At 41.8% G+C, this 66,286-nt stretch overlaps 11 protein-coding genes and 1 pseudogene across 18 annotated transcripts; 4 read left to right on the top strand and 8 right to left on the bottom strand.

Annotated features, from left to right (window-relative positions):
* Positions 1-1,479: 1,479 nt before the first annotated feature.
* Positions 1,480-2,871, top strand: LOC102700024 (B-box zinc finger protein 25-like). The gene is made up of 3 exons (XM_006647417.3): positions 1,480-1,865; positions 1,967-2,329; positions 2,424-2,871. The coding sequence occupies exons 1-3, from the start codon at positions 1,683-1,685 to the stop codon at positions 2,700-2,702; spliced, it is 825 nt and encodes a 274-aa protein (XP_006647480.2). The 5' UTR covers positions 1,480-1,682; the 3' UTR covers positions 2,703-2,871.
* A 323-nt stretch (positions 2,872-3,194) lies between these two features.
* LOC102699748 (tRNA (guanine(37)-N1)-methyltransferase) lies at positions 3,195-8,716 on the bottom strand. 2 transcript variants are annotated; one of them, XM_006647416.3, is made up of 11 exons: positions 8,496-8,713; positions 8,265-8,362; positions 7,778-7,882; positions 7,443-7,505; positions 7,270-7,343; positions 6,268-6,790; positions 6,090-6,176; positions 5,734-5,880; positions 4,377-4,483; positions 4,138-4,212; positions 3,195-3,811 (listed from the first exon to the last, which is right to left on the bottom strand). In XM_006647416.3, the coding sequence occupies exons 1-11, from the start codon at positions 8,600-8,602 to the stop codon at positions 3,728-3,730; spliced, it is 1,470 nt and encodes a 489-aa protein (XP_006647479.2). In that variant the 5' UTR covers positions 8,603-8,713; the 3' UTR covers positions 3,195-3,727. The 2 variants fall into 2 exon arrangements, 1 of the variants encoding a protein (XP_006647479.2); XR_005811185.1 differs by having other exon boundaries at positions 3,720-3,811; positions 4,381-4,483; positions 8,496-8,716.
* Positions 8,717-9,511: 795 nt separating this feature from the next.
* LOC102699469 (probable calcium-binding protein CML17) lies at positions 9,512-10,647 on the bottom strand. The gene has a single exon (XM_006647415.3). It carries the CDS (start codon positions 10,481-10,483, stop codon positions 10,007-10,009), a length of 477 nt encoding a protein of 158 aa, XP_006647478.1. The 5' UTR covers positions 10,484-10,647; the 3' UTR covers positions 9,512-10,006.
* Positions 10,648-12,791: 2,144 nt separating this feature from the next.
* On the top strand, positions 12,792-15,947 carry LOC102723018. 3 transcript variants are annotated; one of them, XM_015833566.1, is made up of 6 exons: positions 12,792-13,010; positions 13,665-13,759; positions 13,843-14,211; positions 14,326-14,411; positions 15,276-15,357; positions 15,476-15,947. In XM_015833566.1, exons 2-6 carry the CDS (start codon positions 13,702-13,704, stop codon positions 15,604-15,606), a joined length of 726 nt encoding a protein of 241 aa, XP_015689052.1. In that variant the 5' UTR covers positions 12,792-13,010; positions 13,665-13,701; the 3' UTR covers positions 15,607-15,947. The 3 variants fall into 3 exon arrangements, with proteins under 3 accessions (XP_015689052.1, XP_006647477.1, XP_015689051.1); XM_006647414.2 differs by having other exon boundaries at positions 15,276-15,363; XM_015833565.1 differs by having other exon boundaries at positions 12,792-13,014; positions 15,276-15,363.
* Positions 15,948-16,616: 669 nt separating this feature from the next.
* On the top strand, positions 16,617-18,892 carry LOC102702916 (nicotinamidase 1). The gene is made up of 5 exons (XM_006648759.3): positions 16,617-16,882; positions 17,544-17,727; positions 17,886-18,019; positions 18,105-18,290; positions 18,608-18,892. Exons 1-5 carry the CDS (start codon positions 16,706-16,708, stop codon positions 18,686-18,688), a joined length of 762 nt encoding a protein of 253 aa, XP_006648822.2. The 5' UTR covers positions 16,617-16,705; the 3' UTR covers positions 18,689-18,892.
* A 640-nt stretch (positions 18,893-19,532) lies between these two features.
* On the bottom strand, positions 19,533-25,079 carry LOC102702636 (probable protein phosphatase 2C 21). Its single transcript, XM_040520865.1, has 11 exons — positions 24,868-25,079; positions 22,759-22,887; positions 22,566-22,629; positions 22,192-22,297; positions 21,873-21,993; positions 21,394-21,513; positions 21,138-21,285; positions 20,978-21,054; positions 20,851-20,903; positions 20,285-20,339; positions 19,533-20,053 (listed from the first exon to the last, which is right to left on the bottom strand). The coding sequence occupies exons 2-11, from the start codon at positions 22,885-22,887 to the stop codon at positions 19,805-19,807; spliced, it is 1,122 nt and encodes a 373-aa protein (XP_040376799.1). The 5' UTR covers positions 24,868-25,079; the 3' UTR covers positions 19,533-19,804.
* Positions 25,080-25,984: 905 nt separating this feature from the next.
* LOC102704870 (putative protein phosphatase 2C 22) lies at positions 25,985-31,668 on the bottom strand. 4 transcript variants are annotated; one of them, XM_015833582.2, is made up of 13 exons: positions 31,604-31,668; positions 30,464-30,599; positions 30,273-30,342; positions 29,903-30,008; positions 29,611-29,731; positions 29,055-29,177; positions 28,763-28,940; positions 28,607-28,683; positions 28,477-28,529; positions 27,755-27,809; positions 27,018-27,097; positions 26,837-26,923; positions 25,985-26,583 (listed from the first exon to the last, which is right to left on the bottom strand). In XM_015833582.2, the coding sequence occupies exons 2-13, from the start codon at positions 30,581-30,583 to the stop codon at positions 26,292-26,294; spliced, it is 1,362 nt and encodes a 453-aa protein (XP_015689068.1). In that variant the 5' UTR covers positions 30,584-30,599; positions 31,604-31,668; the 3' UTR covers positions 25,985-26,291. The 4 variants fall into 4 exon arrangements, with proteins under 4 accessions (XP_015689068.1, XP_015689070.1, XP_015689069.1 ...); XM_015833584.2 differs by having other exon boundaries at positions 31,554-31,616; XM_015833583.2 differs by lacking the exon at positions 31,604-31,668 and adding an exon at positions 31,514-31,597.
* A 1,117-nt stretch (positions 31,669-32,785) lies between these two features.
* LOC102701417 (CMP-sialic acid transporter 5) lies at positions 32,786-38,494 on the bottom strand. Of its 2 annotated transcripts, XM_040521433.1 has the most exons (16): positions 38,223-38,494; positions 37,831-38,105; positions 37,461-37,577; positions 36,874-36,930; positions 36,538-36,615; positions 36,395-36,439; positions 36,244-36,303; positions 35,315-35,437; positions 35,107-35,184; positions 34,830-34,899; positions 34,337-34,444; positions 34,100-34,233; positions 33,946-34,022; positions 33,688-33,736; positions 33,539-33,603; positions 32,786-33,157 (listed from the first exon to the last, which is right to left on the bottom strand). In XM_040521433.1, exons 2-15 carry the CDS (start codon positions 37,999-38,001, stop codon positions 33,553-33,555), a joined length of 1,218 nt encoding a protein of 405 aa, XP_040377367.1. In that variant the 5' UTR covers positions 38,002-38,105; positions 38,223-38,494; the 3' UTR covers positions 32,786-33,157; positions 33,539-33,552. The 2 variants fall into 2 exon arrangements, with proteins under 2 accessions (XP_040377367.1, XP_006647485.1); XM_006647422.3 differs by lacking the exon at positions 38,223-38,494 and having other exon boundaries at positions 37,831-38,163.
* Positions 38,495-41,113: 2,619 nt separating this feature from the next.
* On the bottom strand, positions 41,114-44,786 carry LOC102701695. Its single transcript, XM_006647423.3, has 4 exons — positions 44,548-44,786; positions 44,357-44,429; positions 41,566-41,655; positions 41,114-41,418 (listed from the first exon to the last, which is right to left on the bottom strand). Exons 1-4 carry the CDS (start codon positions 44,707-44,709, stop codon positions 41,354-41,356), a joined length of 390 nt encoding a protein of 129 aa, XP_006647486.1. The 5' UTR covers positions 44,710-44,786; the 3' UTR covers positions 41,114-41,353.
* Positions 44,787-48,483: 3,697 nt separating this feature from the next.
* LOC102701976 (4-hydroxy-3-methylbut-2-en-1-yl diphosphate synthase (ferredoxin), chloroplastic) lies at positions 48,484-54,063 on the top strand. The gene is made up of 20 exons (XM_006647424.3): positions 48,484-48,599; positions 49,177-49,430; positions 49,589-49,746; positions 49,863-49,969; positions 50,044-50,144; positions 50,225-50,301; positions 50,394-50,513; positions 50,593-50,823; positions 50,923-51,039; positions 51,181-51,255; positions 51,330-51,407; positions 51,657-51,716; positions 51,809-51,871; positions 51,975-52,119; positions 52,233-52,374; positions 52,596-52,673; positions 52,776-52,935; positions 53,150-53,248; positions 53,336-53,440; positions 53,577-54,063. Exons 2-20 carry the CDS (start codon positions 49,214-49,216, stop codon positions 53,676-53,678), a joined length of 2,235 nt encoding a protein of 744 aa, XP_006647487.1. The 5' UTR covers positions 48,484-48,599; positions 49,177-49,213; the 3' UTR covers positions 53,679-54,063.
* LOC102705140 lies at positions 54,050-55,399 on the bottom strand (annotated as a pseudogene).
* A 1,879-nt stretch (positions 55,400-57,278) lies between these two features.
* Positions 57,279-65,958, bottom strand: LOC102702356 (transcription factor bHLH128). The gene is made up of 6 exons (XM_040521026.1): positions 65,472-65,958; positions 60,811-61,142; positions 60,570-60,707; positions 60,316-60,381; positions 59,792-59,860; positions 57,279-57,819 (listed from the first exon to the last, which is right to left on the bottom strand). The coding sequence occupies exons 1-6, from the start codon at positions 65,740-65,742 to the stop codon at positions 57,772-57,774; spliced, it is 924 nt and encodes a 307-aa protein (XP_040376960.1). The 5' UTR covers positions 65,743-65,958; the 3' UTR covers positions 57,279-57,771.
* Between the last annotated feature and the right edge of the window lie 328 nt (positions 65,959-66,286).

Raw genomic sequence — 66,286 nt, 5'->3', positions numbered from 1 at the left:
AAGACAAAGAGTCAAAATATTGTATCAAAAAACTAAAAAATAAAGTTATTATGAGATGGAGGTAGTAAAATACACGTGGTAGATAATTGATCGAGAAAAAAGGGAAGACTTTTTCACCCTCAATCTTTTTGCTTATGCTTATAGGCCAAAATTTAAAATTTCAAACTTAAATTTAGATTTGATTTTGATATTTTATCAAAGTTTAATTTTTAAACCTGGCTTTTATATCGCTAAAAATATATATATAAAAATTTTATTCATAAATTATTTTTCGTTTATATGTTATTGGCTTTTTTTTCGTCACTCCATATTTTGCCAAAAACTAACCGAGCTATACACTTAGTCAAAGTTGGTCTGTGAAAGAATGTATTAGTAGTATGATTGCCTCTAGATGTACGAGGAGATGGATCATGTCCCTTTATGGTTTGTGGAGTAGAATCCCATTCGGCAAGAATGTAGAGTTGCTGAAAGAACTGATACACACTTACACAATAAACGAAGACAAAGAAACCACTCTGACTTAAAATGGAAGAAAATTTATCATTCATCACGAGAGCGACACGCCAATCTGACTGATAATCCTTGCAATAATGACCCAACACCTTCCTAAACCATCTTTAGCCAGGTCCGTCCCAACCGCAATCTTCCTAAATCCCACTATGTTTACTGCTTGTCCACCATTGCATCATGATTCATGAACCGTTCAAGTTGGAGGCGACCGATGCATATATTCCACGCCTTCCGTCACAGCCACTCGAATATAATTTTCCGTCACGTACCAATCTAATCGCTAAAATATGGTACCCCCTAGATTAGAAAAACGCCGCAAAATCATCGGCCACAATTCGCAACTAATTTAATCTGAACAATGCATTACCCCCTACATTAAAAAAACGATGCAAGTATGCATGCCAACACCAAGTACTAAGATCGATGATTTGATTTGATTTAATTTGATTTTGCATGCACCCGAATGGGTGGCCATGCTTCAAGGCTGCGAGCCTGTACGCCATGAACGAGCTACAGCCAGCCATGGCTTCCATTATTTTTCTCGTTACCTTACTAATCTATGGGTTTTTTATCACCCTTGATAATAATCTTAAGGTGCTAACAATTTTTAGTGCAAATTTCTGGTACCGGTATTAAACTTTACAATAAAAAATATGATATCTTAAAATACCTTTTTAATGAAAAATATGATACCTTGAGATATTTTTAAAGATGTTAAAAATAAAAGACTCCTAATCTATGGTTGTACGTGCCCCGGCATGCAACGCATCAACCGGTCGAGTCAGCAGCAGAGCGGCAATATGGCGGCATCGATCGGCGTCGGATCGAGATCAAAATCTGGGCAGCGCGTGCATGCGCGCAATCGCAGCAAAAAGAAAAGAAAAAAAAAAGAGGGGACGTTGCGTCCATACTCCACAGTGGGAGAAGAGTTCGCGTCCACAAGTTTGTCTCCCGCGCCTAGTCTTCGCCCTCCACCACAAGTTCGTTCGCGCGCGCGGCGCTGCCGCAACTTGGGGCGTTGGCGGCGTGCTCCCCTCGCGCCACGGGTTTATATGCGCCACTAGCCGAGCCGCGATTCTCCTCCTCCTCCTCTGCCGTTTTCCACTGCTTGGGTGGTTGCTTGGACAGCCATCTTCTTATCTTGTTTCTTGGCTGGCTTGGCGAGAGGTGGGATGAAGATACAGTGCGACGCGTGCGAGGGCGCGGCGGCGGCGGTGGTGTGCTGCGCGGACGAGGCGGCGCTGTGCGCGGCGTGCGACGTGGAGATCCACGCGGCAAACAAGCTGGCCAGCAAGCACCAGAGGCTGCCGCTCGAGGCGCTCTCCGCCGGCCTCCCCCGCTGCGACGTCTGCCAGGTACGTGGGGGTTGGACGGATTTTTTTTCGAGGGTGCTCCGCCGGCCGCCGGCGATGGCGCGTTCCATGCATGCTGAGAGGAGAGCCGGTGCATGCTGCAGGAGAAGGCGGCGTTCATCTTCTGCGTGGAGGACCGGGCGCTCTTCTGCCGGGACTGCGACGAGCCCATCCATGTCCCCGGGACGCTCTCCGGCAAGCACCAGCGGTACCTCGCCACCGGCATCCGCGTCGGCTTCGGCTCCGTCGCACCCTGCGACGGCGGCGGCGGAGCCGGCAGCGCACACGACGACTCCGACCACCACGCCCCGCACGTGGCCTGCTCCGAGCAGCATCACCACCAGCATCCGCCCGCCCTGGCCGCCGCCGCCGTCGACACGCAGCAGGCGCCATCCCCGCAGTTCCTGCCGCAGGGCTGGGCCGTCGACGAGCTCCTTCAGTTCTCCGACTACGAGTCCAGCGATAAGGCACGCAGCTATACTACACACAGACCTGAGACCTGCCATGCCATGCGTTGGATTCTCCTTTCAATTCTCATGGTGGTACGCCTTGTGATTGCAGCTGCAGAAGGAGTCGCCGCTCGGGTTCAGGGAGCTGGAGTGGTTCGCCGACATCGACCTGTTCCACAACCAGGCGCCCAAGGGCGGCGCCGCCCGGTCGACGGCGGAGGTCCCGGAGCTCTTCGCCCCCTCGCAGGCGGCCAACGACGCGGCGTACTACAGGCCGAACAGGACAGCCTCCGCCGTGGTCTCTGCCTTCACCGGCGTCCGGCAGAGCAAGAAGGCCCGGGTCGAGATCCCCGACGACGACGACTACCTCATCGTCCCCGATCTTGGTTGAACAGGAGTTCACAGATTCTCCTGCGCTTCTGCCGTGTGTCTGTCTGTATACAGGGACAAGTTGAGTGCTTTCTGCTGTATGCAAAAGCTAGCAGTTGTTGTGTTGTGTACTTTTAACGGTAGTCCTGCTCATCTGTGAACATATTAATCCACGCTTTGCATTCCATGCTAATATTGCCATCAATGATCACTGATCAGTCCGATATGAGATGAGCTTCCCCGAAAAAAAAAATTACCAGGTTCTGCTGCTTTGTTTACGCCCTCGTCTTTCTGTTTCTTTATATGCTTATAAGCCAAAATTTTAACATTAAATTTAAAGTTAGTTTAGAAGATTCTTTCATCGTAGTTTATTTTTCAAGACATTTAGATCGCTTAGAACACATATATAAAAGTTTTATTCAGACTACTTTTATTCACCCCCTTAATCTTCTGAGATGATCAGATTATACTAGCAGTACAGAAGACCAAAAGAGGAGAGCAATAGCAGTTCGCAAGCATCAGTCTCTATAATTAGGGATTCATATTACGGGGAAATGGATTGAGCAAAAAACAGTGGCAGAGGCGAACAAGTGTGAGATTAATGATAACAACAGGATTACTCTGAAACCAAGAATACAGAGAACAATGATAGGTCTCTGAAACAGCAGCTGGGTGTAATAATGCCGCTTTTGCATACCATCGAATAACTGGAGAATATAAGTTGCGATAATACTACCCTTTCCCGTTTTGCATGAACAGAAAATCAAAACTACAAACCGTGAAGGCATTGGCATCCAGAAGCAGGGCAGATATGAAAAGCCTGGCGGATTTCTGAATCAGATATGTAAACTGGTGGCACCGGAATTCGAATGGTGGTATATCAAAGTGATTTCATGAAAAACACCTCTTCGTTTGAAAAATACCCTATTGACTCCCTTTCACCCTGAAATGTAATTCCATTCCATCTTGACGGAAGAAACCAAGGACTTCTAGGATGATCTCATTCCTTTAGAGAACCTCCACAACTACTACACCGTGTGGAAGAGACTAACAGTCAACTGATTGTATGTGATCTTCACTTTCACCCTTGAGGCATTCGCTAGGTAGCCTAAAACTCAAACAAAACATAGCCTGCAATAAATATCAAACACAATAAATAGGTGTCACAAGAACTAGTGGCAAACATAAAAAAAAATCTCCACTGCTTATAGCTGCTTTCCCAGATTTTTCAGGAAAACTAGCAAAACTGTTATTGGTGGCTAACGACAGAGTGCTTTAAGACCATTCACCAAGAGGAATTTACTAGTAAAAATATTATGGCGGTGGGCCAATACATTGTGCTCAAATTCTCAAACAAATTGGGGGAAATCTGTATCCTAAGATTAAAAAAAATATATTTGTGCATGTAATCTTGCAGACAATTAATATGGATCTTAATGAATATGAGCGGAGCATACCTTGTTAGGTGCAACATCACGAACCCTATGGAATATGGGTTCAGCTATCTTGGCGTTCAGTTTATTTTGTGCTTCCTGAAATGGAAAAGGGCCATTAAGACAAACTGGAATGCCTCACGGAAAACATAAGAGCATATAAAAGTTTCCAAAACTATTGCAACTTGCATACTACTATGGTATGATCAAGTGAAACAAATTATCTCATGTTGTAGAAACAATCAAAGTGGAATGTAACTTACTGACAATATCAATTCTTCAGATTCACTTGAACGTATGAAACAATAGCAGTGGATCCAAGGTAATGATCCTGTCCAGTATTTCTTTTGGACAAGACCACTGAAACAATCTGCACAACAGATCTACAATCATGAACTCTCACAAAGAGCAACCGTAACAGTTCAATACTTCAGTAACGTGGAAAATCAAATGCATCAAACAAATATAAGAGTGCAACTCCATGATTGTTACACAAACATTTTATGGCCAAGGGCCAGGCCCATTGTGGCAAGGTAGGGAGACTTTGTAAGAATTAAGACACAACCCATAGGTATTTTATGTAGAAAGGAAGACACTCCCATCACCATATAAACCTTGCATTGCCAGCAGATTGAAATAAATGGTGTATTTTGACACAGAACGAAGAAATTAAGCACAGAAAAGCAAAATTTTGCAATTTAAATTTCTTGTTTGGAAATTTGGAGAAAGAGTAACATGGCTGGGAGTGAGCTGAAATTAGGGAAATGGAATTCACACCATACCAATCAACAAATTCAGAACAAAGAAAGAGGGTCTCAGCAGAACGTACAGAGTGAAACTGCATGTAATTAGGCCATAAAATGTCATATCACAAAATTAGCAATCTATGCAGACTGTTGAGACCCTAGGAACAAACTTGGCAACTTCCAACAAAAGCATCCAAGTATGACAGTTATCTATTACTTATTCCATTGAATCTGGAAGCTATATGCCCAGGTCTCCGCAAAAAAGAAAAAAAGAAGGTAAGGTGGCAATGGCCCTTTCAGGAAACACTGCTCTGCCACTGCATGGTTTATGACTATCTGCTTTTTTAGAAAGAAAAGAAAAACTATATTTGCTGGTTTGCCCCTACATTGGATTGCCCATATATGTATATATGTCTCGATACATGATTCTATGTGGCTTTTCATAGGATGTTCATTTTTGTCCCAAATTTAAAATTTAAAGATAACTATTTCAGCATAACAGATCCTGTATGTTTGTGCCCTTATGCCACCTGCCTAGTGCATACAATTTCCTATCACAGGTTAATCTAAATCATTTCAGTATTGCAGCAACTTATTGCAAGCAGATGAAGGGTCTGTTGTTAAGTTTTGGAGTTCATTGAGCAGTCAAAATGTATCTGTCATGAAGAGGTGCAATTCGGTTCCAGTGTTTTTAGCAAAAGAACAAAAAAACACAAAACTGCTGTCTAGACTATAGAAATGCTACCACTGGTCAACTACTAACATGGAATGTGAGTACGCCATGTAATCTGATCAAAGTACCCAGCACAAAATGTGATCATTGAAAATGGAACAGGAAAGCTTGATGGAGAGGAAAAAGGTACAAAAACATTACCAAGAAACTGCAGAGCAGAAGCAGGTAAGTTCATTACGACATGATCAAAGTGCTCCCACGGCTTGATAGGTGGTGGCCCTGAGCCTTTTACTCTTTTGTTGTTCCTCTTTTTTGTATGATTAGCATCTTCTTGGCAGTAAGCACCACCTATAAGGGGCATAAAAGTGTAACTCTATTACAAGTAATATTATATGTAACATCTTCATGCTTATAATGGGTGTAATCAATTTGATGAATAGGCTGCCTTCACTTGTACAGCCGTTACAGTGACAGGGGAGAGCTATCAGGAAAAAGCTTGGTAGATTCAGGCAGACATAGAAATTGGAATTCCTAAGGACATAATAAATGAATGTTACCTCCATTTGAGGTTTCTTGTCGCCTTTTGGTAGTAGTGCTCATCATGGATGAGCCATTTATATCCTTCTGGCAGCTCTCTCGAACATCTTCATGAGTTCAGGAAGTGGATAGCTTCAGCATGTGTGGGAAGAACAAATCCGCAACAAAACAATATGTAGGAGGGGAGCAAGAAAGTACCACTATGATTTTCATTTGAAGTTGAACTTTCATTAGTAGGGTTTATGTCTTCACTAGAATAATTAGCAGCAGCAACATGAGACTCTGACTTATTTCCTGAACAAGGCACTTCCAATAAATTCTGCATGAACACTCTGGCATCCATGTTATATGTAAAGATATAATCGTCAACCTTGTTAATCTGTGCATTTGTTCTTAGATAATGAACACTGTCTGGATTTAAATCATTTGCATATACAATACATCCTTTCTGGGCAGCTGGGATCGAGAATGGGCCAATGCCAGCAAACATGTCACATATAACATCTCCTTTCTTGAAAAGGGAAACCAATCTGATGTGTTCATGCTCAAGTCTCGAATTCCAGTAGACTAATCCATAATCAAGTTTAAATGTGGCACCGTACTGTTTTACTTCAGTTACCATATCACTTTTCCCTGCTAAGATTTCAAACTGCGGAACTCGAAACTCGTTTGTAATACTCCCAACTTTATTTGCCACAGTTTGAATCCTTGGATAGTTTTTCTGCATATAATCATAGAAAAATATGTTCGTGTTAGTTGAATGGTGGGAATAGGTAAACTATTCTTGCCAGTTACAAATTATCCTGTTGCTTTAGCTAACAAATAGTGGATAGCTACATGGGCCTATTGTGTTTTATGGTGGCTTCTCCTTAAAGATCTTGGGTTGCAAATCTACTTAGCTATTTCCATGCAACAGTTGAATGGTTCTCAGCTCACACGACGAAAAGGAGACAATCAACAGACATTTAGGAATATTATAGGAGTAAAATCATGGGCAGCATCTTGCATGTGTACGTTAATGACGTGAAATCACATGCTAAATGGAAATTTGTGGCTGTTCACATCAGAGTAACCAAAGAATGCTTTATCCTTTTTACATTCCAAAGTAAATTATAGATATGCATCATCACAAACATCTGCTTTGATCCATATCTAGGATGAACCAGGAATTGAGCATGTTACTCAAGAAGATTTCCTTACATCATAGATGACCTTTGCTATGACATCTTTGTATGGTAGCAAGTCATCAGGTATGTTCAGATGTGCAACATGGCCTGCACATAGCATACAAATTACTATTAGTAACAAGGCTACACCAAAAATGAAAAGAAGAAAGAATGAAAAGGAAGCACCATCAAAGTTAGTATACTTAACAATTGTTTCAAATGAAGAGGGTACCTCCACTCCAGCAGGCAAGATTTGCTTCAGAATATGATCTACAGAAAATAAAAGGATGAACATCCAAAAAAAGAAATCCAACACATTAGCAAATCCTACATTCCTAAAGTATGTAGAAGAAAATATTAGCAGCATTCACAACCAGCAAACTGGAAAATAAGCTCTTAATTTGGAAGACCAATCTGCCATCTACTACTTTCCACAAGAAATAACATAAAGAAAACATGATTTATTGTGGCTCAGTAACACACAGCAATAAAAGAAAACAAAAGAGATAAACAGAGAATAGAGAATTTAACGGTAAACTGACCTGCACTCCAGTAAGAATAACCAAGGGTCAAACTGTATGGTACAACATCAATATTGCATAGTTGCTTCAAAGAATCATAAACTTTCTCCTCAATATCAGACAAGTCTATATTCCAAAAACCAACCGTTAGCATTATTTCAACAGAAGCGAAACATATGAGAAACACAAAATATAACGTTTTTATTTGATATTCATCTTGACCAAAACGAAGCTAATTAAGAACGGTAAACTATGGTATTCAAGAGAAGAGCAAGCAAACGGGTTTAACTAGAATAAATCAAGTATCGGTGACATGGTATTCAAGTATTTACAATAGGTCACGGTTTTTTCGCCTAATTCCATTTCACAATTCCAGAAAAGAATAGACTACCGAATAAGAAGCAACACAGCCTGCAGGAAACATGCATACCAGACATCCAATCGACTCGCTCTACTTGACAAGTCCAACGATTTGATCCCAATTATTTGAGTAGAGGGAAAATCATACCGGCGCTCTGGATCTTCTCCGACAGCACGACGAGCCGGTTCTTGTCGCTCTCGGGATCCTCCACCACAGGCTTCACGCGCGGCATGTCGAATAGGTACCTAGAAACAGGGCAGAAAAGCTCAGGTCAGCAATTTCCCCCTAGCTTCAGCTAACAAGATTAAACGATGCTAGGCTATGCTGTTCGTTGGATGAACTGGATCGTGAACTCGTGGACCAGCGAGAGGAGTTTACCCGGAGCGGAGCAGGCGGGTGACGGCGGAGGCGAGCTCGCGGGGGATGCGGAGCGCCCAGAGCTGCAGCCGCTGCTCGAACCTGCTCTCGTCCAGCTGCTTCTCCATGGTGGCCCCGCCCTAGCTGCTCTCCTCCCGAGGTCCCTCGCCTAGGGTTTTGGCGCCGGGCCGGTGGACGAACGTGGCGGCCGCTGGCCGCCGGCCGGGGTCCCGGGACGGGAGGAGAGAGGGCAAACGTCGAGGGGGCTGCGAATTGTTGGTGGGCCGGGCGGTGAGGCTTCCCCACGCAGCCTTGTCAGGCCCAAATATCGTATTACTCATAGACTTTAGGTCTTTGGGCCTACTAGTAAAAAAAGCGACTTTTTTCTTAACAAAAGGCAAACAGAATCGGTAAAAAAAAACTATTGCAAATTTACGTGGAAAAAATTCAAAGGTAAGCTATTTCTAGACCGCTCGATCGCATCAAAATTTGCGTAGGGAGAAGGAAAAAATAATCTAGGTCATATTGAGATTTGTACAAAGAGTTGGGAAAAAATCAAACCCATGAGTTTGTAATACTTATGCACAAGCTACCTCAGTTATATGGAGGATAAGTTTTGCGCTGAAATATGTTTGCAACATGTTATAGATATTCCTTCGCTTCGCATTATAAGATTTTATGACTTGTCTACATTCATATACATGCTAATGAATTTAAACACATATATAAATATATACATAAATATATATATTGATACATCGATAAATTTAATCAAATTTTTATAGGAAACGGGTGGAATAGTCTCGGAAGCATTTCTCGCATGTTCATAAATTTTATATAGATTAGAAAACAGTTCAGATTTAAAAAAACATTACAAATTTATATATGTACGATCAATTTCCCGCCATAATCATTACGTTTCCATTCTGAGTAATAAGTGAAAATAATTGCGCAATAGGCTCGCGGCCTTGCAGTTCATCGAACAGTAACTAAAATGCATCTTAAGAAACCAAATTGAATTTATCTCAACGGCCGCTTTATACTTTTACCCCCTCCAAAATTTACCAGCATTGGTGTCATCTCTATCATATTATTGGATAATTTCACAAATATATATTAGAAAACATCAATTTGTAATGAAGATTACAAGAGATCATTGGTGTCATCTAATACCCTGCTCTGTCCCTGCATCCCCAACAACTCATCTAAATTTAATCATACATATCCATATCTCTTTATTTGGATGGTCATCTAAACAGTTTTATCCTCTATATTTTTTTACTCCAACTCATCATCATATATGACATCCTCCATATCTGAATGTGATATATGTTATATTGAAGAACCTCCGTCCTCTATTTTTAAGATAGAGGATAAAAATAAAGGATATGATAGAATAACCGTTGAGGATGCTCTTACGATAGCAATACATGTTCTGCGAAATTCACGAGATCATGCACTCGTACACAATACGTGAAGACGATACACGCAGAAAACGCTCGCATGTACGACGACCGACGTATCGCCGTCGATCACCGGAGCGCGGAGAACCCGACGCCGCGCATCATCTGCTTGAACTCGAGGAAGTCGACACGGCCGTCGTCGTCCCTGTCTACCTGGCCGATCATGCGGCCGCAGTCCTCCAGCGTCCAGCCCTGCTTGACCCCCAGCGAAGAAAGCACGGCGCGCAGCTCGTCCACGGTGATGAACCCGTCGCCGTCGCGGTCGAACACGTCGAACGCCTCGCGCATGGACGCCTCCTCCGCGTCGCCGCCGCCGTCCCAGTCGACGCGCATGACGGACGCGTACAGCTCCGCGAACTCGCCCAGGTCGACGCACCCGTCGCCGTTGGCGTCGACGCGGGCGATGGTGGCGGCCAGCTCCTCCCCGGCCACCGGCATCCCCAGCCTCTCCAGCGACTCCGTCAGCTCCTCCCGCGTGATCCGGCCGTCGCCGTCCCGGTCGAACAGCTCGAACACCCGCCGGAGTTCCGCCTGGTCGCACGCCATTGTTAGCGCCGCCGCTGGCTTGTGGTGCAGCCGGCTTCACGTACGCGGCCACGAACGTGCGGGAGGCCGGAGTGGTGGCGGAGGAAGGCGCAAGGCCTGGAGCTTATGGGCATGGAAGGTGAGGGGTGGCTGTCGCTGGCGCCATTGGGTGGTGCCGAGCAATTGGTGGTGGACATGGCCACGAGCTTTCGATGATTGTTTTAGGAAAATGCTACGCAACATATTTTCTTCGGATATTAATGGATCAAACGTAACAGTGCGAAAGACAGAAGAGAAACATAATGACATTTATCAGCACTATGATATCACTAATATTATAAGTAATCCATTAAAATAAAATGTGATATATGTATGTATAACACACCATGCAACTCTATCATTTTTGTCTCTCATTTTCAAATGACTCCCACTCTGCCCCCTTCTTTCTTTCCATCATATCATTAGGTGTATTAAAAGGTCTATAGCAATTGCTAAAAACTGTTATTTTTGCTTGTGTTTTTTTTATGTTTTTTCATCTTTTTTTGTTACAAATGCTATGCGTCATTTTTTTCACTGTGATAGTATCATATTGGCCCATCAGTACTTGGCAATTCTAACACAAGTGGCCGTGGCCGTAATTTAGGTCCGTAGGTACACCTGAATTTGGCCAGTGAGATCTCCAGAATTTGATCTGTGCTCCGTGAGCGAGTCTATTCGGACCGTGAAGGCTGCATGATTCAGCCCGTGGATTGGAGAGTGAATGCAGCCCGCAGCTGCGTGCGAATTCAGACAGCACATCTGAATTCATCCATACTGTTCTGAATTCATCCATACTGTTCGTGAATTCCTTTCTGATGAAATCATTACACGGGAGTACTTTATACTAGCACGAAGCATTATTATCTATTCTCAAATACTAAGACAGAAGAATAGAATACTAATAGCTATTAATTTACTAATTTATAGCCAACTACAGCACAAGCTCCAAAATTTGTAGCCAACTAGTCAACTAGAGTACTAATTCGTAGCCAACTAGAACACAACAAGCTCACGAGCGTTTGATGATACAAGCTCACGTGCGTTTGATGATACATGAAAACATGTATTAAGACTAACTTTATAACTTTATAGGTATCTATTGTTTAAATTAACTACTCCATCCATCCTAGATTTTAAAGGATTTTGACTTTCTGTTTACATATTTAACTATTCATCTTATTCAAAAAAATTTAAAAATATTATTTATTTGTTTATTATTTTTTATTATTACTTATAAACTTTTATATTTACACTAAATGATTAAAAATTATAAATACATAAATGTTTATGTCCTGGTTATACTATTAAACTTGCTATACTAAACTTGGTTTTAACAATGTTCTGCCCTTTCTGGGTTCCGAACGAGCAAAATGTGCCAAGTTTTTAACCATTGTTCATTTCAGCACACCACTTCATCCACAATTTTATTTTTACGTCCCCCGAAATTCAGATAGAATTTATTCCTGCTATACTACGTATGCAGCAAAAAAATCGCCGGAGCAGAAAAAAATCATTAAACGAAATTGCTCTACAGCACGTTGAATGTCTCCGAAAAACCTCCACGAGATCACGGGAAACCTCAGTCGTGGACAAGATTTTTGGAACCATCCTTGTCGCAAACGAAGAAATTGCCACAAAACACTGACGAATCTTGGGACAGAGTGCGTTTGCTTAGCTTCGGTAGCACCAAATCAAAGAAAAAAAAAGTTTGAATCTTTCGAAGATTTCTGCCATGTGCCAGCGGAAAGGGCCCAGAAAATCACCGAGGGTCAGATCCAGGTGAGTTTAGCTGGCTCGATTTCAATCTCGCAAGATGGCAGACCATATGCCGATTGCTTGGACCGGGTCTAATCTTGATCCAAACAAGAAGCTGATCTTGCAAATCCCACACACAAAAAAAAAACACCATTCCAGATAGACAACAAAACGTAATAACTAACACAAAACCAACAGCAAGACCAACAAGAATCTAGCAGCAGATCAAGATTGAAGCAAGGGAAAGAGCGATAGTGGCCGCCATGGAGAAAGGGAGGATAGGAGAACGAAGAACAAGTCCGGATATATATAGCCAGCCCGGCCGCAGCCAAGACGAGGCGCCTGGGTTAGGGTTACGGCGAGTCATCTTGGGCCGGCCCATCGTCCCTGCCGGTGGGCCTAGGTTACGGCCCATGTTGCGCAACGGTAGCCGAGTCAGCCCGGCCCAGCCAGAATCCGACCGTTGCACCGCCCCCGCTCGCCTTTTCTTCGTCTTCGTCTTCCCCCCATCTCTCTCTCCTCCTCCAATCTCGCAAAGAAAAAAAAAGAAGCTTCCAGGTTTTCCCCAACTCAATCCGTGCCTCCGCGGCGCCAAGAACGCAACAACTCCACGCGGGGACAAGGCGAGAGGCCCTTCGACCTACGACCGCGTGCGTCCTCCTCCAGCCGCCGCGAGCACGCGCTCTCTTCGCGTCCCTCCTCGACGCCGCCGGGCCGGAGTTGGGCGGAGTTCGAGTTTTTTTCTACCGGATACGTACGTAAGCTCTGAGTCTTCTCTTGGATTAGTTGCGCGTTGTCCTGATTTTTTTTCTTTATCCGGTCATCGGGAGAAATCTTTGCCTATCTTTGCTCGCTTCTTGGTTGTTGGCGACCAAATCCAAACCCTAGTTTTCTCCGGGACATTCCGGCTCAATTCGTGCAAACGCGCCTGTTATTGGGTTATCCCGCTTGCCAATTTGCTTGCTCCTGCTAATTTAGTCAAATGCATATGTCGCAATCGCTTGAAGACTCTAGGGTTAGCCGTCTAATCAGTTACGGAGTAGTTTAGAAGCCAGATCAAAATATTTCTGACCTTTTGCTGCAAATCTGTTGGAGAAATTGGCTCGATCCCTTGAAGAATCTAGGTGCGCTGTTTAATCTGTTAGTTTGGAACGCGGAGCAAAATATTTCTGATCTTTTGCTGCAAATCTGTTGGAGAAATGGAGACTCATGCATAATCTCTGTGAAATCCTGGTTTTCTTAGCTACCATATGTTGGTTATGCTACATACAACTTGAAGTAATATTATTATTCTAACTTTGAACAACATTTATGGAACAAATTATTCCTAGGTGATATGCTGATGATTGCTTCTGCCTCCTGGCAATTTATTGTGCTTCCCTTTGCTTAATACCTACAATTTTTTCAGGCTTTGAAGGTTAAGGAAGAAAGCTTGCTGTTTTGTGATGGCCGCCCCAATTTCCACAGCTGTTTTTCTTGATGAGAACCTGCCAATCCATAGAGGTAAAGCTGCTTTTGTTCTCACTATTTCATCATAAGGAAGTTTCGTGTGGTAAATGACTGACATGGTCGATCCATGTCTGCAGGACCTGCCGGCAAGAGGGCTGATGGACTGAAGGCCAAACCACTGAAGCCATTAGCAAAACAAGGGCTTCAAGAGAAGAAGGCCCTAAGGGATGTATCCAACATTGGCAAGCCCCCAATGTCTACGCGGAAACCCCTGCAGGATGTGTCCAACACTGGCAAGCCCCGAGAACAGCGCAACATTTCTGATGGTGCTGCCTTGAAGAAGACTGCTCTTCGCAGCCATGAGGCCACCAAGAACCCAGTGAAAAAGACTGTAATCTTTTCTGACGAGACAACAAAATGTCATGAATGGGCTAAGGATGGTGTGGAGGGCACTCACTTCACTGGGAATGATTCTCAGAAGTTGGAAAAGGACAGGCAAGACAAACGTAAGAGTTCACTTCCTGCAGTTTCTCAGCTTACTGGTTCAATATGCGCATAGGACCTTTTTGCTTTTCAGTAGGCTCATATAACTTATTATGCTATTTTTATATGCTACACAGGTGTCAAGAAGAAGGTGGAGAAAATAATGTCGGCATTACATGACTGGCCAGATGTGGTATTTGATCATGTGTTGTTTCCTTCTGAGGTATGTGCTTCAAAGAGCCAGTGTTCATAGCTTCTCAGGTTGCTTTTAGTTTTGAAATATCTCTGTGAATTTAAATTTTAGCAAGTTTAATTTGTTCTTGTTTTTGAGAATCTAATTTGTTGATCCTCCCTTGATTTTCTGTTAATTGGTTAGCTTTGGTAATGCCTGTCCCTGTTGTTATTGAAAGCTTTTGACATTATTTTCTAGGTACAAATGCATTAAATAATTGGCTTAGCAAAAAAATTCATTAGAATCTTGAAGAGTCTGGTATCATTTGACGCAGAATATTAGCTAATGAGCACATAGTGACTAGGTTTGTACTCCATTTTTTTGTCATAGAATAATTGCTGGTAGTATCATTTTGCAAGCTTTGTTCTTGTTACCTGTAGAAATGTTTTACTAACATAGTCTGGAATAGTTAAGGTCTTGCTTACTTAGGCTATTTCCCTGCAATATTTGCTTCTATTAGTGAAGAATGTATATCAATATATATTCCTTGAAGAATTCTAAGCAAGTATCTAGATATTGAAGAATGCTAAGTATCTAGATATTGTTGTATGTAAAAAAAAGTCTGCATGTATTTTAGTAACCCATACAACAGAAGGCATATATGAAATGGTCAGTAAGGCAGTAAAAGTTAAATTTTGTGTTGGTTATGAGTTGTCTACTATACTCTTTGTTCTGTGCATGGTTCCATTTACACACTGCTCTGTCATTGATTCATGCTCTAAAGCAACATATTGTGCCTAGGGTAAAACTATGTTATGCACTCGTGCTCCATCCTTTTTTTCTCCTTTTGCTTTCTTTTATGTTTTCTTGTTGATCTCCAATATGTGATGTACTTAATGTTTTTCGTTGATGCAGGTGGTTGCAGCATTTTTTAAAGACATAAAAGAGCTGGAGCTGGAACCTGAGATTCTGCCAGATAGCAATAGTTGTCTCTCAAGTTCAGGTCCCTTTCTTCATTGCAGTAATTCATGCCGTTATCTCATCTCTGCTTTCTAGTGTTTCCACCAACAATATCATTTCAATTACTTATAATCTGTGTGGACATTTGCCTCCAGGTGATAAAATGAAGCTGTCTGAAGATCCTTTTGCGGACGATGAGTTTGACAATTATCCGTTTCTTGACAATAAGCCTGTTGAGTTTCAGCTGAGAGATGAGCTACCACTCCTAGAGCCTGGAATGAACTGAGGAATGCTAATCCACCCGCTTGAAAAAAAAAAATCAGAACAGTACTATTATCGCCATCCTGTCTTGCTCAGGAGCAGTTTATTGTAGTATGCTAGTATCCTAGTTGTTCTGCTCTATGTGATTTTATGTGATAATCAGACACACTGTAGGAACCCAAGTAGTGGAAGCAACTTTAGCTTCCTTTCTGTCCTGTTTTGGCTGAGATGCCCACCACCGTTCAGTCGTGTGTAAATGTTTAAACTGTAGCGTAACCGTGTAAGGATTCTGCAGAAATATCGTTGTTTCATTTCCTCTAATGTCATGTGTTTGATATCCCTGTTTATATTTTATTCGGAGTTTCAGATTGGTCATCCTTTCTGGTCATATCTCATCAAGTCCAACGACTGGTGCAGAATGTTAGGCCTTGTTTAGTTAAAAAAAAATTTAAAAAACATCGTATCGAATTTTTAGACATATAAATAAAACATTAAACATAGATGAACCAAAAAACTAATCACACAGTTACGTAAGAAATCTTGAGACGAATCTTTTAAGCCTAATTAGTCTATGATTAGCCATAAATGCTACAGGAACCAACATGTGCTAACGATGGATTAATTAGACTTAAAAGATTCGTCTCGCAGTTTCTAAGCTAGCCGTAAAATTCGTTTTTTTATTCATGTCTAAAAACCCTTTTCAATATCAGTCAAACATTTGACTTAACATTTCTTTCAAAAATTTTCTCATACACCGCTTGCTGACCATTTCTTCGCATTTGATGCCCTGCCCAGATTGGATGAATTTGGCGTTCCCTGTGCAAAAAATTGACGTGTGCTCTGTTCAAATTGGATGACGATGGATCAAGAACTTGCCCCCCGGGGTGTTCCCGGGCCCACCTGTCATCGAGCGGGGGCGGGGGAGGTGGGACCGTGGGATTGAGGGAAGACGAGAACACGCGCCACGTGACGAGTGGCCAGGGATTATTGGCTTATATATTGATCAGCCGCAAGGAGAGACCGCCCACCCACCGGCGGCTTCCCGTGCCATAGCCCATAGCTACAGCTCGTCGAGGTCAACCAACCACCCCCGGAAAACCAACCGCGCGCACGCGCCGCGCAGAATGGGTTCCGACGGCGGGGGCGGCGCCGCCGCGTTGGAGGTGCTCCGGGCGGCGGTGCCCCTGCAGGCGGACGCCGACCTCGTCCTGGCTCCAGGCGGCGGCGGCGGGCGTGGGCAGGTGGGGCTCGTCCTCGTCGACGTCTCCAACGGGTTCTGCACCGTCGGCGCCGGGAACCTCGTGAGCTAGCTCCCCTTGCCTCTCTCTGTGTGACTGTGTGTGTCCTCCTTCCCCGACTCGACGTCACGTTTGTTTCCCCGGCGCTGATTCATTCCTCGGAGGAGTGCGGTCGACCGGGCGGGGAGCGTCATGTGATGGTCGATGCGCGAGCGCGACTACCGTGCGTGGTCAAAATTGGATCTCTTGTTTGCCGCGTTTGTGTGCTAGGATTGGGACACGAGTGAATAGGCCCGCCCGTGGAATATCCTCCTCCTCCAGCTATTTTCCTGCTCCCTGCCTTGTTTTTAGCTCCTGTTGTTTTGTTCTTGCTTGTCCCACTAGTATCATTTTGCAACAAAATCGTACTGTTCATCACCTGCTAAGTTGCTCGCGTTGTGGATATGAGGACATCCATATGAAGTTTTGGCCTTGCTCGTCATGCGAATCGTCAGCGTAGGGTTTATCGACATACAGCATGCTGCTGGAATCTCCCAAGACATATGCTCAATCTACATTTTCTTCTTCTTTTGCTCACTCATCAGTCATCACCATACTATTACTTGGTCCTTGTTTGCTTGTGCTACTAGGGACTGGCTGTCTTGTTAATCAGTGCTAGTATTTGAGTGTTTGTAGAACTGTTATTAGTGAGTGTTGACTGGCTCTTTGTTCTTGGCACTTGCAGGCCCCTGTTACGCCAAATAAACAGATAGAAACGATGGTGGAGGAGGCTGCTAGGCTTGCCAAGGTGTTCTGCGAGAGGAACTGGCCGGTCTTTGCGTTTCTTGACACCCACTACCCTGATAAGCCTGAGCCGCCTTTCCCACCACATTGTATAATTGGTACTGGCGAGGAAAATTTCGTCCCAGGTTGATACTTTGCCTCAACTTTAAGCTCATGTTGACCCTACATTGTTCTTTCCTGACGGGCTTGATCAATTGATGGTTTTGCCAAGCTGATATGAGAACGGTAAAAACACGTTATGGTCCACTTTTGGTGCCTGACAAAATTAATCTGCCATTTGCAGCTCTGGAGTGGTTGGAAAAGGATCCAAACGTAACGATCAGGAGGAAGGATTGTATTGACGGTTATCTTGCCGCATTCGAGAAAGATGGTTCGAATGTTTTTTCCGATTGGGTTGCAAAATTTCAGATCAAAACCGTGAGTGATTAATTCTACTACCCTTCGAATACTTCAGGCAAACAATACTGTGGTTGTATATGAACCGTGCATTGTCTTGATGCAGGTTTTGGTTTTAGGAATATGTACAGACTATTGTGTTTTGGATTTTGCAAGTTCAGCTTTGGCTGCCAGAAACATTGGCCGAGTGCCTCCACTGGAAGATGTTGTTATTTATTCAGGGGGCTGTGCTACATATAACCTCCCTGTTGAAGTAGCCAGGAGTATGCAAGGAACTTTGGCTCATCCACAGGTATTGGATCATTGACAACCAATTCATGAGAAATAAAGAATGAAACCTTTTCTCTTACACCTGTAGTATCTTGGGCACTCTTTTCTTCTCCCACAGGACATCTAGTTTTTGTTCTCTGGACTATCAATATAGGACACTCTGCACATGCATGATGCACTCCAATAAGTGAAATTAACCAAAGATAGACTTCTTTTGTTTCCTTTTTTTACTTATAGTTACTCCATGAACACGAAGATATCAATTTTGTATTAAATATAATAAGCATCAATGCGTATTCCATACTTTATGATCACCCTGCTCACCTTCTAATACTGCAGGATCTAATGCACCACATGGGACTTTACATGGCAAAGAGCAGGGGTGCGAAGATCGTTGACAGAATTATTCTTGAAGATTAGGGATGTAAAACTAGTATAAGACTGTAATGGCGACCTGGATCAATTATCTAGTTTGATTTTTATTGCTTGAATGATGATCCTAGTTTTTTCTTTATTTCTTAAATTCATCTCTTCGATGCAAATCAGATATGTATCTGCTGGTTGGACCGAGTACTGATAATACGCTACGAGTGCTTTGTGCACGGTTGTTACTTGTGTAATTAACCTAAAGGGTGACTGTGTTTGCTCTGTACTATGACGATCTTAAGGAATTTACGGGTTAACTGTGATCGCTTGCTTCTGAGCCAAAACCAGTTGAATTCCCCTAAATTGGATGAGCCCTGAGGGCTTGGACTGGAGTCTCATTTGAACCTTCTTTTTCCTTTTTAATGATGATATCCTTATCCACTCTCTTTGTTTCACAATGTAACATTTTTTTATTTTTTCTAGATTTATATAAAAGTTATATATATATATATATATATATATATATGTGGATGAATTTAGATAAGGCTACAAGGTCTTACGACATGCCAGCCATAAAATTGGAAAGGATCATGTTTCATACCATGTTACCCCTATCATACAGTACAGTGCATGTGTTATAGCACAATTCCAGCATTTTAAGTAGTGCATCAGATTTTAGTTTTGCTCAAGGCTCAGAAACAATGGAACAGGAGAGGAACAAACGAGAATACTGACAGGAAGCCGGCCAATCACATCATGGACAGCTAGTGCAGTGCAAGGCCGATCATGTTGTTTCTAGCAGATGATTACGCATGGAAGATATATCAGAGCATATATATCATATAGCTAGTGTGCATTCATGCACAAAGCTAGAGAAGTTATAAAAGGCAGTGAGCAATTACGAATTAAGTAGTAATCATCGGGACTCGGGAGTCCAGAGAAGCAAAACGATAAAGGTGCGTGAAACGAATCCCAACTGACTCAGGAAAAAAAAAACATAAACGTACTCTCCTATGGTAATGGACTGATGGCATCATCCTACGTACTAGTGGCTTCCCGTCAACGTTGCCTTGGACAGAAAAATAAAGGGTAAAAATAGGACTGTCTGGGACTTTCTTTTCCTGATCTAACATCAAAACTCCCTGCAGCTAGCTAAGATTCTTGCGAGAACTAAGGTGGACCAAATAGGAGTGCCAGTGATTGATCATCAGTGCTTATGGGGTTGTCGACGTTGAGTTGCTCGTCAGTGCTTATGGGGTTGTCGACGTTGAGTTGCTCGTCAGTGCTTATGGCATCGGCAACTTCATTGGACTCCTGCGCAATGTGCTTGAACTGAACCAGTATGACAGTCGCGTTGTCCCTCGGTGGCAAGCAACGATCAAGAAGCATCTCACAAATCTTGCCAAGACTGTTCCTCCCCTGTGTTGATCACAACATACGTTAAGGCAAAGGGCATAACAGTCAATAGCAACAAATTATTGAGCAACAAAACATAGATCTTCATATGTAAACTTCAGATTTCAATTGCCTGAAAACAAACCAACCAAACAGATCCCATGCACATATGCGTTCAGAACTGGAGTAAGCAGTTCTAGGGAGGATATTTTAGTAAGCTATTACTTCCATGACAGGTAGAGAAAATGAACTCACCGAACGTAATTTCTGACGCACAAAACTAACCACCTGCTTGTTTGACATGTGATCCCTGAAAGAGAGATGTATTTCAGTTTACTATGTGAATATGAATAAAGTGACATGGTTCTTGAATCTTGATGAATGCTCTTGCAGTCAGATTTATAAGGGACCAGTGGTCATTTCCAACTTAAGTCTGATACCAAGGCACCAAGCCATCGAGGAAAAATATTATCTGAAAACTATACAGACCACCTACTGCAGGGAATGGCAGGCGTTTGTCTTTTCAGTAAATGCAACCTCTCTCCAAGAACATAACATTTAACTCAGAAAAAGGTTTCAAAATTATTCAAAATGAACAGTGCACATAACTACACATGGTGATAAACTAGACAAGACACCAGTCCAGGCCACATCCAAGTCAAACCACAATGTACAAAAACATTGTGCAAAACAATACTGTCTTAGAAGAATCAAGAAGGTTAACTGTCCTTGGGATAGATATATTCTGCATGAGATTTTATAATCAGGAGCTGCGCTACAAAAACAAATATATTTTACTAGTTTTAAAGAAGAGGGCCTACCAGACGCCATCACTTGCTATGACAAGAAATTCAGTATCATCAGTTATGTTTGCCTAAAAAAAAGGACATCTGATCAGACCCAGGGAAACAGATTTATAGTCCTCCTAAATAACATAGTTACACTTACACCGCGAATGTCAGGAATACATGTCACCATTTGCTGAGAAGGAAGCATATTCCTGTTCTGCTTAAGTGCAAAATCACCTGCGATGGTAGTAAGGAGAATGACAATTACAATGCAATAAATTTTGTACGGACAACCAAAAAGAAACAACATAAGACTATACCAATCGCTCTAGACATGGCTAACATTCCTTGGACATAACTCGGACCCGTTTCCACCCGATCTGGTCTCAGTAATTGTCCTCCTGCTCTTAGAATTCTTTCACATTCATTTGGAATGGTTGGTTTGTGATCAATGGATAAAGCAATTGCCTTTGTACACAACGGAAACATAAAAGATAATTAGGCACCAATCTAATGGATTTGGCAAGAGAGAAGATCCAAACACTGAGATATTTGACAAGAAAAATGTTACCACACCTGACCATTCCTTGAAAGCACGCAACGAGAATCGCCAACATTTCCTACAATGATCTGATTTCCTCTAATGGTTACCACACATGCTGTGCTTCCTTCATGTAATGGTGGAACGTAAGTTCCCTGACAGGGAGAAAATCCCAACTGAGGTGTCAAACAAACAATTCAACAATTCCACAAAATAAAAGGCGTGAAATGCCACCAGTGCAAAAATGACATCCAAAAAAGAAGGGAACTAATATAACAAAGACAATGATGAGTCCAGTAAAGTAACATATCGAACAATACTATACTTTGGGGGCAGTAGGAGAACAACTAAAGTGAAACAAGAACCTAACAGTTTGTTACAATGAGTCCAGGTGTGAAATATATCACTTGGAAGTTGGAACTCCGGATCATATGCACACTATGACTGGAAATAAAAGATGACTAAATTCAATGCAGTTGGATGTGTAAAGAACAGCCACAGGTGGATATATCACCTCCATGGCACGCCAGAGACTAGCAAAAACGCCAGTATTGAGGAACTGGAAGCAATTAAAACTACCATGGGGATTAAGTGACACACTCCATGCATTTGATCGTCGCAAATCATCATCAAGTCTGCAATTAAGAGGAACAATGATTACATATTTCATATATTTGTTAATCCAACAAATGGAACTAGACTTTTCAAGAAATACAAGCAACTACGAACAAATGGGTTTAGCACTGCCATTTTTGTTTTCCACTATTGAAGAACAGAAGTGCAATTATGCAACATAATATGTAGAGTTCATTAAATAATCATATACAAATAACCTGGAGCACACTGATTTAATTGCTTTGGGCAGATTGTTGAGAAAGTCTTCGTCCCTAAGAAGCATATTATGAAATTGTTTTGCACAGTACATTGCTACTTTAGCTCCTGCACAGAAAAGATTAAAAAAAACTCAGTGTGGCCATTTTATGAGATAGAGGATGAAGGATGAAGCAACCATAATCATGTGTCCCTAGAAGCTTTAATAGGAACAAAGCATATAGAATACAGGGCAGTCCAAATATTCCTATTGCGTACACAAATGCACACTATTGTGAATTCTACGATAATTTAGCTGATGCATTAAGTGGCCTGTTATGCTAACAGATGAATTGTTTGGCAATTGTTGGGAAAAAGGTGAGAATGGAGATCAAACCTCCATGGCCATCATAAACACCGAAGAATGATGTCGTCTCATCCAGATCTAGTTCAACTGCAAGCTAGATAATAAGAAAGGCACACATCAAGCTTTAGCGTTTCACCAATATTACTTGCAAGCTCATTAACACATCTTTCTATAGGGCTATGGCCGCAATAAAATTGGTAAAAAGGAGTGCAAGATTACTCACAGCATCTTCCATGCTCGGGCGCGCTCCTTGCATAGTTGATGATGCATACTTAACCCTGTCATTCTCCCCTGCATCGCTGACCTTCGCTGTTACTGGTGGGGTGTATGTCAGTACTGGTGGGTTAATCATCTGTTGTATGAAAAGCAATTTCATGAGAAGAAAAACAGAGAATTGATGTTGCACCACTCGCTAGCACTCAACAGCAAGAACGGACAGGATCATCGCGCGACCGAGTCTCCTCCGTACATGCACAACATCATCAAAGAAGTTCCCGCGTGCACAGAATCCTCAAGAAATCAACGAGAACAAGAGAGAGGAAGAACACTCGCCAAGTAGAAAGAATTTGGAACAGCATACCACATGAAGTAAACAGAATAGATCAGAGATAGAAGACGAGCAGGTGGAGATCATCAATAACACCAGGAAAAACCGCACGGAGATGAAGAGAGAAAGTATAAACTCCCAACAATTTCAAAAGCAGCAGGAAAAGGAACAACGATGGTTTTCAAAAAAAAAGGGAAAAGGAACAACGACAGAAACAACCAAGAACGAAGAGAAAACCACCATGGCGGCAGCAGCAGCAGCAGCAGCAGCAGCAGCACCACCACCACCACCACCACCACCACCACCACCACCACCACCAACAACAACAACAACAACATGGTGTTCCGTGTTCGTCACCTTCCTCAAGAAAACCACCGCAACAACAACATCAAAACTCAAAAGCAAGAGCACGGAGCACCAACACCAACACAAACCAAATGCAAGAACACGAGGTAGCACCACACCACTGCACCACCAGAGACACAGAGACAAACCAAAACCTCACGAAAGCGCCTCGATCAAAGAGAACAGACAGGCACTGCTCCTTGATCAAGTACTCCGCAGCAACGAACGAAACAGCAAGAACGAGAAGAGCATATGCAGCAGCCAGCGATCAGCAACAGCACCACCAACACAAACACATCGCCATGGGAGAACAAGAAAAGGAATCTTACGGTTTGTCATGGAGCAGACGAGAGGAGGAGGAGGAGGAGAGTGGGAGGACGAGAACCAAACCACAAAGTCACAAACACATGTCCATACTGAGTTAAGTTAAACATCAATAAGAAGGCACCATCTCAGTAAAAACTATGAATGAACAGCAATGATTGGTCGTACGACTCTTGTCATGTCAGCACCTATCAGCAAAGAACAGCGGAGATGCACAGAATCATCAAGACGTTCCGACATGCACAGCATCACCAAGATTCAACACGTCAAAACCCACAGTTGTGAAAGAAGGAAAAAAGGACACCGACATGCAGAAGGAATATAGAACAACCATACCAAAAGAGGTAGACAGAATAAGTAGGAGATGAGAGACGAGGAGTTGCAGAACGTCGAGATGACATGAACACATCAATAAATGCCAGGAATAACAAGACGAAAAGGCGTAGGAAGATGGTAGAATCGGATCGTCTGATGAAGCATGGGCTCATGAACACCATCCAGTACAGAGAGGAAGCACGAAACAGATATCACCATGGATTGCGGTGCTCGTTCGTTACCCCCTACTGCAACAGATTACCAGGATTCCATAGGATTCCTTGCCAACCACAGAAACAACAACGCGAGAGCAATTTCTGAAGAAGCAACAAGAAAACAAGGTAGAAATGGATGAGTAAGATCGCAACGAAGAGGGAAACGTAGATCACCACAGGTCCCGGTGCTCGCCACCCTCCTCAAAGAAAACTGCAACCAACTTCAAATGCAGCAACACGGAAATAGATGGAAAAGAACAAACAGAAGAGGCGACAGAGATCACCATGGTTTTCGGTGCTCGTCATCCTCCTCGAAGCATACCACACAGCCAACTTCACAAAGAAACAGCAGCAGCAGCAACAAAACACACACCGATGAGAAACACGAGATAACATTGGAGAGCAAAGTAAAACCTCGCAAAAGCGTCACGCTGCTCGATTCTCGATCGAACTATACTCCACAGAAACGAACCAAAAAACCGCGAGAACGAGCGGAGCAGCGGCTAGCAACAGGCAACAGCGCCACCCCCCACCAACACAAAGTCACAAACACATGGCCATGGGAGAATAGGAGAAGGAATCTTACGGCTGACTTGGAACAGAGGAAAGCAGAGGAGAGAGTGGGAGGAGAGATCAAGTCCTCGCCTCTCCGCAATTCCGTTGCTCTTGCGAGTTATTGCGAAGCGAGGGCGGAGTATAAATGCAAGAGGCGAGGCGGGGAAGAAGGCTAGCAGTCTCCTGACTTGGCGCATCTCGTCCGTTGGATCGGATCTACGTGGCAGCTGCGCCTGATCCGACGGTCCAGGAGCACCGGTTGCGCTGCTCGTGACCCTGGGCCCACTCGCACCGTCCTGGCCGTCCGATCGTGTCCACGTGTACGGCCCCGATGCAGAGCACGCGTGGCGCAGCCGCAGCCCGGGAAGGGAAACTCCGCCGCCGCCGGCCGCGGCTGGCCTCGCTTCCGCCGTAGCCGCCGCATCGGCCGGCGCCGCCGTTCCGGTCGCTGCTGCTGCTGCTGCTCCTCCTCCTCCTCCTGGCATCCAGGCGGAGATGCCCCGACGCGCTGCACTGAGATCAACGAACCCTCCGAAGCTCCGACGCTCGCCGGCGCCTTCGGCTGGCTCCATTCCTTCGTCCTCTGCTCCTCCGGCTGACTCCCAGCCACAGCCTCTCTCTCTCTCTCCTCCGGCTCTCGCTTAGCACCTCCTCCACCCTTCTCCTCGCCCTCACCGGCTCACGGCCTTGCCGCCCGAGCTATGCCATGCCAAAAGAGTAGGCATAGGCAGCGCGCTACTGGGGAGCAGACAGATGCGGAGTTCGAGGACACGTGGAGCAGGAAGTTGAGCCACCGGAGCAGAAGAAGGAAGCCGGGGCCCCCGGCCATGGCGGCGGCGGCGCCGACGCCGCAAGCTCGAGGTGGGATGGCAGGCGGAGCGTGGGGGTTGGAATGGGCCGGATATTTCCGAACGGGCTCACATTTGACATTCCCTCTTAAGAAAAAGAAGAGAGACGGGCCGGAAAATTTTGACTATCTGCATTAGTAGATTACTAATTTCATCATCACAGTTCTGGATTACTAGCATTCTAGCAATCTGGCCCACCGATTATCCCTTGAGTTCAAGGGGTTGTTTCAAGTTGGCTTACTAATTTCATCATCACGCGATACAGAACAGATATACATGGGATATATGATTAAGCAAGAGCACAATTCTTCTTCCACAACTGTGGGTTTTGACGTGCTCATTCACGAGTCATCATATCACGAAATGCGGAACAGATATAGAAGCAGTGATCATTCACGAATCAAGTGCTACAAACTCGATCAATATCTTCAGGAGTCCAGAGCAAAACAAACAGTAAACGTGCGTGAAGCGATCCAAGTGGCTCTCAGGGCATGTGATGTGACGTATAATGTCAATGGACTAATTGCACAATCCTAATTAGTGCCTCGGAACTATCGGGAGCTTTCTTTTCTTTTCCTGTACTAACCTCAAAACTCTCTGCAGCTAGCTAAGGTTCTTTCTTGCACGAAGAACTATGGCTGGCCAAACAGAAGGAGTGATTCTCCGTCATCGCCGCCGTAGAGGTCGAGCTGCTCGCCACCGCCATGGGGATTGTGCTGATGTTGAGCCCTGTCGCTGTCGCTGGCAGCTTCGTCGGAGCCCTCCTCGATGACGGACAGGAGAGGAATGGGCTGGTCGGCGCCGGGCTTGAACTGAACCAGTATGGCCGTCGCGTTGTTCCTCGATTCCAAGCAATTCTCGATGAGTTTCTCGCAAGCTGTGCGTAGAATTTCCTCCTCCTGTGTCGATCACAAGCATATGTCAAGACAACGGGGATAAAAACAAATTCTAGCAACAAATGAAATTGACTCTGGACACCCGTTTTGGATGTAGAGGCCGGTTTAATCCATGTGTCTATAAAAAAAAAGCAACAAATGAATTATGAATGCAACGGGAGAAAAAAAAAGGCTCACTAGTTGAATGTCAGATGGCCTTCCAGCTCCATCAAACCAAAAAGGATAAAGGAAAATTAATTTTAACTTTAATCAATACCTCGTGGACGGTATGGAGCGAAAAGGATCAATAAAATAATTTTCCAAGGAGACAATTTCTTTACTCGTCGAAGACTTCAAACCAAACCTGAATAGCACTGTGATATCAGGGCTGGTCGAGCAGATTATTTCTTAGCTTAGAAGTGTTCATTTTTTGAGCTATGGTTTGTTTGTGGCTATACCTTGGCCCTCCCTCTGTAAAACATTGTCTTTTCTTTCCCTGTTTGTTCAAATTGTGGCAGAGGTGCTCCGTGCTCAAGGACTAAAAAAAAATGAAATGCAAAACAACCTATGATCTTCATATGCAGACTTCAAATTTCAATTGCCTGACAACGAAGTAACCAACCAGCCAAGAAGATCCCATGAATATATGTGTTTAAACTTCAAAACCGGAGAACACTACTTGATTTAAGAGCACATATATGTAGGTAGGTAAGTCCTAGTAAGTATTTTATTATTATTTTTAGAGAAGGGTATTTTTTAACTGGTCACTATATCCACCCGGATATATGCAGCTATTGTTTTTTATTTTGGGAACTTTGAGAATTTAGTCTCCTCTCAAATATTTAATCTAAAATCCATGCTCCTATGAAGATTTAAATCTAGGACCTTAGGTGCTACTTAAGTCACCGCAACCACTAGACTATAGCCCTTTCACAAGACCTAGCAAGTATATGAATAGGATTGTATGTGATCTGGTTGTTATGGTAGGATAGGATTGGTTTTTATCTCTCTCTTTTAGATTGCTTAAGATCCAAGTCATTCTATATATTTCAGTCCTCAAGTCTCAATACAATCAACCAATATTTCTAGTATACATCTCTCCTCTACTATTCAACACCTAGAACTTGATTCGTAGGAAAAAGAAGTGCATTGCTGTCATAACATTAACAGGTAGAGCAAATGAGGAAGGACTCACCAAGTACAATTTCTCATATACGAAATCAACCACATCCTGACTTGACATGTGATCCCTGAAAGAGAAAGAAATGTGTTTAACTTTAACGTGATAATCTGAATGAAACTATAAAAAATAACAGGAGAGAATACGGTTGCTAATGAGAAATGTGCATCAGATTGTCAAAAATTGTGGCAGATTGCAATCCTTTACGAATAGCAGCACTGATACAAGATATCTTCCAGAACTTAGCACAATTCCTGCAATCCTACCGGTGTAAAATGTTTCAAGAAGTGAGATCGTCCTTGAAGAATGCTCTGGCAGTATAAGTAATAAGTCAAATAAATAAGGGGACGGTGGCAATTTCCAACATGATAGGCCTATCAGCACTGAGCCATCAAGTTAAATAACTATCTGAATAGTATGAAAAGCTAGTTCAAGGATCAGCTGGTCTCTCTTTTTAGTAGACTCAACCTCTCCAGGGACAGCATTTAACTCAGAAAAAAAATGCAACATCCTTCACCACGAAAAAACATACATGACTGCACATGGTGATGAACTGGATTAGATACCAGTCCAGTTCCTAGCTGTACAAAACCTTGTGAAAAAATAATACTGTCCTAGAAGAAGCAAGCAAGCAAGTTTACTATTACTCACTGGATATAATCTGCATGATTTTTTTAATCACGAACAATTAGAATAAAAACAAATCACTTTTAAGATGTTTATAGCTGAGGACCTACCAGATGCCGTCACTTGCTATGACAAGAAATTCAGTATCACCAGTTATATTCGCCTAACAAAAGAATCCCATCAGATCAGACCCAGAAAAACAAATTTATAGTCATCTAGAAAGAACATTGTAACACTTACAACACAAATGTCAGGATCACATATCACCATTTGCATTGAATTAAGCAAAAGTTTGTTGTTCTTATATCCAAAATCACCTGAATGGGAAGGAAAATGTAAGCTAAAATGCAATAGATTTTTTTACAACAACCAAAAGGGAATAACGTAAAACTATACCAATTGCTCTGGAAGTGTCTAACTTTCCTTCAACACAATACGGACCCCATTGTTCCCTAATTTCTCCTCCTAAGTCTTTTACAGGAAAGTTTTCCCTCCATACTTGTCCTCCTGCTCTTTGAATTCTCCGGCACTCAAGTTGAATGTTTGGTTTGTGATCAGTGGATAGATCAATTGCCTTTTGATGCAATGGAAATACAAAAATAATAATTAGGCGCAGACCATTTAATGCATTTGACATGACAGAATATCAAATAAATAGACATTTGACGAGAAAAAAAAAGTCAGTAACCTGTCCATTCTTTGAAAGCACACAACGGGAATCACCAACATTTCCAACAGTGATCTGATTTCCTCTAATGATTACTACACATGCTGTGCTTCCTTCAAATAACGGTGGAACATAACGAGTTACCTGAGGTGGGAAAATCTCCAAAGTATAGAACAAATAAGCCAATACTTCCATGAAGAAAAAAAAAAGCTAAATAACGTCCATAAAAGAAAGAAAGAGAAAGAAACAAAGAAATGTAAGAAAGGCATTATGAGTCCAGAAAAGTCACATCAGATATTTAGGATAGTTGGATAACAAAGTGCAAGAACTTAACAAGCTTTTGCTTCCAAATCTGTAAAATAGGAACGTGAAATGATAAAAATGTCTTGGTGTGAAATGTATCACTTGGAACTCCAGGTCATATCTTGAGAGAGAAAAATATAGACTTCATATTACACACATTCCTTCAAGATCCTTATTACAGATAATAATATGAACACGGTACGACTAGAATACTACTTTGATTAACTTCAGTGCAATTGGATGTGTAGAGAAAATCCATAAGTTGGTAAATCACCTCTGCAGAACGCCAGACTTTAGGACAGACACCAGTATTGAGGAACTGGAAACAATTGCCATTACCACAAGGATTAAGTGACACCCTCCATTGATTTGATTGTTTCAAATCATCATCAATTCTGAAATGAATTAAAGAACAGTGATAACATATTTCATATTTGCTAGTCCAATAAATGGAACTAGATTTTTTAAGCAACATTATAACTATGTGGAAAATGGGTGTGTAACTCTCCGCTGAACTTATGCAGAGCAAAATGCAGAGTATATGAAATGCTTATCTACAAAATAACCTGAAGCACACAGACTTAATTGCACTGGGCAGATTGTTGAGATAGCCTTCTTCCTTACGAAGCATAACATGAAATCGTTTTGCACAGTACATTGCTACTTCAGCTCCTGAATAGAAAAGGTAAAGAACACAGTATGGACTTAGATAATGAAGCATGAATAAACCGTAATCCTGTGTTCTATAAGCTTTACTAAGAAACAGGTCTTATAGAGAGCAGTCAACAAATAGCTATTATGTACACAAATGCACAGCATCTTTCCTTTTTAGAGGATTGCGAATTCTATAATATTTTGACCGATGCATGAAGGTATGTTATGCTAACAGATGAATTGTTTGACATTTGTCAGAAAAGGTGGGAATGAAGATCAAACCTCCATGGCCATCATAAACACCAAAGAATGATGTGTTCGTTAATCCATCTAGATCTAGTTCAACTGCAAGCTAGATAATAGGAAAGGTACAATCAAGTTAGTGTTTGACCATAATTACTTGTAATTTGACTATTTTTCCCATAGGACTATGAACTCAATAAAGTTGATAAAAGGAGTGCGCGATTACTCACAGAATCTTCCATGCTCATACGCAATCCTTGCATAGTTGATGAGGCATACTTAACTCTGTGATTCTCTCCATCAGTGAGCTTCGTTGTTGATGGACGGTTGGTACTGGTAGATGCACCCATGGCAGAACTTGATTTCCTATCAAAGAGTACTGTGAACAATAGTGTACAATCTGTTCAACCGAACAATCTACAATACTGATCTAGGTCACTAAGTCTTAAAAAGAAGGGATTGTCAAAAATAGCAAACTCATCAATATTTAAGAACCCAAAAAACCTCAAGTGCACATGAAGTGCGCATGATCGTTAAAGGGGGAGAAATATTCACATGCTAAGATTTCACCTCTCAAATTTCAATAACACCTGCTGCCGGGTAACAAACTACTTTAACAGAATCACACCTCGCACCATCCACTGGGGGATTGAGGAAGTGAAACATCAATAAATGTGCATGCACTCAGACAGCATCATCAAGAAGTTTAACATCACCAAAAATCAATGAGAACAAGAGTAATCAACAGAACTCAACATGCATAAACGATTGGTCGAGATGCCATGTAAACATCAACAACGCCAGGCATAAACAACAAGAGAAGGCATAAGTAGAAACAGATGCTAGTATGAAGGATGAACTCATGAACTGATGAGCGCTACATATCCAGAAGAAGAGGGACAAATACAGATCACCATGCCATGAGGGTTGTAGTGCTCGTTAGCGCCTTCTCCAACAGAGCCCATACCAAGAAGCAACAACGAAAAACAAGGTGGAAAAGGATAGTATCGATAGAAAAACAAGGAGACAACAAAGATCACCATAGGTGACTTGGTGCTTGTCACCCCATCTCGCTAAGTAATCTGGCACTAACTTCGAAAGCAGCAGGAACAGCCACAACAAGAGCAAGCAAGAACGAAGAAAACTCGGGACAGAGATCTCTCGGTCGTCACCCTCCTCAAAGAAAACCACCACCACCAACATCAAAATTCAAAAGCAACAGCAACAACATCAACATCAACACAAGGCAATTCAAGAACACTTAGGGACCAGAGTAAAACCTCACAGAAGCGTCTCAAGATCCAAGACAACACAACATACACCGTCTGCTCACAGGAGGAGGAGCCGAGGAGGAGAGATCAATTCCTCACCTCTCCGCAATTCCGCTGCTCTCGCGAAGCAAAAGCGTGGGTGTGCAATGCAAAGCCTGCAAAACCAAAACGAGGAGGGGGCATATAAAGCCTGCTGCTCTCTTCTCCCTCGGCGCATGTCGTCCGTTGGATTGACTCCACGTGGCTGCTGCGAGTTATCCGACGGTCCGGGATCACCCGACGTGCTGCCCGTGCCCCTGGGCCCCGCTCGCGGCGCCTTGGCCGTCCGATGGAGTCCACGTGTACGGTCCGATGCGGAAGCACACGCGGCCTACGTCGGGGAGGGATTCCTTCGCGGCTTCGCCGGCGCCGGCTCCGGCGCTCTCGCTTCCGAGCGGTTTCTCTTCACCGTAGCCGCCGCATTGGTCCGCCCGCTCGGGAGGGACCCCCTTCCCTTCCCCAGATTACAGTTGGAGAAGACTCACTCGACGCTCCGCACCGAGATCCTCACACCCCCCGCGCTCGCCGTTGTCGTCGGCTAGCTCCATTCGTCATCTTCCGGCGCTAGCTTGGACCCATGCCGAGCCGAGGCAGCACGCAGTTGGCGAGCACAGAGGTGCGAAGCTAGAGGGCGCATGGAGCAGGAAGGGCGAGCTACCGGCCCAGAAGGAAGCCGGGATCCGACCGACCATGGCGGCGCGGCTGCAATAAACTCGGACGTGAGAGGTGGAGCGGCGGCAGTTGGAATGGGCCCAAAACTTCCAGAGGGATCCAAATCCAAGCGTGCTCTCGTCTCAAAAAAAAATGGTACGGGCTCTCACGTGAATGAGAAAAATTATATTCTCTGCCCCAAAATAAATTTATTTTTTAATTTTTATAAATAAATTTTTATTTAAAACTTTTTTATGATCACTATGTTTTGTTGTTATTAGATGATAAAACATGAATAATAATTTACATGTGACTAATTTTTTAAGATTTGTAATAATTGATAGTCAGATATTGGATATAAAAATCAAAAAATAAAGTTTTTTTTGACAATGGTAGTACCACTTTAGTTCACGGTTCTATTTTAAAGATGCAACACAACCCTGAAAATACCTTCCAGATTCTCATCAGCATCGGCAGGGCCAGCCCTCGTTCGAGCTGAACAGCTGATACAATGGAACGAGTGCAAGAAGCTGGATAATGGCCGCCTGGGATGGGAGAAGACATTCGGCCGGTAACCATGATACCGTGGACTAGAACCAACTGATTTCAATAAGTAACGCGAGTGTAGTAATCCAAAAGTTCCATAAAAAACATCACGTTGATACATTTCAGTATACATATCCAGGAGAAAGAAAAAGATTCCTAGTATCATATCTGGGGATTCATGTGGAATTGCCTATCCAAAAAATGTTGTGCCACATTCGTTAGGCCACACAGCTCACAACCCCGTCCTATCGCAAAAGAGAATAAAATGAATAGTTGCCTCTGTTTCATTCAGATATCCAAAAATACATCAATGCTTTCTTTGCCTTTACAGTGTACAATAGTTTATTTCACTCGCCATGCTATATAAAATCTGTTGCCTCCAAGTTGGATGGCAAAAAGAATCGTCTAATACACTACCTGCAGAAAAAAATGAAAAAACATTTTCAGAAAGTTAGCTCTAGAGTAGTGAATTGCCAGATAAAGTATCACACCCACAAGGTATTGATTAATATGATTTTCTTTCATTTTAGGAACAAAAAACTAAGTCTGTAGCCCATATCAGACCAAGCATAACTTACAGTAAATTTTACCAGGAGCTTCTGTTTCATTCAGATATTCAGGTACCACATTTGATGCTGCTATATCTATACAGAGATTTATTCTATCCACTAGTTTGTGGTCACAAGCACGCTGCTATTTATTTGTCCATAACTTAGTTTGTAGCATAATTTAATCTCTTAAAGCAAACAAGCCACATAAAACAAGCTATAAGTTCTGGCCAAAAGAAGCCATACGTACCTCAAAAAAATATTTTATGTTGGCAATAGTGGTTGCCTCTCATCAGTTCCAATCCTATGGCTAGCCTGAAATGATAATGTGCAACTAATAATGTAATTGTTCCAACACGTAATAACTCTTTTTTCTTTAGAAGTAAATGAGCTACATACATCTTCAGCAGCGCCAGCGGTCATATTTAGAAAAGAAGATTCAGATGACCTGTGACATAATAAGTATTTTATGAGGTCCCACAATAAAAAATATCTGGAAACCAGTTCAGTGCCATAATCACATATCTAGACTAGATGCAAAGTACATATTAAAGTTGTTATAGCCTTGTTTATCGTTGGTTGAATGTAAAGAAAGCGAGACCAATAAAAAATGACAACTGTCATGATCCAACCATTTAAAATAAGATGGCAACCCACCGATGATTCTGTGTATCTTCCAACTCTAACAATTCGGCTGATTTGTCATCTTTGACTTTAGCGAGGGGAGAGAAGAACTGAGAACAAATAGCAGTTAATATTGAAGAAGAAAAAGGCCAGCTAAATGAAATTTCGTTTAAGTAGGCAAAGTTACCTGATGCATTGAAATAAACACAACTGATATGCCCAGTAGAAAATTAATGGTCAGGGTATGCCCCAAAAAGGCAGCCGAAGCTAGACCAGTAAAAATTGTTGCAACAGTTGACGAATACTTCTTCAAAATTGTGTCTGCAGCATGATTAACGTTAAAAAATTATAGAATAATATAGATGGAAGAATCAATGATAGTGTTTACACAGAGGAAAGTAAAAAAGGCACAAGCAACAATTACCTGCATACTTGAAGAAGAATGAAGAAAGAATGCCTTGCGCAGCATTATTACAGATGAGAAACATCGTAGCCCTTGAATGTCCTCGGAGAATATTGAAGCTCTCTGGCCCTGTAAATATATAGGACATGATTATGTGAAAAGAGATTGTGCTTTGATTGTCAAGACATAAGACAATATGGCATTCAGAAAAGATTATTTAAATATGACAACAAAAGACAGTTCATGATCGTCTTGTTCTAGAAACTGACGCTGATCACTGATAAAAAATTAGTTATATCAGCTTCAAGGCCTACTAAATATTGCATAATCTACATAAAGCCAACAAGGCAGGCATCCCTTCGCTTACAAAATCATAGTAATAAGATATCACACCAATCCCATGCCAACTAATGCTAGCTCTTTATGGATTGATAAACATGGAGATCCAATAAACCATTATATGCATGATAGCATTGACTATCATAGCAAAACTTCCACTCGAAGAATATTGTACCTTGGAATAAGGCAGTCCCAAGAATGCCAAGGAAGTTGAATATTGCACCATATCCATATAAAAACAAATTCTGCATGATACATGAAAAGAACAATGAAGCAAATAAAGGACAACAATAATGCTGACAAAAACAAGAATCAGCACATGCCTTATACTTCAAACTTGGAAAAACTAAACAAAATAGCTAATATAAAATAAATAAATAGTTGGATAGAAGAATAAAATATTATTACTCACTAAAATTTCAATACAGCAGACAAATTTTTACATGATTTACCTGAAGATATATACTAGTATCGTATTGGCTTTTCAAGGCATATTCATTGTAGACAGAAGCCAGTGATGGAACAGTTACCTACAATTCACAGTCACAAATGAATATAAATAACTTTAAAGCCTATTGTCTATTGAGAGAGCTCACAAAATGAAGTGAATGAGCATGGGTAGAAAATCCTAAGAGGTCAGATGGCCTGGAAGCTACTTACAAAAATCAGTGTGTACATGTAAGCAATAGCAGTGACAGGAAGACCAAACGCGGTATTGCCCGCTGGTACAGTGCGAAGTTGATTGATGCTGATTCCAATAAGCAGTAAAGCAAGAGCTTCCCACTGAAAATTGAGGGGAGAGAAAATCAGCATGGCCGACAAAGTTAGAATGTTGCACAAGAGCATTTGCAAAAGGCACTTTGCCATGTAACATATCTCAGTACATAGTCAGTTACAAGTCATCCAAAGTGACCATTATGGTCTTCGATATTAACTGGGAAAACATAGCAATTCTAGTACATACAGGTTGAACCTAGCATTATCATGTCGAATCATTTGAAACATACCATAAGACCAGAGGAAACTGAAGTAGACAAACGTGAATTATCTATTACTGCTAGCTTTATTGAGAATCACTTTATTACCATAAAAGCCAATTTAAAAGATTCACTCGCACTTGATTTTATTTAAGAGTTTACTAATACTCCTAAACCATTTCTATGTTCAAAGTATTCATGCTGCCGCCGAGCACTGATAATATTACTCATAGAGTAATAGAGAACATGTAAAATATCAGTTAATACCTGACCTAGTAATGTTTAAATTGCAATATAGTGGTAGAAAACTAACAGATACTTCGTCCCAAAATAAGTTCATCTTTGAGCAATCAATGCATTGGAGTTTGGGAATGTAAGAAACAAATGCATTGGAACTAGATAAAATGTGGAACAATTGCATTGGGATTTGATAAAGTGGAGGGTATTCTAGTCTTTTTGCTTTAGCATTGGTATGTGTGGGATGGATGAGAAAGGAAGTTATTTTGGAATAGAGGGAGTAGTACATAGCATAATAATTGGTTATGTTTACCCATAAAAACGCAACCTATATGTAGAATATTAGACAAAACTGCAAGACAACCTTAACCTTACCTGAATTACAGAGAATCTCCTCTTCATTATAAATTTCAGAAGAACAGCAATGACCAGCACCTAGAGAAGTTTGGATTACAAAAGGTATGATATATGCATAAACACACTAAGAAGAAAAGCACAACAACTGAGTAATGAATAAAATATGTACCTTTAGGTTGCTCAGCATTTTCACAGTTGACGGATTGAAGTACAACTGCATAATCAGCACAAGTCAGGCAATATCAGAAAATATACTCATGGAAAGATGGCAATACAAGGGTATATAGAAGGTCAACTATGGCTCCAGCTCACCTGCATGATAAATTTTAGGTAATTGTTGATGGCATACAGAAGGGCGGGAACTGCTAGGAGTACATTATTACGGGCTGCCTACATATGGAAATGATGGAGAGTCAGATGATCCGACAATGAAACAAAAAGATATGCAATAAGCATTGTTATGTTACACCACAGGTAGCATAAACAAATACTGGGAAAGGAAATTGGAAATTAAAAAATGAATATGTAAAAACGGGCTAGGTGGTTCATATAAGTGAAAATTGGAGAGTCAGAGATGCATTTAAAAATGGAATGCAAGCAACAAAGACAGCACAAACTATATTGTTGTGAGAGCAGAAAACAAATCACCTGCATGAAGGTTGAACGTGCCAGAAGTGGTTTTTCACCAACCTTTTGCTTTCTAGACTGCCACATACATCCGCGATATCATGAAGGTAAACAAGTAAGAGGTACAGTCATAATGGAAAGTATACAGAAGGCATAAAATGTACATATGTTGCGGCACTGCATAGCAAATACAAATCTGTATAGCTTCAAATTTTCAATGAATAGCAAGCATGCTTCCAAGCTACATTGTACATGCAGATAATGAAGTGCAGGTAGCAGATAGATAAGTTCTGCAGTAGGTCAACTTATCAATTTGGAAAATGTGCACAAATTTGCTGCACCTGATATTTTTTTATTGTGCAATAACTTCTCTGAGTTCTGATAAACAAGTGTACTATTAGATTTCAGAAATGGAGATGAGATTGTACTAGAAAAATTCAGTAGGCTGCTCATGTAAGAGCACAGGTGATATAATCTAATTAACTGACAGCATTTTGGTCAATCCAAAGCCATCAAGACTAACTATAGGTGTGGTCTATGTATCATTTTAGGGTAAAATTATCACCAGAATGCAAGCGCACCAAAGAAACATCAGAAAAAGTACACACCTGAATTATTAGCATCACGATAGCAAAAACAACTTTTGTGACCTCTGTCAAAAAGTTAACACTGATGGGACTGAACTGAAACTTCCCATCGACCTTTGACATGAACACTAGGATGGGCTGCAGATACAAAGCAAATCATTAGTACAGCTCCTTCAGACTCGGGATGATTATCGAAACACATATGCAAGCAACATTACAACTCAGCGTCAACCAAGTAAAGCATTCGTGCATAGCATCGGTCTTAACTTAGTATGCACCAGGATTCGTCGGACCATTCCACCAAATAAGTATTTGGGATAGGCTAAAGACGTAACACCGACATGTAGCAAATTGGATACTTGAGTTGTCGTTAAGCAGGTTGAGGCCAAACCTGAAGGCCGACGAGGATGCAGTCCCCGACGACAAGAAGGACGTTGAGCGCGCGGAACTTGGACGATATCTTGCTGCGGTGCTTGTCGTACGCCCTGGACACGCTCCGCGGGCTCGGCACCACCAGCCGGGAGCGGCACACGCTGCATTCCACCACCCCGTTCCGCTGCATCTTCCCACGACCACCGCAGAAGGACCGAGCCGCCGACGACGAGGTGCCTCCGAGTAGCCGCGGCGACCGAGTCCGAGGAGGATCACGGGCTCACGTAAGCATACCTACAAGCGCAGCAGCCAGCCAGCGACACCACCCCAGCAGCGGCGCGTCAGGGCAGAGAGACAAGCCTAACACAGGGGCAGATCTGGGGTGGGGGGGATCTGGCAGATCGCCCGCACCTCGGGGAAGGCGAGCGGGGGTGTCGGTGCGGATCTCGCAGATCTGGCGCGCCGTCGGCACCGCACCCACGCGCGGCGAACCGGGGCTCGGCCCGGGATGCCTTAGCTGGGCGGCGACTCCGGCGAGCGCTCGGGCGGCTGGCTGGATCCGCCGCGGGTGGGAAGAGGCGCGTGCGAGGTGCTCTCACCGGGATCTCGGGTCCCGGCAGGAGCCTCGGGTGGAGGCGGAAGGTGTGAGGGGGAAGAGAGGAGGAAGGTGGGGGAGACGAGGAGAGGAGTACGCGCAAGAAAGGAAGGCGGGTGTTTCTATCTATTTATATTTGCGCCTATCACAAATTTATTTCGCTGGTTTTCTTCCAAAATTACAACTTTTAAGTAACGGTTTATTAATAGGTAAAGATAATTTATGAATAAAACTTTAATATATGTGTTTTAGTAATCTAAAATTAAATGTTATAAAATAAACTACGATGAAAAATCCAAAAATAATTTCAAATTCAACTCCGTTTTAGCTTATAAACATAAGCCAAATTGTTGCAAAAGATATAAACATTTATTCGCAACTGGTCATGTATTTTTGTTTTTTCAAAGGGTTCTTGATAAAATATTGCACTTGTGATTTTAGATACGCTAAATGGCAGTCAACATAAAATTGAGAGAGATTCCATACATATGTTTCACCGTTTGAAGATCCATGCCAAGCCTCCTTCTCCGCTCATCATCTTTTCTGACGCAAGTGACACGTGAACTCTGATAGATAATCTATTGAGAGTTGGTAGACAATCTCCGCATTAGCATTTGTCGTTGGCGTCAGAGTAACATGTGTTTGTGAAGGGATAAGAGGGTGTTTCCTTGGGCTAGAGGCATAGGTGTGGGTCACGCATATGAGCAGATGAGTAGTGGAACCCTGTAGTGTCAGCATCACCGGAGCTGTAGGATTGGAGAAGAGAGTCAACGATAGGTATCCACATTGGTTAGAGGTACACCAAAGATGAAAAAGACACTTTGCTTGCGAAGAGGAGAGGAAAGGAATGAGAAAGATGCTTGAACATCATGGTAAAAAAGCAGTGGCCTAGCACCGGGTGAGAAGAAGGTGTCGAATATTAACTAGATTTGGACCATCCAAAGTTGAATGAGACAAGAGTTTTTCTTTCAAATATTACATACATTTCATCATAATCTATTAGTTGATGTTATATTTTATGCGTTCTACCGTATTTTCGCATCCGCTAAAATAAATATCCAACTTCTAAGCATTGGGCAACTCCTCAAGAGTTGATACTCAAACCGCTAAGTATTAGTGGTGATATGTCATGATAATCGTGATATATCACATAGTTTTCACACATAAACTATGATCGTCGATATTGCAAAAATCGTCGCAATTATCACCAAGAATACTGCAAATAATGTTCCATGGTCGCCAACAACAAAACCAATAATACATTGTCCAAACTAGGGAAAAACATTAAAACCTAGACACTCACCTTCGCAGTCGCTTCACCTAAGCCGTAACCCTAGTTTAGTTTGAGGAAAATAGAGGATAGATGGGTGAGCACAGGATGGAGTTATATGTACTGCCCCAAAATTAAGTGGGTTGGCGCTTAGGTAGAGGGCTCAACACCATGAAACATGGTGTTGAGCTAGCCACATTAACCTCTAGCAAGCACCCCCATCCACGATGACACATATCTCAATGTCATGGGATCTAGAGCTGACACGGCCAACCTTAGCACCATAAGAGTTATCGCTAAGGTTCTAGTTTATTTTAAAATTAGTTTTGTGCATCAGTCCAATTTTGAAATTGTTAGCAAAATAGATGCAGAATGAACACACGGAAACTTTTGTAGGAAAAATAACGGGCGCCGACCGATAATAACCACTACGAGAAAATAATTACAAACACATGAAAATAACAACAAACCATTGCATCATTCTTGTGCAGCGTATATAAAGGGGAAATATAAGAGTACTAATAAGAAAAAATTAAAAGTAATATTAGGAAACTAATATCATAATCCAAATATATTACATATTAAAATTTGAATCATATAGCTCACAAATCTAATACTATTGTTTCCAAAAAGGATCAAATCTTCACTTTCATACTATAGTTTGTTCCACGAAGAACATGTAGCCACTTCGCCACGAATATAGAAAACAAGCTGTATTTTTCAGCTTCCAGTTAATGTTAGTATTTTAGCAGCTCGGACTTCAGAGCAAATATCATGGTGTCAATGCATAGTTATCTCTCTTTGAAATCCTGAACTAGCCAAGACGAGTTTTTATTACTATCTTGGTAAGATTTTCTAACCTTATCAAAATTCATCAATTAATAAATATATAATTTATATATATGTCTAGATTCATATTCATTAACATCTATATAAATTTAGACAAGGTTAAAAAGTCTTACATTATAAAACAGAGGGAGTATAATTATTGATGGCGAGTATACAACAATTGAAATGTACTATTTTTTTTACAATGTTTGATTATTCGTCTTATTCAAAAATTTAATATAAATATGAAAAATAACAAACCGTGCTTAAAGTTCTTTTGGTAATAAAGTAAGTCACAAGAAAAATAAATAGCATTTCCATAATTTTTAAATAAAACAAATAGTCAGACATTGCAAGTTAAAAATCTTACATTATAAAACGGAGGGAGTACGAGCAATGCCCGAGTCCAACTTCAGGGTTATGAAGCTGGTCTCCGGTTCGTGCTGGTGAGCTGTGCCACCTTGTCAGGTAAATTGCTTGATTGATCGATCAAAATTGTCTCGTGTGCCCAGACGAACCAAACAAGTTAACAAGGGATAGCTCAACCTCACGTGCATTCACAATTTAAGCATCCATCCCATCGATCAGAACAAGGAACCGTAGACAGAATGTCACAACTAAATATGCTGTAACCACGCAAATCAGACTTTCATACAAAGATTCCATAAGTCATGCATTTTACCACTCAGGTCTCGATCATCGTATGAAGATTCATTGATTATAACGCTAACTAGCTTATACTAAACATTAAGAAAGTAAAGAATGTTGATAGCTCATGGTATATGAAATCCTTGCGGGCCCATTCAACATTGTAGAAGTTCAGATAACAGAGTTATCAACTACACCCTGTCATTCCACCATGGCGTCAACTTTGTTCTTTGTTGGTGGCTTTGCGTTCTTGGCTTTCTTCCTACCTGAAGAGTGAAACAACAAAGTTTGAATGAATCTTCCAACAGAATAAAGCTGAATAGAAATAAATAACAGGAGCAATTCGTATGAACATCTTTAAGAAAAGAACTACTATCGAGAAAATATCAAGACAGTCGAACATAGAACCCCACCTTTGCCTTTTAATCTTTTGATCTGTATTCTTGAGTTATTTTTCAAATTAAACTTCATCGCGGGCTTGTCCTTTGCAGCGTCTGAAGAGCCTGTTCAGAAAACACAAAAGCAGTGATATTGCAGTGAGCACCAGATACTTATAAAATGAATATCTGGTTGTCTAAACAGATGACAAGACAACAGAAGCATTATGTAAACATGGAGTCAAACAGCACATCCAGAATATATGGTAGTGAAGAAACACAAGCCACAAGGTAACAGAATACCCTACATAAACAGCCAAGCAGGTCAACTCATGCAGTCATGCTAACTCATACATGTGCTTCCTAATATGGAAAAAGCCCATCATAACTTTCCCTTTGCCTTATACCAGTGCAGAAGGGGTACACATATAGCAGATAGAGTTAGAGAAGTTGTTATGTGGGAGTGTATGTCTGTCTTGCATCCTAGCATAAAAAGGTTGGCACCATGAGCAAAATCAATATAAAATGGTAAAATTTGTATCTCATCTCAATTCAACAGTGCAATATAATGCAGAGAAAACAAACTGCATATGTCAAGAAAAGAGGCAAATGAAATCAAACCAATTAAAACTGGTGATTTAAAATTTATTCCCCACCATTTGGTTACGACTCAGTGAAAAATAGCAGGTGGAGCATAGCAATTGACCAAAACTCATGTAAACAAGAAAATGTCAATGCATATATCTTTTATTTTTAATTCAAACACTAGTCTAACCATGATGTTTTATAAAAGGTGTGCATGCGTTATCAACAGCATTCAACCAAATAAAAGTCAGTACTTACACTGTTACACAACCACTCTCTCCGTCACAAAATGTACCCATTTCTAAAGCTGAGCACAGGGATTACGAAAGTATTACCCCCTTTTCACAATATAAGATTGTGTAGCATTGGCTATATTCATATGGACATTATGAATCTAGACATAAATATAAACAATATACATTGATAGATAGCTAAAATGTCTTATAATATGAAACAGAGGGAGTAGGTGAGAATGATTGGATCAATGTTGTGATTGGTTGAGAAGAGAAAGTATATAACAATTACTCCCTACGTATTTTAAAAGATGAGACCATTAACTTTTTAGCACATGTTTAACCATTCTTCTTATTCAATTTCTTATTACAAATATGCAAAAATATAAGTTATAATTAAAATACATTTAGTAATAAATTCAATCACAACGAAATAAATGATAATTACATAAGTTTTTTTAGTAAGATGGATGGTCAAACATGCACCAACGAAAAAGTCAACGGTGTCATGTATTGAAATACGGAGGGAGTACTACTATACACACTAGCATAGTCTGGTATATTAATTCCGCTAAGCTTCAGTAATTCGCAACATTACAACTTAGAACACCTAGACATTAATAACATTCTATTATATTGCCTGCAAAATCTTTATACAACTTTTCTTTATTAGATTCAACCATCTAGTGGTACATTTGTCCATTGTTGCAAGTATCTGACTACAAATTGATAGGAGTTGGCTACAAACATTTCATCACAAACAGGCCAATTATAAAAATTTTATAACAGAGTAGAATGGTGGTGCTTCATAAATTGAATCAACACTTACAAAAACAACCCTTCAGTCACCAAGAAAATCTAGTGAATAAACCAAGTTCACTCAGGTGACATAATGGCTTTCCTTATGTTCAACATCATCAATGATAGATTTAAGTGGGAAAATACTGTTCCATCCGCTGTAACTAAAGTACAAAGCTTTTTGTGCCTACAATAGATTAATTGTCTGTCCTCCACCAACAAGAGGTGGAAAATATGACTACAAATGATGCCATATAGCAATGGGCCAAAAATAATCAGAATAAGCATAAAAGGTATCAAATCATCACCAACATAACCAATGTTACTCTACAATGCTATGGAACAGTGTTCACCTAGACGCTAGTCGGTGGCCCACTGAGGCCGCGTTCGGCAGTAGGGGGATGTTGGTTAGTTATCCGGCGCGGCAAACGTAGTAATAGATTAGTACATGATTAATTAATTATTAATTATTAAAAATATAAAATAGATTAATATATTTTTTAAAACAACTTTCCTATAGAAAATTTTTGCAAAAACTACACTGTTTAGCAGTTCGGGAAGCATGCGCGCGGAAAACAAGGGGATTTAGATATCTTGCCAAGGTGCCGAACGCGGCCTGACTAGGACTAGGCGAACTGGTTGGAACTAGTCACTGAATAGTTGGTGGCTCCAATATGAAAATTCAAAATATTGCACACACGTAATACCTATTTTTGAAATGTTTTGTAGCATATTTGCAGACTAGTGACTATTGAATATTGATTACTGAAAAAAAAAAGAAGTATAAAACTGATCTGATAAGCATAGCTTATTTTGAAGGTATTGCAAATCTGACTTTCTGTCATCGTTAAATTTATTGCGGCAGGGTATGTTGGAGGCAAGAGAGAGCATGGCGGATGGGAATAATAGAGAGGCCCTAACTCTAGCATACACCCCCACCACTCATGCATGTTTGGTCACAATTGCACCACTTTTCTATATCCTAGTCGACCAGGTTAGCTGACTAGTCACCAACTATTACAGACCGACTAGACCCACTCTGACTGATTTCACCGACTAATTCACCGTTTATGGAATCACGGCGTAAAAAACAGGTCAATTGTACCACAAATATTCCAATTTAGTGTAATATAAGTACAGAACATCGAAAGATTCATAACCACTTGCAAATTTCAACTGAACTAAATCAACAATGACCATCATAAACGCACCTTCCGCGGACACCATATCGACATCGCCCATGTTGTTCTCCAGCGCCTTAGCCATCACAGCCTCCTTCTGCTCCTGCAAGAACAGATCGGCAGATCCCACCAGACAAAGCAGCATCAGAAATCCCAACACGCCGCGAGAAGGGCACAAGCAACGGGGACAGGGAAAGTGGGCGGTAAGAACCCAACCGTACCCGGCTGAGGCGGCGCAGGAGCTTGCGCTGGCGCTTGCCGGAGACGGAGGTGGGCGCGGTCCGCTGCTTGAGCTTGCCGGTCTTGGGGTCCCCATGGGCGCGGCGCTTGCAGTCCTGGTTCCACTCGCGCCTGTTCTTCTGCACCACATTGAACTTGGCCATGGCGGCGGCGGCGGCGGCGGCGGCGGTGGGTGGGTGCTCGCTCGGGCGCCGCCAAATAAGAGGAAGACCAGCGAAACCCTCCACTCCCGGCTCTTAACCCTCGCCGCCTGCCTGGAGATTCGTGCTTGAACACGTAGCAACGCTTAACGCAATACGTGGTACTAATTATAGACGGCAGATTAAGAGTTGTATATTACTATTTCGGGACTTCTTTTTTCGGTTCTTATATACTCTTCGTCTTATTTAAAAAATTATTATGATTAATATTTTTATTATAAAATATAAATAGTATTTATGCGTGATAAATTTTTTAGTTTTTATATAAATTTTTAAATAAGACAAATGACTTTGACTACAGAAATAAGAAACGGACAGAGGTGGTATATATTATCTAATTCTTATGTCAATAGGTATTCTTACATATTTGTATATGGGTATGGGTACTTGTACTACTAACTCATGGTACAAAATCACATGATGAGTCTTCGGTCATATGAATTTATTACTTACCTAGAAAATTATCAGTGCATTGCTACAGGTAAAAATATTTTATTATACACAAGTACTAAGAAAAAGATCTCATGGGAATCACGATCTTGTGTTGCATAGTATGGTAACCTATGAATACAAAAAAAATTAGAATAGGATTAAGATCAATTGGTTAGATATTTTTATGGTAGAATTTGCCCACCGGGTTTAAATCTTATATCTGATATATATCGTCTTATTTAACTAATTACCCTCTCCGTTTTATAGTATAGATCTTCAATGCCTTACCTAGATTTATATGGATGCTAATGAATCTAATATTAATATATATATATATATATATTCATCAACGGATGAATTTAGATAAGGCTAGAAAAGTCTTACAATATGAAACGGAGGTAGTATTTTTTTTGAAAGTTTGAGACTGCGTAGAAAAATATAAAAAAAACTAAATTTTAGATCGTGTAGAAAAAATGAGAACACGTAGAAAAATACAAAATTTTCTACACAAATTATTAGAGAAAAAACAAAAAAAGTAAATTGAAGATTGTGTAGAAAGCTGACACTCTAACCAGGTGTGAACTTTTGGCTCGGTTCCAAAAAATGAGGATCAGTAATACGATGATGAAGGAGAATAAATACTGGCGAAAAAACAAACTTTTGTTTTAGTCTTTTGAGTATGCAACATGGGCTAACAAACATCTCTTTTAGCTTTTGAGCCTATAAAGACCAGCTCAACCAGTCCCTACCAACTCTGACGCGCATCACGGGCCGCGCCAGGCCACGCGCGCTCTGCGTATGGTGGGCCGCGCCAGGCCGCTTGCACATGGGTCTCTGCCACTTAGCCACTGCGCGCGCATGGGCCGCACCAGGCTTACTCCGGGCCGTCGAGCTGGCAATAGACGGACGAAAATTGGCAGGAACCTTGTCCCTTTTTATAACAGTGGAGATAGAGATTCGTTGATTTTGAATAATGATTGTATGATTTTTTTTGTTAAAATTATTGTTATGTAACATGATTATGAAAGTTGGATGTTATAATAGTTTAGTTGCGTGAAAGATTACGAGTGTTCCAAGTTAATAATATAGGTAAGGACATCTGCATATGTAGAAAATATTACACCCACTAGTGGCTATGGGTATTGGAACAAAAAATTAGTTATCATGTGTATGGTTACGACTTACGAGGTAACAAAACCGGGTGTGTATATACCTACTGGCATCTCTAATACTAACCCCATATCCCAGTCCTCGAAAAGTCTAGGGCCACAACCCCGGTCCGTTGTGGCGGATTCCCACCCCTAACAGGATTTTGTCAAGCCTGTGCTACTAGTTAAAAAAATTAGATACATGAATTTGAACAGGTCAATGTTTTTAACTTTTAGTCAGACTTTTGACTAATATTGAGTTAAAAATTATAAATGTAGTGCTATATAATTGATATGGTGATATTTTTATAGCAGTTGGTAATATCTTGTTCAAGATATTAGTGATCAAATTTTTACGTTGCAAGGTTAAAAACTTGTATCATTTGTAGACGGATGGAGTAACTACCACTCTAGTTGGTATTACGGTTGACTACAATGAACCGCTTGGCAACTACTACCTCCGTTTCATAATGTTAGATGTTTAACTTTTTTTTTGCAACGTTTGATCATTCGTCTTATTCAGAAATTTAGTATAAATATAAAAAATGGCAAGTCGTGTTTAAAATTTTTTGATAATAAAGAAGTCACAAACAAAATAAATGATATTTCCATAATATTTTGAATAAGACGAATGATCAAACATTGCAAGCAAAAAAAGTCAAACATCTTACATTATGAAACGGAAGGAGTATATTTTTCCAAATGCATTGTATATTTGAAAAACTATATTTCTTTCAACATCTCTATGTGCAAAAAATATTATTATCGTGTTTAAAAAATATATAACCGCACTGAAAAAACATGGCAGTTAGATAATTCTGCATAACATGGTACGAGGGCTTTTTTGGAATGGAGAAATTTTCGCACAAGTTAATTAAATTCATCTGAAATTTCCACAGAATTCCTTAAAATAAACCTATAACGGTTGATGAAATCATCCGATAACATTTTCTCTATTCCACCCGCTTTGGTCAAGCAGCTACCAGCTCTTGCGTCCCAAAACATGTGTGCGAGAAATTCTCCCACATGGAAACACTTGTCCCAGGCAAGGCAACGTGACACCTGCTTTGCTCCCAGGTCAATACATGTGTGTGTGACCGAGATCACCGTGGTCTTCTCATCTACGGAGAGGGTGATAAAATGGCCTTCGTTGGCTGCATTGCCGGATGCTGCAGCTCCACACAAGTCAAACCGCTCAAAGCACACGCCTCTGGCATTGAACATGAGGTTTGACGACGATAGGTATGTTCAGGGAGGGCAGGGTGCTTTGTTTATGTCATGCTGCCCTAGCTAATTAATTAACTCAAGTTTCTTGCCATAGTCGTGGTGCAAATGTGGAATGCGTAGAAACAAATATTCTGAAGTATGGTGAGTCAAGTTGTGTCATTTTTTTTCCTGGTAGAAAGTTACCTGTACTTATAATACTTTTCTCTTAGGAAATCCAAATATCCACTATGTTTTTGCTAAATCAAATACTAATGGCAAGTCATAAACAGCAGCCTGAAAAATTTCGGGATGTCACGGTATTTTCTTGAGCGGCAGACCACACCACTCGAATTAGCATGAAAAAGAAATCACAAACGAGACTACAGTAATTTCTAATTTTCGAAAAAATACTTGAAAAGATAAACAAAGATAAACAAATCCAAGAAAGCATCCGTCGACACCCCATGAATATTCCTGAAGTTTCTGCTCTGGCCAGTACCCAGAAGCAACAATCACACTATTTTGTCTGGCTGATGCACCATCTCAGGCACCAGGTTAATTTATTTTCACGGTACAATCCTACGCCGGCCACGAAAAACAAATGGCAGAAATAATTAGCATCCAACTCCTAGAGCAAATACAGTAAAAAAACAATTGGAAATATGGGAAAACGACGGGCACGATTAAATCATGGCGGGGAGCGCCCGGAATCACATTTCCAACGCTTCCAAACCCCCACCCGGGCAGCCTCGCTACGCACCGGGTGCACCAACACCGGGTCTTTCCGGGCCCACGCGCAGTGACCGCTGAAGCGAGTGGCGTTCCTACACCGGGTGCGTCGCGCGGCGCAGCGCCGGCCGTGGGGATAGATAAATGGGCTAATCCGGTAGAAAGCCCACCACTCAGCTCGCGCTTCACGAGTCCGTCCGTCCGTCCGCTTCACCGTCGAGCTCGTGGAGCTCTCGCGCTCTTGTCTCCATCCCTTCCCCGCATCGCCGCCGCTGCTTAGGTGGCACGAGGTCGCCGGAGGAGAGGCGCAGCTGCGAGGTTTGGGGCACTTCTCGATTCCCTGTGGTTTCTGGTATCTTCGTTCGTCTGTGTGTGTGTGTGTGTATGTGCCGCCGATCGGATGGATCTTGCGGTGGCTGGCCGGAATTCGTGCTTGGGTTTCGGATGTGTGTGGGTGCTTCAGGAGTCGCAAGTTGTGGCGTTTGTTTACGTTTCTGTTTGGAGATTAGGAGGTCTAGATGTCATGGTTTTGAAGGTTGTTGAGCTATGTAGTGGGAATCCTATTTTAAAATTTATTTTATGATTTTTATTCATGCTGTTGATTTCTGCTTAGTTTTATTTGCCTTGGAATTGGAGTAGCAGTAACAGGCAATTTCATCCTACCCTACCCAACTTTCCTGTTTAAACAAAGTGAAGTTATTAAACTTGCTCATCTGTCAATTTTGTGTAGAAATTGTGAAATTAGTTTAATTCTCTTAGTAACTACACACCATAGTTGTCCAATTGTCTTGTTGTTGGATAGGGAGCAATGAGGGAATATTCCATTTCTGTCCATTAAAGGCCACAAGGATGAAGTCTTTGCTCACATCTAGCATTGCCCTGCATGTGCTTGTAGGATTGCCTAGCTCAGAACTTGGTGCTTGGAGATAGCCATGGCCACCGGAGTGGCACCGGCGCCGCTCCCACATGTCAGGGTTCGTGATGGTGGCATCGGCTTCACGAGGAGCGTCGACTTTGCTAAGATCTTGTCGGTTCCTGCTCCTATAAGGGTGGGCTCATCAAGAGGCAGGGTGCTTGTGGCCAGGAGCTCAAGTACAGGTTCTGATACCATGGAGCTCGAGCCATCTTCAGAAGGAAGCCCACTTTTAGGTATAATTCGCTGGCTGTAGTTCTACCCTGCATGTATATTCTTGTTATCATGTGAAGGGTTTTGATATGAAGCTGTTATTTTGTGCTTTTATCTGAATGAACATTTTTTTTTCTATAAAGGAATCTGAATGGAGTTTCCCCTTTTTGTTGTTCTTCAGTTCCCAGGCAAAAATATTGTGAATCTATATATGAGACAAGGAGAAGGAAAACTCGCACTGTGATGGTTGGGAATGTGCCACTTGGCAGTGATCATCCCATTAGAATTCAGACTATGACCACCTCAGATACCAAGGATGTTGCTAAAACCGTAGAAGAGGTACACTCCTATGTGAAATTGTATCTTTGAATCCTAGGCACACATAAATCACGTGTTCTGTTAGATGCTCTATGCTTCATGACTAGTGAAATAACGAAGTATATGCATTTGCCCAGGTTATGAGGATAGCAGATAAAGGAGCTGATTTTGTTAGAATAACAGTCCAGGGTAGAAAGGAAGCTGACGCCTGCTTTGAGATTAAGAACACTCTTGTTCAGAAAAAGTAAGACTCTTCATTTTCCCAGATTCAGTGAGTTTTCATGAATGAATTCTCATCCTGCTTTCGCATTTCAACAGTTACAACATCCCCCTAGTGGCTGATATTCATTTTGCCCCGACAGTTGCCTTAAGAGTGGCTGAATGCTTTGACAAAATTCGTGTCAACCCAGGGAATTTTGGTGAGTGAAACCGTGATGTGTATCCTTTAGTGTCAACATCTTATTAAACTCTATGCAAATGCTGAGTACTATACTTGCAGCTGATCGCCGTGCCCAATTTGAGCAGCTTGAATATACTGAAGATGATTATCAAAAAGAGCTCGAGCATATCGAGAAGGTTGCGAAATATCTCACTCTTCAGTGTTGATTAGTCCGTAAGAATGTGTAGTATGTTACCTTACTTGCGTAGCCACTTTCATATCATTTCAGGTCTTCTCCCCATTGGTTGAGAAATGCAAGCAGTATGGAAGAGCAATGCGTATAGGAACAAATCACGGAAGTCTTTCTGACCGCATAATGAGTTACTATGGTGATTCTCCACGTGGAATGGTGATTATTTTGTTTCATGGATATCTTCAATTAATGATCATTTTGATAGATGAATGACATTTTCTACAAATAATTTCAGGTTGAGTCTGCATTGGAATTTGCCAGGATCTGTCGGAAGCTGGATTTCCATAACTTTGTATTTTCAATGAAAGCAAGTAACCCTGTTATCATGGTCCAGGCATATCGCTTGCTTGTAGCAGAAATGTATAACCTAGGGTGGGACTACCCTTTGCACTTGGGAGTTACAGAAGCTGGAGAGGGTGAAGATGGGAGGATGAAGTCTGCCATTGGCATTGGAACACTTCTAATGGTAATTAAATCTGTAATTTGTGTGTTGTACTGCTTGTATCACATCTTTCCATCTGCAAAGGGTAAACATGCCTTATGTCTTCTTTTTGTTGTATTACAGGATGGCTTGGGTGATACAATCCGTGTCTCCCTCACGGAACCACCCGAGGAAGAGATTGATCCTTGCCGGAGGTTGGCAAATCTTGGCACACATGCCGCAGACCTTCAGATAGGAGTGGTAACGATTTATTCCATTTCCCTAGTTTTACATTCTTCTCTTCTTTAGGTGCCATACATTAAATTTCTATGCTTTTTAGTAGCGCTTTGTTCTGTTTGATTTTTTTAAGCATTGCAATTTACATGCGTTATATGTTCTCAGGCTCCTTTTGAAGAAAAACACAGGCGCTATTTTGATTTCCAGCGTAGAAGTGGTCAGCTGCCTTTACAAAAGGAGGTTAGTTGAAAATAATTCCATAGTTATCATAAAAACAATAGTGCTAGATTTCTTATCAGTTGCACTTATTACAGGGTGAGGAAGTAGACTACAGAGGTGTCCTGCACCGTGATGGTTCTGTTCTGATGTCAGTTTCCTTGGATCAGTTGAAGGTAACTTGCATCTTTGTGGCCCTTTTGTGCAATGTGTTGATCTTGTGTAACTTCACCAAAATATATTTCAACACAACTGTCTATTTTGTAATCTACACAAGAACATTTGAAGTTTCATGCATTCTATGCATATTATATGGTATATAGTACATAGCAGAAATAGCAATAGCAAAAGATATATTTAGTCTTCGGTCTGAATCAAATCAATTGATGCATTTTGTAATGATGGAAAGTTGTCTTATTTTTCAGGCTCCTGAGCTCCTTTATAAGTCTCTTGCTGCAAAGCTTGTGGTTGGCATGCCTTTCAAGGTTTGATCTATAGCTATACATATATTCTAGCAAATGACCTACTTTATTGGTACTTCAGTTTCAATTGGTGTTAATTTTTCTCTGAATACCAGGATCTGGCAACTGTAGATTCTATTCTTTTGAGGGAGCTACCGCCTGTAGAAGATGCTCAAGCTGTCAGTTCCTTCAACATTATTTGTTCCTCTCAAAACTCACAAGCTTATTACTAACATTCTGTTTCTTCTAAAATTTTGTGTTGAAATCTGTAAAATGGTACAGAGACTTGCACTCAAAAGATTAGTTGACATCAGCATGGGTGTGTTGACGCCCTTATCAGAGCAACTGACAAAGCCACTTCCACATGCAATTGCTCTTGTCAATGTGGATGAACTGTCGAGCGGTGCACACAAACTTTTGCCAGAAGGTAGCGATTTGAATTTGATAATGATCTTTGTTGTTTTTTGAATTATGAACATGTCATTTTCTGTATTTAATATTTTGCTTAGTCTGTTTTATTGATGAATCCTTTTTATGTAGGCACTAGATTGGCTGTCACCCTTCGTGGAGATGAATCATATGAGCAGCTAGATCTTCTTAAGGGTGTTGATGATATAACAATGTTACTGCACAGTGTTCCTTATGGTGAGGAAAAGACTGGCAGAGTGCATGCCTCTAGGAGGTAAGTGAACGCAGTAGACCAGTCAATACCATTGCTTTCATTATTACCATTTCATGGGATGAACCAATAGCCAATTCGAAGTTATACTTTCCGCATCAAAATTGAAAATGGATTATTTTGCAGAAAATTGACATCCAGATCAATGTTTCCACCCTGTGTAATGTTTCCATTGTTCTGCACTTCTCTTTACTTAACATTTTATAACTTATAATTCTTTGCAGGTTATTTGAGTACTTAGAAACCAACGGTTTGAACTTCCCTGTAATTCATCACATAGAATTCCCTATAAGCATCAATAGGTATGATGATAAGTGTTTATTAAGATACATTGACAGTCCATCCTTACCCCTGAAATTACTGTACCCTTATTCTGTTGCTTATTTGAATTAAATTAATCGCAGAGATGATCTTGTCATTGGTGCTGGGGCAAATGTTGGTGCTCTTCTAGTTGATGGTCTTGGTGATGGTGTACTTCTTGAAGCTGCTGACCAGGAATTTGAGTTCTTGAGGGACACATCCTTCAACTTGTTACAGGGTTGTAGGATGCGCAACACAAAAACAGTAAGATGGCGAATTCTTCTCTGTTAGATAGGTTGCTCTTTATGTAGATCCCGTGAACAATGTCAACCTTTAATTGGAGATACCACAAAGAAGTGCAAAACTGTACTTTTTAGCAGTAAAAGATCAACTGAAGAGGCAAAATAACTTTAGGGAATTCTCTCTTGTGAAACCCAATGTTCTTTCGGTGATTTCTGACCGTTAATGAATGCTGCAGGAATACGTTTCTTGTCCTTCTTGTGGGAGAACACTATTTGACCTCCAAGAAGTCAGTGCTCAGATCAGAGAGAAGACCTCCCACCTGCCAGGCGTCTCTGTAAACCCTCTTACAAACCTGCTGCCTCCTTTGTTTTCAATCTCATATTAGCTACCCTGGCTAACCATACCTACATTTGCCTGGCAGATTGCCATCATGGGTTGCATTGTCAATGGGCCAGGGGAGATGGCCGATGCTGATTTCGGATACGTTGGAGGTGCTCCTGGAAAGATCGACCTTTATGTTGGCAAGGTAACCTCTCCTATACCTATCGAATTCGAACCATATCAAATGGAAATCACGGTATATCACTGAAGACCTGAAACGAAAACCTAGAGCCGTCATTCTCCTTCCATTAACACGACGAGTACATATATTTTGTCTGCAGACCGTCGTGCAACGGGGCATTGCGATGGAGGGGGCCACTGACGCCTTGATTCAGTTAATCAAAGACCATGGCCGTTGGGTGGATCCTCCTGTTGAGGAGTAGGTCGTACTCGTAGACTGTATAGTTCATCATCTGTACTCCACAACAATGCTGTAACCGAGGTACGATGTTATGTATCCAACGAGTACATACACACATGTCCTGTACATCAATTTAGAAAATAAAGTAGAAAATAGGGGTGGCTGCAACTTTGCAGCACTCGTAAACATCGGCAATTCCAAATTAGAAGAATCTTGAAATTATGTCAGGATGAATGTAAAAGAATAGATACTGTTTTTTTTTTTTTGCCTACAAGTAGTTTACTGTGTTTTGAGATAAATTTCTGTGGAAAAAAAGGGGCAAAATTGAAGAACACAAGAGAAGAGTTACTGCCAATCTGCAGGTATCATGATATCAATAAATCATGGGTTATATCTTCGTAAAAAAATGTCGAAGCTTACATTATTTCCATCCGATGCAATACTAACATTTGTACCCTACTACATTATCATCACTAATCATCAGGTTGCGGTTGCACTTGCACATAATCACATACTAGTACGATCTACTGGCGGGGGAATTTGACAGGTGCAGGGGACGCGAAGCCCTTGTGGTAGAGCAGCTCGGCCATGACACCGTAGGCGCGCTGCGTCAGGTGGATGCCGTCCCAGCTGAGGCGCTCCTCGGGCCTCGCGCACACTGACGTCCCCGGCGCGCCGCACAGCCGCTCCATGTCGAAGCTGTACTTGCCGTCGCCCGCGCCGCAGCACGCCTTGGTCACCGCCGCGCCGTCGAAGCCCATGTCGCGCGCGCCCTCCAGCATCCGCACGTACGCGTTGAAGTAGTCGGCGTACGCGATCGTGGCCTCCGGGTACGACCGCCGCAGCTCGCAGATCCCCTGCTGCAGCAGCACGTTGTGCATCTGCGCGAACAGGTTGAGCCCCACCAGGCAGCCGTTGCCGTCGTACGCCGCCGCGTCCTCCTCGTTCACCGCCTCCAGGTAGCTCGGCACGCACCCGAGCGGGAAGTTGCCCGGGATCACCACCCGGGTGGCGCCCATGTCGAGCACCTCCCTCGCCGCGCTCGTCACGGACCGCACCACCTCCGGGACGAGCACCATCGACTCCACCACGCCGGTCATGATGCGCCCGACGTCGGCGACGCTACGCGCGCCGCCCGACGACGACCGCGGCCGGATCACGGCGAAGGCGTAGTTGTAGTCGTTCCCGCGATCTCTCCCACCATGACCAGCGCGTTCGCCAGCCTCTCGCGCGCCTCGGCGGGTGATTTGGTGGTGGCTTCCATGAAGCCCTTGAACCGCTGGAGCTGGACGCTCAGGGAGCTGTTGGTGTGCGGCGCGGTGACCCCGATCCTCCTGAGGGCGGCCGTGTCGAGGGCGGTGGCGCCGGTGACGGCGAAGTTGACGCCGTGCGTGAAGTCGGCGCCCTCGTCGAGGTACGGGTTGAGCAACGGCAGCCCTAGATCCTTAGCGAGGTAGTCGATCATCAGGTACCCGTCGGAGCACCGTCCCGTGGCGCCGCCGATGGCCGCGCCGTAGGGAGCCGCCACGGTGTGCTCCATCATGTCACCGCCAGGGCCAGCGCCTTCTCGGAGGAAGTTCCGGTGTCCGAAATGGAGTCCCCGAAGTTGTAGATGGCCGTGACACCGTCCACCGCCACCCCCTTCGCCGCCGCTGACTTCCCCGGAGCAGGCCTCGCCTGGCAAGTGACGACGAGGAGCAGTGCCAAGAACGCGACGAGGAGTGGGTGAACCCCAGTCGCCATGTCTCCCGCGACGCAGGAGCTGGTGGTGTGGATGCATGGTCCGTGGCATGGCGCGTCCCTCTATTTATGCTGCCGGGGCTGTCTCCGATTTCGTTCTCGATTCGGAGAAACACAGGTAGGCGTGTAGAATTCGGAGACGATTACACAGACAACGAGTCCGAGCGCCCCCCCCCCCCCCCTCCCGGGTCCAAATTAACCATGCATGCATGTAGGTCCAACTGAAGTACTGCTCCCTCAGTTCAGTTTATAAATATGTTGTTTTTTTCTATATTTATTTAGACACTAATGAATATATATATTGGAGATGAATCTAGAAAAGAAATTCAAAACATTGTATAACCTGAAACAGAGATAGTATATCAGAAGACTTTCTTATTTGTAAGATTTATCTATTAATTAATGGGTATATTTTGTATATGTATTTTGATTCATTTAACATCTATGTGTATGAATGGATTAAATCGTGAAACGGAGATAGCAGTAAGGGCATGCATAAAGGTTATTATTAGCTGACTTTCTCTAGTGCCACGTAAGCAAATATAATGCCATGGAGAAAAGAGAAGAGAGAAAAAAGAAAAATGATTGTTATGCATGACAATAGCCTAGAGAGTTGGCTCTTACTACTCGTATTTACTTAAGGCAATTTTGTTGCATTGGGTAGGAAAAAAGGAAAGAAGAGTAATAAAAAGTTTTTTATTAATAAAGAAACTATATTTGACTATACCTTTATACATATGCATATAACCTAAGTTAGTATTGTTGACGTAGATGGGAAAAGAGTCAACCTTAGACTCTATCTTTGAACATGTTTTAAGTAATTCACATACTTACGAGTACCGAAGAAGCATATGGCCATTAAGCTGCAACAACAAACTGTAAAGGAGAAAATGACTATATTGACACTCTAACCCTCGTATTTTTGCTTCAGCTTATTTTTATAGGACAAAATTTAAATTTTTAAACTTAAATTTAGAACTGATTTTAGGATTTTTTTATTAAAGTTCACTTTTCAACTTTGGCTTTAAGATTACTGAGACTGAGAATATGTATATAACAAATTTATTCATAAATAATTTTTTTTTGCAAATATATCGTTTGGTTTTTTCATACAAAAGCCAAACAACCACCCCCACGCTTTTATGTTTTGACACTTTGAAGATTGATTTTGATTAAATGACACTCTAAATATTGTGTTGCTTGATTCCATGACATTTTAATCATTTTAATCAATTTCCTATTGTCTTTCTTATGTTTTAGCCACCTAAAATGGCTATCTTGCCCCTATACTATGTATGCAAATATCTCATATTAGTATTATTAATTGGACTAATTTTCTCATTAACTTTATGTGATATATTTTTGCATGAACTTTTCAAATATATCGCTACATAATGCAATACAACATTGTGCAAAACCATTACAGAAAAAATTATGAAAACTATTTTCTTGGAGAAATGAAAGATTATGCATTTCTATTGCCACAAACCTAGCCTTGTTGAGAAAAGAAACTAAGCAACATCAGGTATGGGAAGAGCAGCGCAACTCAACAACAGTCAGTGAAAAAATTGCCAAGGGTATAGCCGTCGATTCATGGTAAAATAGTGAAAAGAAAAGGTAAATGGATCAATAGAGAGAGAGCAAATGCTAGTGAATTAAGCAGCACGATGTATAGAGTGTCATTTAATCAAAAATCGATCTTTAAAGTGTAAGTCATATTAATTTTGGAGTGTCAATAGAACAATTTTTTCTCGAGGCACAACGAGAACAAGAAGGTTTTCATAGACATCATCCCAGGCTATGAGCAGCACACAAGTACAACACTCCCAAAACGAACGAATCGGCAAAGCTAGCTCCATGCAACAAGCATCACTGCTGCTGACCAAATTTTGTTTTTTTATTAATTTCCCCGCTCCCCTCGTCATAAAAAAAAGCATATTAATTTAAGACAGAACTACAAACTAATTAATCATCAGCGGGTCGATCGAGAATCAATCAAGGGATTACAACGGCGGCTGCAATTTCGCAGTTAGCTAGCTATAGCTCCATGCAAATTAAGCAGCGTACGTGCGTACGTACGTACATATCCAATGTTGTCAGTTCGTCATGCATGCATGCATGCACACACACATGTGTCCCTCTCTCCAATTAACCTCCGTCTCCTATCTAACAATTTACACGTTTCGACGAAACGGCTCCATCACGATCGATCGATATGGATTTATTGTATTGGTCGTCGTGCATGCATCCGTGAACGTTAAAGTTGCTGATCTCTCGAGGAAATGAAAGTGTGTATCTGCATCGTCCTTAATTAATTTGGGGTGGCTAGCTACTCAAGGAAAGGTGTGCCTTTTTAATTATCGCTGCGTCGTCAATCAAGGCCTGCTGCAGCAGGTGCACTTCTCCTGCTCATGCTTCAGAGCCTACATGCACACAGAAACAAAAGGTTAATATATGCTAATTACATACTTTCTGAATGTAGAGCGATGGACACGATAATTTGGAGGGAGTCAGGGAGATGAGTGTAAAGTGATGTTTATGCTGATTGATTGACTTTTTTTGAAGGAAAAAGCCAAATGTTATATTTATAAAATAAAAAAATGATTTACAAATAAAACTTTATATGCGTATTCTTAGTGATTTAAAAGCAAATACCGGAAAATAAATTATGATAAAAACCTTAAAATTAACTCTAAATTGAATGTTGAAAATTCAGACTTTGGCTTATAAGCATAAGTATAATAAAAAAGATGAGGGGTGAAAAACTAAAGGTCCACAATAAAAATATTAATATCCCTCTAAAATATATATATTAGAGATTCATTATAAACATATATTCACTTTTATTCTATTCCACGTAGATTACATTCCGACCAGTGATATGGAAAATAGAATGCATGTGTTAGATAGAAAGGGTGACCAAACGATTATTCAGAATATGGATGATTAATAGAGATTATAAAGTTTGTATATATGTATACGTTGATATTAACTTTATAAGATTATATAAAATAGATGTATTTATATCATTATTAATTTGAGCATCCATGAAAAATATCATGATGCATATGTTGAAGGCTACAATTCCACCCCACCTAGTGGTGAGATTAGTTTATTTGTCATAGATAAAACATAAAAAACTTAATAAAATATTAAATGGCAGTAAACATAGTCACAAATCTAAGTATAATTAGTCGCTAATGATAGAAATTCCAAATAGAGCAAAATCATGTATTGAGTCTAGATTGGCTAGCCATTGTGGGGATGGACTTTCCTAATTACAAGGATTATGCGGACGATTGAAAAGAAAATCGGATAATTGAACTTTAACGTTTATAAACACAAAATGATGATAGGAAATTCAGATAATTAATTGTTAAATATAAAAAACCTTTATAAACACTAAATGATGATGATATCATCTATACATGATGTTATTCCTACCGTCACCGATTAAACAACCGAGTAGGCCGTTTACCATGAGGGATGAAGCTAATTTGGTGGGCCTGGGTACAATTTTAGGTGTAGAAAGAAATCATTTGGGCCCCAACAAAAGAAAAGTTCCCAATATACACTGTATATATTTGTAGCAAAAAAAATTAGGGCTAAAAATATACTTCTCGTGTCCCTATAATGGGTCTGTTTCTGCGGAAGACACACACGCATGCACTCACACAGTCACACCACACTCAAACAGAAACATCACATATGCTCAACAAGGAGACCAAGAGCGAAACCCTGATATCACTATGTTGTGGATTTAAAACCAAGTACATAGAGTAGTACACCTGCAATTACACACCACTAACGCCATGTCCCTATAATACAGTATGTTACATTATAGGTGCTTCAACTTCTAGCCATTCTAACGCCATGTATGCACAAATTAAATAACAGGACCAGAAGGTTCCTTCCCAATTTCTGACATTAATTTCTAATGGCATGCATACATAAATAACAAGAATAAGATGTTGTATCCCATCTTTGAAATGTATCAGAGCAATTTTACAGTCGGTACCTTCTCAAGGACTATAAAATTCCTCAACGTGTTATATACCAACCCATCACTTGATAGACAAAAGATGTGAGTCGGCAAACTGATTAGAACAAAAGGATGTGGTCGACACTCGACAATGTCAACTTTAGATCCTTACAGGCGGTATTGAAAATATATGCACCTTATAGCGTTGATCAAGACATCTACATACCTATGACACTAAATTCCCTATACCTCCCAACGACTCTAGAACAACTGAACATACACGAAATGTGATTTTTTTTTTTCAATATTAGAATCGGTAGTTTCGTAAGTCCCTCCGTGAAGAGGTACATCGCTTCCATGAGGTGGACGAATAATACCTTTAAGTATGGAACAAAATCTCAAATAATATGTACCTGTAGCTGGCTCTGCAGACCCTTGATATGCTCGACTGCAAGGTCCAACATGTCCGCGGTGCTTGTTTGCTGTGTAACAACATGAGCAAGAACTATCAGTTAGTTTTGCATTCATCATACGACACAATGTTGCCACTAATATGAAGAAATAGTTAATGATGCCCCTTTTAATCTGCTGAGAAAGCATGTCTGGTGCTGATGTAGAGTTTGTGTGTGTGGATGTTATGTACCAGAGATAAAATCCTAGCACTTGCAATCTAGCTTCAGAAACGTGGATGTGCTTTTCTCAAGGAATTTAGTGAGGTTCACGATTTTAGACCATTTGATGAGCATGTGTTAAGAGACACAGTTAGAGGTGATTTGTCATGTAGTTATAAAAACATGAATGAGCTAATAATGAGTAATGACATATGAAATGTGGACGCTTTTTAATACTTGGGAATATAATGTTCCCTTATTCCTCAAATATCATGCATGCCAATGGTTATGAAAATGCAAGGTTAATCGTAAATGGCTATATATACCTTGTCCATGTTGGGCACAAGCTCCTGCAGCTTCCGGAGCTTCTCGCTAATCCTCGTCCTCCGTTCCTGTGCGTACCATATGAAAATACATGGAAGGAATTACAACCAAAATTAAGTAATTAATTAACCACGACGTGTACGTACGTGCTTATCATGCGTCCTGATCAGATAGAGATCTGAAGAAGCTAGCTAGCTAGAGAGCAAAAGCAAAACGTGAATATATGTACGTGTTTGATCGATCATGGTGCCATTACCCTCTCCGCGATGCTCCTGGGGTGCGTCGCGCAGCCGCGCTTGGCCCGCACTTTGAACGGCACCTGGTCATGCTGCAGCTGCAGGTACCTGTCCATGCCCGCCATCTCCAGCGCCGACGTGCTCGCCATGCCGCCGAACTGCCGCATTCCAAGAAATCATTCATCAAGAACGTGGAGGAAACAGCAGCGAAACAAGCTTTTAATTAGCCATTGATTCGTGGGGGAGGAGTGAATCGTGTACCTGGGACTCGTACCCGCCGAGGGTGGAGATGATGTCCCTGGACTCCTCCCACGGCCCGACGATGGAGAACCCGCCGCTGCTGCTGCCGCCGGCCGAGAAGGTGCGGGGCACGGAGGCCTCGGCGCCGGCGGAGTGGCCGGCGCGGTCGACGGGGAAGCCGCCGTCCTCCGCGATGTGCGACAGGTGCCCCGGCCCGGCCGTGAAGCTCAGCTGGGACTTCATCTTCCTGCCGCCTCCGCTGCTGCTGCCGCTGCCGGAGTTGGCCATGGAAGGGTGGTGGTGGTGGTGGGCTTCGGCCCCGCTGCCTCCCCCGCCTTTTGAGCCTGGAAAGCCTGCTTAGTTTAATCCAAGTAGAAATTAAACAAACATCTCATTAATTAATTACGACAATTAAATTAACCGTGAGAGCTACTGTTACCGAAACGCCTAGTTGAAAACTGCCAAGTGCCAAGTAAACAATAGTTTGCGGTATTAGCATACCGTTAGAGCTGGCTCTAGGTACACGTGTTGATCTGAATAGAGGGAATAAGTTTAACCTAGATGTGATGGGATGTTCAAACTTGCTTCTCCAAGGTTGAATGGATTATTTGAATATTGTGTGTATTTGATTATGGTTCTGTTGATGATAGAGATTTTTTATAGCTATTTAATGGTATAAACGATGAAATTAACTGTTATAAAGTTAAAAATCTAGTTCTGAAAGTTAAAATGATAAACTTTTATATAGAAACTTTTTTTAAAAAAATTATAGCATTGAACAATTTAAAAGCATGCGTAAAAAAAGTGAGGAAAAGCATGAAAATAAGTTGTGTAGAAGAACACAAAATATCATGTAAGGGTTGGTTATATTTGACCCCTATATTCAATTGTTTTTTCTATGTATACTCCATAAGCTCATATGCATCGTGGTTTTATAAGTATTTTCATAATCAGATGCCGATTTTCTATTTGAATTCCACAAAAAATACAGTTAATCATCGCCAGCTGTACTATTAATTGAAAAAAATATATTACAAATTCCTAGGAAAGGTGGACCGAGTTGGCCGCAGAACTGAACACGATAGATACGGGATAAATGAGGAATATTCTCATAACTTGAATAATTTGATTATGTATATATCATCCAAGCACTACATCCAATTTACAATACAAGATATACTTCAAGTACTCTATCCATCCAAACAAATCTTCTAAACATGATTCGTAGCTAGAAGTTGGTCTTTAGTCTAGATTTGTACTACTATCCAGTTGTAAGGGTCGAAAAGAAACATAGGCATTATATAAAGAGAGAGAAGAAATAGCAACTGATATCATCTCACTAGTTACTCAAATATATCGTCGGCAAAAGAACACTTTTTGTTTAATTTAGCAAAAAAAATATTGGTCTTCTTTTGAACTTTATTTGGTCAGTTTTACTATGCGTCCCAAGATCCTGTTTAAAACTTCCATTTTTAACTAGGTCCTCGGTCCATTTATTTACTTTATAGTCAAATATTCAGACAAATTGCTATCCATCAACGGAACCAGCTTTTGGCTAATCAGACCATCACTGACAATACACTTAAAAACTCGATCAATTCTTCATCGTCCAGGCTTATAATGTCATTGGTTCACTACTCTATTCGTCCCCAAATTAAAGTACTTCAACTTTATCTTACCTCATACAAACCAATATATAGTAAAATCATATACGCTATAATGTTCTTTTATCTTTTTAAATCCTAACACATTTAACTCCTATTTTTTTAATTTCAATCTATTTGTCCTTTACTTTTAACCAACCCTTTTCCCGATACAAATTAGTGGCAGTTGCTATGAATGACTGAGAATTATTTAGTGACACACATGGCTATGCACCATATATTCAGGATTTTAACTGTTTTGCTACTCTTTTCTAAATGAGTTAACTCTCTCACAAGAAGCTCGTAAGAGAGAGTGACAAATTTATTACCGTTAATATGTAAAAATGATAAAAAGTTAAATTTCATGGTATTCAGCGTATCCCTATCCTACTACCACCAAGGGAACGATCTTATTCTCCTCGAATTAACTAGGGCGCAACAGAGTTAGGAGTAGTACAGATATGAAACAGATGCAGCGAAGGGCACGCTAGCACGTGCTCGCCGCGTGCTCACCGGAGGAGGAGGCCGCAGGCAAAGCGGGGAAGCAAAACGCCCAATCGAGTAGGCGAGCAATCATGCGTGCCCATCTCAACGCACGCGTAGGTTACTATCTTTAGCGCGCGAGGGCGTGACGTCAGCGTCGCGGCCATACATCAGCAGCCGCAGCAGCTGGGTGAGCCGAACCTGGACACACGCGGGGGACAGGGGTGGGGCCCCGCCCAGCCCAAGTTGCGGCGACACACACGTGGTCCCCGCCTTACATTAACGCAAGTTGGCGCCCTAATTAATCCTAAATTAATTCGATTAATATAATACCCTCGTCATTTGCTTGGCGAGCTAGCTAGGGTTTGAGGCACTAAGATCCACTGGTAATATAATTGTGCGCGCTGTCTTGGTACTAATTAATTCGCCATACATATAGTAATGCACGCAAGTGGTCTATCTAGAGCAGAATCTAGAGTCCAACAGGCTGCCCCCTTCAAAGAAATGCTGCTATGTGGGTTCCACGCGAAGACATTTGACACTTTAAAGCTGCGAGCGAAGTTTAATTACTAAATTTAGTACTAGTATATTCATTTACAGATTTCCATATTTCTGCTATTTCTATTCCTTAGACTCCCATTACATACACATCCACTCGGTCACAAATACTCGTCGATTAAGACATTACGTTTTTCGTTCAAATTCATAGCAGTAGATGATATATAATTTTGTGCTAATAGATTGCTATATTTCAGAACGAATGGAAAAGTATATAGATGGTGTGAAAGCTATAAGTTTTATACTTCATTTTTAACATACATAAATATCGATACTCAAAAGTTTTGTAAGTTTGCGGAATCCCTTTATAACACTTCAATTTTTTTTTGAGAAATGGTATCAGAAAGGTTTTGCTAGGGACTATTTTCTCTGTATGCTATTCTAAAACGATGAATAGCTGTGGAATTCATTTATGCATGATAGAAATTGCAGTGATGCATATCTTAGCATTGTGTATCATCAAATTAGGTGAAGAACTGAAGATAAGTAACCTTCGTTCATACGAAATGATAATACCTTCGTTTATATGTCCTTTTTGTGCAAATTTAGAAGTTGAAAGGCTTTACAGTCTTTATAAAAACTAGAATTAGCCAAAGCACAATTATCTCTTGCTCTCTCCACTATATTTCCAAATATTCTTTTTTCCATGTGTACTATTATAGTGAAGGATGGATTGTCATGCACAATGACTTTGCAACTGAAAAATAATGGATGAACTGAAGGGGGACACCATCCTAGGGGTGCAAGTGGCGAAAAAACTAAACCATTAAGCGCAAGTTGTACTAAAGAACGAGACAATCTAGAGACACTGGAATATAAAAGTCATAAAAGTGTACGTAAAAAGAATAAAAAACGGCGTATTCAAAATCCAAGACCCCACATTTCACTATCGAGCAATACCCTACTTGAGAAACCCGCCTCTATGTAGCCCATAGTTTTCCTTCGTCTCCCCGACACCCAGAGCAAACGTCTACTCAGTCCTTAGCAAGTTAGCAGCATATACATATGCCTTAATTTCACTCATAAACCCTATCAACGAAAATATTTGCATATAATTTCGTGGATAAAATTAAAATGTCATGGTGGATGCATGTTTAATTAAATTAAACCTAGTTGGAGATAATGTGCATTATCATCACGCGAAAAGGTAGTAACCACATATAGGAGCCTATGGGCGAGTAGAAAAACGCTAAGCGCGCGGAGGATCTCTCCATGATACTATTTATAGCAACTCACACGTAAGTAGCAAAAAGCCGCAGACTGATATATTGCTAGTCTCCTCTCCATCCATGACGGCTCCAGCAAAAAAAAAACCCGGTTTTCTATAACACAAAACCAGCCGGACCGGCGAAAAGCGCCCGCGGTCGGTCCGATCGAATCACGCGCGAGGCGCGCAAGTTGCAAAAAGGGAACGCGAGCGAGCGAGCTGCGTCGTCGTCGTCACGCACCCGAAGTCGCTGGTGGCTTGGCAGTGGAAAGTGGATCGATCATATCGATATGGGAGCTAGTTGCATATCGATCCAATTTAAACCGATCGATTGATCAAACTAGTTTTTTTTTTTTTGAACAGAACATTGGCCCGTACTAGATACGAAGAATCTGAAACAGTGGAGTCAACACTGAGAGCTAGGGAGCAATTGACAAGATCGATCGAGTTCTGTCAGTGGAAGAGCAGTTCATGTGATCGATCGAAGTAACGTTGCTTCGATCGTGTGGGTGTGCGGCGAAAGAGACGGGGGAAATCGAGTCATGAGTCATGACGATGCTGGCATTTGCACGGTCATTCTCTTGACAGAATTGAACTGGAGTAGAAATGATCCGTGACTCGAGTACTCGAGAACTAGCTATACGATTGGCTACGCTAATCACGTCGGAGGAGTAAGAAGCAAGCACGTATATACGCAACGCCAAATTAAACACGAATAGGAACAGCAGATCGAGAGGTTAATCGAACAATGGGCGAGCACGTAGCTGGCGGAATCGGTCGATCGGCCTTACCGTTGCTGGCCATGAGGTTGGAGAAGAACCCGGCCGGCGAGCTGCTGTGCCGGGCCAGCAAGTCCACGCTACCGTCCTGCAGATGATGCCCTCCGCCCCCGCCGCCGCCGCCGTGCGGGCCCAGCGAGATGTCTCCCCCGCCGAACCGCAGCCCCGCCGCCGCAGCCGCCTCCGCCTCCCCCTCCCCGCCCGCCCCCCGCTGCCCCGACGACGACGGCTCCACCCCTCCTCCTCCTCCTCCTCCCCCCGCCGGCAGAAACCTCCTCATCATGCGCCAACACTCCGGCCACGCGCGCCGCGCCGCGCCGGATCAAGCGAAGCTGCTACTCTACCCACAACCACGCGCGAGCGCCCGCCCGATCGAGGACGCGCGCGGCCTCTCGCCGATCTGTTGCTCCGCTCCTCCCGCAGGCAGGCAGGCGCGTGTGAAATTTCGGCGTGAAACAAAACGACGAGGCCTACTTGGGCGAGCGAGCGAGCGAGAGGAGGGTGGTGGGGCTGGGGGCGCAAGTGGGAGAGGAGGTGGTGGGATTTTAAAGGGAAGCGAGGGCCCGTGATTGGTTCTTGGGGCGTGTGGCGCCGTGGGGACCAGCGGCCGGGCGGGCAAGTGGATGTTTGTGGAGCGGCGGTTGCAGTGGAGGAGGGGAGCGAGGTCCAATTCACCTCCTCCGCTGTTACGTTTTATCAGCGCTGCTACATGTACGATGGTATTTAAATTCAAGGTTATTAAGCACCGTTACATTTCTCTTCTATCCTCCGCGTGTTATATTTGACCGTCTTAAAATCAAAAGAAAAGATTATATACGTATATTATG

The sequence above is a fragment of the Oryza brachyantha genome, chromosome 2, assembly GCF_000231095.2.
Source record: "Oryza brachyantha chromosome 2, ObraRS2, whole genome shotgun sequence".
NCBI lineage: Eukaryota > Viridiplantae > Streptophyta > Magnoliopsida > Poales > Poaceae > Oryza > Oryza brachyantha.
The sequence above is the reverse complement of the archived record's forward strand: the minus strand, read 5'-3'. Positions and strand labels throughout refer to the sequence as shown.

What these genes read in the sequence shown, in the direction of transcription:
- LOC102700024 (XM_006647417.3), top strand. Translation starts at nt 1,683, where the DNA reads ATGAAGATACAGTGCGACGCGTGCGAGGGCGCGGCGGCGGCGGTGGTG. An exon ending in CCCGCTGCGACGTCTGCCAG is followed by an intron (nt 1,866 to 1,966) that starts GTACGTGGGGGT and finishes TGCATGCTGCAG; the next exon opens with GAGAAGGCGGCGTTCATCTT. An exon ending in ACTACGAGTCCAGCGATAAG is followed by an intron (nt 2,330 to 2,423) that starts GCACGCAGCTAT and finishes TTGTGATTGCAG; the next exon opens with CTGCAGAAGGAGTCGCCGCT.
- LOC102699748 (XM_006647416.3), bottom strand. Translation starts at nt 8,602, where the DNA reads ATGGAGAAGCAGCTGGACGAGAGCAGGTTCGAGCAGCGGCTGCAGCTC. An exon ending in GGAGAAGATCCAGAGCGCCG is followed by an intron (nt 7,883 to 8,264) that starts GTATGATTTTCC and finishes TTTGGAATATAG; the next exon opens with ACTTGTCTGATATTGAGGAG. An exon ending in TTATTCTTACTGGAGTGCAG is followed by an intron (nt 7,506 to 7,777) that starts GTCAGTTTACCG and finishes TATTTTCTGTAG; the next exon opens with ATCATATTCTGAAGCAAATC.
- LOC102699469 (XM_006647415.3), bottom strand. Translation starts at nt 10,483, where the DNA reads ATGGCGTGCGACCAGGCGGAACTCCGGCGGGTGTTCGAGCTGTTCGAC.
- LOC102723018 (XM_006647414.2), top strand. Translation starts at nt 13,702, where the DNA reads ATGGCCGCCCCAATTTCCACAGCTGTTTTTCTTGATGAGAACCTGCCA. An exon ending in AAAGGACAGGCAAGACAAAC is followed by an intron (nt 14,212 to 14,325) that starts GTAAGAGTTCAC and finishes TATGCTACACAG; the next exon opens with GTGTCAAGAAGAAGGTGGAG. An exon ending in TAGTTGTCTCTCAAGTTCAG is followed by an intron (nt 15,364 to 15,475) that starts GTCCCTTTCTTC and finishes ATTTGCCTCCAG; the next exon opens with GTGATAAAATGAAGCTGTCT.
- LOC102702916 (XM_006648759.3), top strand. Translation starts at nt 16,706, where the DNA reads ATGGGTTCCGACGGCGGGGGCGGCGCCGCCGCGTTGGAGGTGCTCCGG. An exon ending in CCGTCGGCGCCGGGAACCTC is followed by an intron (nt 16,883 to 17,543) that starts GTGAGCTAGCTC and finishes TGGCACTTGCAG; the next exon opens with GCCCCTGTTACGCCAAATAA. An exon ending in GAACTTTGGCTCATCCACAG is followed by an intron (nt 18,291 to 18,607) that starts GTATTGGATCAT and finishes CTAATACTGCAG; the next exon opens with GATCTAATGCACCACATGGG.
- LOC102702636 (XM_040520865.1), bottom strand. Translation starts at nt 22,887, where the DNA reads ATGATTAACCCACCAGTACTGACATACACCCCACCAGTAACAGCGAAG. An exon ending in GTCTCTGGCGTGCCATGGAG is followed by an intron (nt 21,514 to 21,872) that starts GTGATATATCCA and finishes TCTCCCTGTCAG; the next exon opens with GGAACTTACGTTCCACCATT. An exon ending in TGCGTCAGAAATTACGTTCG is followed by an intron (nt 20,054 to 20,284) that starts GTGAGTTCATTT and finishes TGATCAACACAG; the next exon opens with GGGAGGAACAGTCTTGGCAA.
- LOC102704870 (XM_015833582.2), bottom strand. Translation starts at nt 30,583, where the DNA reads ATGGGTGCATCTACCAGTACCAACCGTCCATCAACAACGAAGCTCACT. An exon ending in ATTAAGTCTGTGTGCTTCAG is followed by an intron (nt 29,732 to 29,902) that starts GTTATTTTGTAG and finishes AATTCATTTCAG; the next exon opens with AATTGATGATGATTTGAAAC. An exon ending in AGACACTTCCAGAGCAATTG is followed by an intron (nt 28,684 to 28,762) that starts GTATAGTTTTAC and finishes CTTCCCATTCAG; the next exon opens with GTGATTTTGGATATAAGAAC.
- LOC102701417 (XM_040521433.1), bottom strand. Translation starts at nt 38,001, where the DNA reads ATGCAGCGGAACGGGGTGGTGGAATGCAGCGTGTGCCGCTCCCGGCTG. An exon ending in CACGTTCAACCTTCATGCAG is followed by an intron (nt 36,616 to 36,873) that starts GTGATTTGTTTT and finishes TTCCATATGTAG; the next exon opens with GCAGCCCGTAATAATGTACT. An exon ending in CCGCTGGCGCTGCTGAAGAT is followed by an intron (nt 33,604 to 33,687) that starts GTATGTAGCTCA and finishes TTATCATTTCAG; the next exon opens with GCTAGCCATAGGATTGGAAC.
- LOC102701695 (XM_006647423.3), bottom strand. Translation starts at nt 44,709, where the DNA reads ATGGCCAAGTTCAATGTGGTGCAGAAGAACAGGCGCGAGTGGAACCAG. An exon ending in CGATATGGTGTCCGCGGAAG is followed by an intron (nt 41,656 to 44,356) that starts GTGCGTTTATGA and finishes TTTTCTGAACAG; the next exon opens with GCTCTTCAGACGCTGCAAAG. An exon ending in CAAAAGATTAAAAGGCAAAG is followed by an intron (nt 41,419 to 41,565) that starts GTGGGGTTCTAT and finishes TTCACTCTTCAG; the next exon opens with GTAGGAAGAAAGCCAAGAAC.
- LOC102701976 (XM_006647424.3), top strand. Translation starts at nt 49,214, where the DNA reads ATGGCCACCGGAGTGGCACCGGCGCCGCTCCCACATGTCAGGGTTCGT. An exon ending in TTGCTAAAACCGTAGAAGAG is followed by an intron (nt 49,747 to 49,862) that starts GTACACTCCTAT and finishes GCATTTGCCCAG; the next exon opens with GTTATGAGGATAGCAGATAA. An exon ending in GGATGCGCAACACAAAAACA is followed by an intron (nt 52,936 to 53,149) that starts GTAAGATGGCGA and finishes TGAATGCTGCAG; the next exon opens with GAATACGTTTCTTGTCCTTC.
- LOC102702356 (XM_040521026.1), bottom strand. Translation starts at nt 65,742, where the DNA reads ATGATGAGGAGGTTTCTGCCGGCGGGGGGAGGAGGAGGAGGAGGAGGG. An exon ending in CCAGGAGCATCGCGGAGAGG is followed by an intron (nt 60,382 to 60,569) that starts GTAATGGCACCA and finishes TGGTACGCACAG; the next exon opens with GAACGGAGGACGAGGATTAG. An exon ending in GTCTGCAGAGCCAGCTACAG is followed by an intron (nt 57,820 to 59,791) that starts GTACATATTATT and finishes GTGTGCATGTAG; the next exon opens with GCTCTGAAGCATGAGCAGGA.